The sequence below is a fragment of the Hydra viridissima genome, unplaced genomic scaffold (assembly GCF_058129835.1).
Source record: "Hydra viridissima isolate aposymbiotic clone 2 unplaced genomic scaffold, HvirCarnegie_v1 scaffold_16, whole genome shotgun sequence".
In the NCBI taxonomy this organism is placed as follows: domain Eukaryota; kingdom Metazoa; phylum Cnidaria; class Hydrozoa; order Anthoathecata; family Hydridae; genus Hydra; species Hydra viridissima.
Window position 1 is genome coordinate 8,481,496 of NW_028324315.1, and position 52,150 is coordinate 8,533,645.

General features: G+C 30.2%; 4 protein-coding genes and 1 pseudogene across 11 annotated transcripts; 3 read left to right on the plus strand and 2 right to left on the minus strand.

Annotated features, from left to right (window-relative positions):
- The first annotated feature begins 6,506 nt into the window (after window positions 1–6,506).
- LOC149877932 (uncharacterized) lies at window positions 6,507–8,307 on the plus strand. Of its 2 annotated transcripts, XM_090074391.1 has the most exons (4): window positions 6,507–7,198; window positions 7,286–7,351; window positions 7,727–7,850; window positions 8,033–8,307. In XM_090074391.1, the coding sequence occupies exons 3-4, from the start codon at window positions 7,790–7,792 to the stop codon at window positions 8,275–8,277; spliced, it is 306 nt and encodes a 101-aa protein (XP_089930517.1). In that variant the 5' UTR covers window positions 6,507–7,198; window positions 7,286–7,351; window positions 7,727–7,789; the 3' UTR covers window positions 8,278–8,307. The 2 variants fall into 2 exon arrangements, with proteins under 2 accessions (XP_089930517.1, XP_089930516.1); XM_090074390.1 differs by having other exon boundaries at window positions 6,507–7,351.
- Window positions 8,308–10,060: 1,753 nt separating this feature from the next.
- On the plus strand, window positions 10,061–13,118 carry LOC149877933 (uncharacterized). Of its 3 annotated transcripts, none has more exons than XM_090074412.1 (2): window positions 10,061–10,343; window positions 11,112–13,118. In XM_090074412.1, the coding sequence occupies exon 2, from the start codon at window positions 11,832–11,834 to the stop codon at window positions 12,414–12,416; it is 585 nt and encodes a 194-aa protein (XP_089930538.1). In that variant the 5' UTR covers window positions 10,061–10,343; window positions 11,112–11,831; the 3' UTR covers window positions 12,417–13,118. The 3 variants fall into 3 exon arrangements, with proteins under 3 accessions (XP_089930538.1, XP_089930537.1, XP_089930539.1); XM_090074411.1 differs by lacking the exon at window positions 10,061–10,343 and adding an exon at window positions 10,359–11,004; XM_090074413.1 differs by lacking the exon at window positions 10,061–10,343 and adding an exon at window positions 10,359–10,752.
- Window positions 13,119–18,148: 5,030 nt separating this feature from the next.
- On the minus strand, window positions 18,149–22,724 carry LOC145191527 (uncharacterized; annotated as a pseudogene). The gene is made up of 11 exons (XR_016447820.1): window positions 22,011–22,724; window positions 21,822–21,966; window positions 21,394–21,561; window positions 21,059–21,237; window positions 20,586–20,742; window positions 20,371–20,477; window positions 19,086–20,195; window positions 18,937–18,960; window positions 18,746–18,816; window positions 18,473–18,558; window positions 18,149–18,379 (listed from the first exon to the last, which is right to left on the minus strand). The product of XR_016447820.1 is annotated as an uncharacterized LOC145191527 (transcript).
- LOC149877934 (uncharacterized) lies at window positions 21,844–25,632 on the minus strand. 2 transcript variants are annotated; one of them, XR_016447846.1, is made up of 3 exons: window positions 24,478–25,632; window positions 22,065–23,990; window positions 21,844–21,976 (listed from the first exon to the last, which is right to left on the minus strand). XR_016447846.1 is itself a non-coding variant. In XM_090073718.1 (2 exons), the coding sequence occupies exon 2, from the start codon at window positions 23,550–23,552 to the stop codon at window positions 22,827–22,829; it is 726 nt and encodes a 241-aa protein (XP_089929844.1). In that variant the 5' UTR covers window positions 23,553–23,990; window positions 24,478–25,632; the 3' UTR covers window positions 21,844–22,826. The 2 variants fall into 2 exon arrangements, 1 of the variants encoding a protein (XP_089929844.1); XM_090073718.1 differs by having other exon boundaries at window positions 21,844–23,990.
- A 17,205-nt stretch (window positions 25,633–42,837) lies between these two features.
- LOC149877935 (uncharacterized) lies at window positions 42,838–47,119 on the plus strand. Of its 3 annotated transcripts, XM_090073763.1 has the most exons (5): window positions 42,893–43,211; window positions 43,312–43,455; window positions 44,243–44,295; window positions 44,367–44,621; window positions 45,458–47,119. In XM_090073763.1, the coding sequence occupies exons 2-5, from the start codon at window positions 43,436–43,438 to the stop codon at window positions 47,065–47,067; spliced, it is 1,938 nt and encodes a 645-aa protein (XP_089929889.1). In that variant the 5' UTR covers window positions 42,893–43,211; window positions 43,312–43,435; the 3' UTR covers window positions 47,068–47,119. The 3 variants fall into 3 exon arrangements, with proteins under 3 accessions (XP_089929888.1, XP_089929889.1, XP_089929890.1); XM_090073762.1 differs by having other exon boundaries at window positions 42,838–43,455; XM_090073764.1 differs by having other exon boundaries at window positions 43,116–43,455; window positions 43,965–44,295.
- Window positions 47,120–52,150: the final 5,031 nt, after the last annotated feature.

The following is a 52,150-nucleotide window of genomic DNA, read 5'->3' on the forward strand; positions in this document are numbered from 1 at the left end:
GGAACATTTGTATTTGTAATTTCCTCATGTTTCCAAAAGTGAGCCACATTTGTATTTGCAATATCATCAAGTTTCCTCAAGTGCCGCCCTCTATAGGTATGTTGAGGATGCTGCAAATACCAATGTCCTTTTTACTGCTTCATCCAATTCGAGGAATCATGGACCTATAAGAGAAGGGCGTGCATCCTATTGTTTTTTTTTTGCGAGCCATGCTCGTAGCGTATTGTTACAAATCTTTTGTTTTAAACAATAGAAATTAAATTATATTAAAGTCTGGCGGATTCGTCGAGACTTTTTGGTCTCGTCTAACCAGCCACATCAACTTCCTTTTAGTTATTCAAGATGACAGCAATAGAATCAGGTTTTAGGCTTAATTTTATATAGCTAGATATTCTTAACATTTTAGGAAATATAATTATCCGCATTTTGCAGATTATTATAAATTTAAATAACCTTTTAAAAGGTTTTGCACTATCAAATGAATTATAAAAAAGTCCATTAGAAAATACATCTACTAAAAAATAATGCATAGAGGAATATATATTATGGAGCTTATAGAGTTGTCAAGGCAAAAAATGGCGACATATCGGAAAAAATAGTCAAAAAAGACACAAAATTAAGCCTGGTGAATGAAGGACCAAGGAGTTGAATGAAGCCAGACCTTGACAAAAACTTTTATTTAAGCTTTTTTATATTTCGCTATACTTTTTTTAGTCATTTTAAAATTATCCTCAAAGGTCTATTTTATCATTGACGGAACTTTGTTTACACGAAAAATGTTTCCAAGTTTATAAATGTTTATCTCGGAAGAATGATGAAAATCTGTTGGTGCCGACAACTTATTTCCTTTACCTTGGTGTAATTTGTTTAGTAATTTCTCAACGCGTGAAGTAGGTACTTTATCCTGAACAGTCTAATTAAACAAATGCTATAAAAGTTTTAACTTATACCATGTGATCAGAGTTTAACAGTTGTTTTAAAAGCCATAATATGTTTTCCGCTGACTTGCAGAAACCAGAGAAAGAGGTATCACTGAAACAACATGCTATGAAATTTGTGCGCCATCCAAGCAAAGCCTGTCACCGTAATGCCTAAAAATATTCAGTTGGCCAGAAGGATCAGTGGAGAACGAGCTTAAAAGTATACTTTGAAATAAAACGGCTATTTTCATAGCCACAAATCTGTTAAAAACTTTGTTGGTTTGGATAATAACTTAAACAGTTTCCATGCCTGAACTTTGTTCCTCAGAAAAATGTGCGGCTTTGATGAAGGATTGAGCAGAACAGATTATTTTTTGTCCACTTTTGCGGTGGCATTCTTTATAGCGACTTTCTTCTTTGGTGCTGTTTTAACATTTTTTATAACGCGGATTTTATAGTACCTCCCCTGCCGACACAATCGCGTTTTGTTCGTCTCATAGTTCACTTTGTTTGGTTTCTGAAGATGTGTTTCGTTTTATTGACCTTTTTAAGATTTTTTTTTTTTTAGCTCTGTGTTTTTCATGATTATATTTTGTTTAAACGTTACTTTATTTGCTTTTTTTTGTATTTTGTTTTTTTGTTTTGTTTTTTTGTTGTTTTTTTTTGTTTTGTTTTTTTTTGTTTTTGGTTTTTTTTAATTAAGCTGTTTCGTTTTTTAATTTTCTCGTTAAGCTTATGTTTTTTCTTTCTTTGATATTTATTGTTTGTTCAAGCTTTATGTTGGTTTAAGAAGCAAGCTCTTTATTTCAAATGAAAGGGATATCAATGCTGTATTTTTCGAATAGGAAATGGAAAATAATTAATAGCAATCCAAGTATACAACATAATCACAGCATGCGAATCTTATGCGCGGTGGTTTATTTTTAAGCATTTGCGGACATTTATTATGCGCATGCGTTACTTTAAAAACAACAACATCGTAATTTTGATTTATTTTTTGTATTGGTCTTTTACCGTAACCTAATAAAAAAGGTCATACCATTGCTTTGAAGATGTTTATACCAGATATAAGTTTATAAACTGATATAACGTGTGGCCAAGGAAAACACCTTTTATTTGAAATACTTAAATTTATTAATTTTTATGTGACAAAATACGCAGGAAATTCGGAAATTATTTTATGGTCATCCTTACTACTAAAACATAATAATTAAGCGTTTATTAGAATTTTTATGCTTTAAAGCTATATATATTTAAAAAAAAGATGCTTTTAACTTTATAATAAAAAAAAAAAAAATCTAAAGCTAAGATCTTGGCCTGAAAATTGCAATGTAACTGCATGTGTTTGCTTGTTTACGTGAAAAAAATGAATTTAATATAAAAACGTGCAGTTTTGCTATTAGAAAGTTTTCAATAAAAGTTTTTTACTAACTTGACCGATGTTCTACATAATAAACACCTCTCTGAATTTGTCTTGCAATAGATTTAAATTCAGAAATTTGCCAGTCCGCTTTTGGTAACGGACAAAAAAAACAACTATTTAACAGATGAACAAAATTTGGTTCAAATAAACATTAAGTGAAATTTGGAAACCTTGCATTTTCTTGATCTACAAAGTCAATATATCTTTATCATCGAGTTCTAAAAAGTAAATTGGAAAACAAATCAAAAAAAAGCAAAAAAATGGGAGATCATTTTCTTTTTTTTGCTACTTAACAAAACACGAGTAATAAAACAACTTTCTCTACATTTTGAAAACTTGTCATTCGGCAGATTTTAATGGGTCTTAGAAAATTAGTAAAAAGTATACTAAATACGTTTGACCCTTTAGTTTTGAAATACTTTTTATTTTCCTCGCTTTTTTTGGGTAAAAAGACCGCTGTTCGTCGCTTTTCTTAAAACAAGTTTCGCGCTATTAGATCCACCTTCAGTAACATTAATTTTCAAAACGTATCGCGTTTTATCCCGTTCAATCGCGTTTTATCGCATTGCACGATAAAAGAAGATAAAGAATTTTAATACAAAAATACAATTCGTATAATTACAATGCCATATTATGAATTTAAAAAATTTAAAAAATGAGTCGTTTTTTTAACGGAATAAAAAAGTACGTTGAGAACGCTTCTTCTCGTTAAAACTATTTGAAAAGATTTCTTTTCTTTCATATTTAAAAAACAAAAGCAATCCACTTCATGTAAAACTTAATAAATAAACGATTCAGTCATAAGAAAAAATAAAAAAAAAAGATCATTCAAATGTCATTTGTTGATTCTTATCATTCTCATCGTCAGAAGAGCGACGTGTCCAAGAAGCATTGATTTTTTTCTAACAAACACAGGAAATCAACTTAAAAAAACTATAAAACAGTAACACAGATTCTACGCCACTCGTTTTTACAAAACTAATAAACTGTCGTTTATTAGTTGTGTAAAATCTGTGTTACTGCTTTATAGTTTCTTCTTTGGGGATATATCTTTGGTCCCCGGATAGAAAGAGCTTAAGTCAATTTTTCACAAAAAATATTTAATATTCATAGTATCAAGAATTTTAATGGTTACATGTATTAGGGATGTAATATATACAATATAAAAGTACCTTATATTTTTATATCGTAATGTAAAAATACTTTATATTTTTATATCGTAATATCAAAATACCTTATATTTTTATATTGTAATATAAAAATACCTTATATTTTTATACCGTATATATTGCATTCCTAATACATGTAACCATTAAAATTCTTGATACTATAAATATTAAATATTTTTTGTGAAAAATTGACTTACTGTCTTTTGCCAGTATACCCACGATGTATCTTTAGTCCCGGGTAGAAAGGGCTAAAGTTGAAAATCGGCAGTTTTGACTTAATGGTGCATTATTGTAAAGTTTACAACGCTCTACAAACTGGCAAAATACACTAAGTCGAATGAAACATTATATTTTCTCTGATTTTAAAATACATTTAACGTTAAGTTATAAAACGTTTTATAAAAACTTAAATGATTGACTTCTCTAAACAGCGATTTTTGAGTTAAAGTTTTTTGCCAGTGTACCCACGATATAGGGCTTCCAAAAAAAAGCCGTACTGAAATATTGAGTTTTTTTTTTTTTGTTGACCAAACATAAAACAGTAACCAACAGCAACCAAGTTAGTCACCCAAGTTAGTAGCAGCAAACATATAACCCAAGATCCCAATGAGAAAATTTGCTTTTACACGATAGGAGTATATTTTTTATATATTTTTCGATACACTTTATTAATGCATAATTTATTTTAAGTTTTAAACATTTCTTACAAACGCCCAAAAAGTTTTTTAGAGTTTAGTTCAATAAATTATGTGTTTGAACTATCGTTGAAATGTTTTTTCACTTTGATTTTCGTTTGCATATGGATAACATCTACATTATTGTTAAGTGTCCGTGACCTACCCGCCTCTTCCCTACTTAAAGTCATTGCGGCTCTCTTTTCATTTATTCTTCTACAATTGCGAGCTGTTTTTTTAATCAAAAACTACAAAATGTCACACGCGCTTCTTTTATTCATTGTTCTTAGTGAATATTAATATTGTATAGATGCAACAATCCGAGAAACATCACATCCTGCAGACCTTTCACACACCTCTAAATACCTGGAGCATGTTATCCTAAACAATTATTTACACTCGAAACATTTCGGTATTGCTGAGTGCTTTCTTAGACGTCCTGATGCAACTGAGCTGAACATTTGTAACATGTTTAAGTGCTCATTTGACTAAAGTCGTATTCCAAGAGGAGCCAAAAAAATGAGTTTCATATAAAAACGCGCAGTTTTATATGCAAACTGCACGTATTTATACGAAATTCGTTTGTTTGTTATTTTGAGCTTTCATAGCTTTTCTTCGTTTTCGGTTGCGATACCTATTCATCATTTGTTTATAAGTCGAGTTGAATAAGTCTCCGTGTGTACTTCTTTTCTCGTTCGCTTTCTTTAACTTTGCTTTTTTCCGATTTATCGTTTATTTATATAAGAGGTTGATGAGTGTTTGTGAGTTTTCCGATCGACTTTTTAAATTTTCTTCCAATTCAGTACGTATTTGCATGCATTGGTCAAGACCGAGCGTGAATGCCACAAGGAAGAAATAGCATAAGCCTCATGATTAAGAGTAGTAAAAATATTTTCGGACATATGTCCAGAGTCAATTAAAGACTCACGTAGATGAAGAAAATCAAGAGTCACGCAGATGAAAAAGTTACTGAGCCCAAATGTCGCACATGTACCATATCGTTAGCCCTTCCTTATACAATATTACCTAATACCTGTGAGTCATAAATGTTATCCAAAAAATCCTTTATTTCCTTTAGAATTGAAATTTCTGATTCAGTTTTTGATCAAATTAAGGTTCTCCTAAATGTATTTCTAGCCTTATTCTCTTAATTCTAGCCTGGTGTCAATATTCGTTTTAAAATTGAAACTTCTGATTAGATAAAGGTTCTCCTAAAGGTATTTCTAGCCTTATTCTCTTAGATCTAGCCTTGTGTCATCATCGTTTTTTAAGAATCGGCTTTTCTAAATGGAAGATGTTTCTGCTCGATATGAATCGGTTCCATTTCTTTAATTTATAGCCTAGTTTGAATATTCAATTTAAAGCTCTTGCCTGGTGTCAATATTCGTATTTGAAGAGCTGAAATTTCTTATTGGAAAAAGTTTCAGCCAAATGTCTTTCTAGTCCAAAATTCTTCGTTCTAACCTAGTGTCCATATTCGTTTTGAACACTGACAAATATACTTTGATAAAGTTCATGTTCAGTGTATTTTTAGCCTAATTTTCTTAGTTCTAGCTCTATTCTATTAAATCTGGCCTCGTGTCTATATTCGATTTTTTATGAAATTGTCATTTCTAACTGATTTAAGTTTCCGCTTGGTTTTCTTCTAGCCTAATTCTCTTAGATATAGCCTAGCCTAATTCTCTTAGATATATCCTGGCGTTAAAATTCGTTTTTTATAACTTTGGCATTTCTATTTGGATTAAGTTTCTGCTCGGTGTGATTAAAGTTCTGCTCGGTGGTCGAATTCTTCAGTTTTTAGTCTAGTCTCAATATCACTTTTAAAGGTCTAGCCTAATTCTCTTAGTTCTAGCCTAATGTCAATATTCGATTTTTCAGGAATTGTCATTACTAATTGGAATAAGTTTCTGTAAGGTCTAATTCCAATTAAGTTCTTCCGTTTCTGGCCTAGTCTTCTAGTCTCCATATTAATTTTCAAGTTTCTAGCCTGGTATAAAATATTCGTTTTGAAAGTTGACATTTATAATAGGGTTAAGTTTTTGCTCGGATTATATCTAGCCTAATTCTCTTGGCTCTTGCTGAGTATCAATGTTCGCTTAACTAATGTTACATAATACATCTAAGCTTCTGTGCTTATTGTAAACGCTGAAATAACCGGATCTAGAGAACTAAAAATAAGTTGTTCGCAAAAACAAAAATTAAAATTCGAATAGCGGCGCGACATTCGCATTGAACTTATACGACGTACGAATTCACTTATAACATTCCACTATGCTACGCCAGTGTAAGGCAACTAGCGCTTTAAATAATAACCAATATGCACTTTTGATTTAAGCGATTGCTTTATTTAAAAATTGTAGTTTACAACATTTTGGTGAACTGGACTGTATTTAAGTATTTTTATACCGACCACATATACGTAAAAACATATGAATACACAGCAAATATAGGCATCAAATATATATTTAAATAAGTTTAGCGGTTTTAACTGAATTATATGTTAATGTTAGCGATTAGTGGACGGCTAAGTATGCAAAAAGGGAGAAAGAAAAACATTTGTGCTTTGTTCCAATTACTAGTGTAGAGGATAAAGTGTCCTTATCGTCAGGGTCATGATTTTGTCACCATGGTGTTTCGAAGAGACTGAAGCGCCGAGTCCCATGACCTACATCACTTTTTTGGTCCACTACTATGCTAAAACGAGCACGTGCTCAAATTTGTAAAGCACTAATCCCAGCAAACATAAGACGTCTTAATTTTTTTTTTTTTTTCATGATTTTGTTTTACACCATGATTTGGGCAAGAACTATCTTGTATCTATATTGTAAATTAATATGTTTGAATAAATACTAATAGAAAATTAAATAATAAAACTGTTATGTTTTAGAGTTACCTGATTTTCCTTTGCCCCCACCAGTTTTTAAATCTGTGTTGAAAAAAAATCATTAAAAAGATCTTTTGACTCTCATTTCTCATCTGGATCTACCTTCAAACAATCTAATCTGTGTTCTGGTACACTTTGTCTCTTAATTTTCAATTTTTTCAAAATTAGGATTTATATATTTTTAATCTACACTATTACTGAATTCTTACTTTTAGCTGACACTTTTTTACCTCTACATTTAACAACAGAGGAACAATCACCTTCGTATTCTGGTGCACTATGTATGTATTACTTTTGAATTTTCTACTATATTTTTTGTTCATTAAAGTTGGAATATTCTTTTATTGTTAACTTTATGTTTGCCTCACTTATTTTTATCTTCACAATCAACTGAAATGGAACAATCAAATTTTTTTTTATGTATAATTTTTTTTTTTTTATAGACTCTAAACAAAAAAATTGTAAGTTCCCCTTTCCTCTTATCCCTCACCTTTTGTGGTCTCGAGGAGCTAAAGCCTCAGCCTTGGACAGGCATTCAAATAAGAAAAACATGTATTAATAAAAAAAAAGTACCAAAAATTTTTAAAAAAGATCTGTTGTCGATTAAAAAAAATAACTGTTTTTTATTTATATACATAATTTTTTTTTTGCTTTAGTTATACCTCATTCATCAGAAGCAAACAAAAAGCTTTAGAAAACAGACATACAAGAAAAAAACCATGATTGAAGCGCTTGGACCCGAGAAGTTACTTAAAAATAAGTTTCCTATGGAAGTTGGAAGTAAGCTCTTTAACATTTACTTGATTTTTTTATTTGCAGTAAGTAAAATGTGGAGAGTGTTTGTACTCACATTTGGATTTTTTTTAGGTATAAGAATAATAGTTGTAGATAATTTTGAAAATGTATTAAGAAATGTTTTGGATTCTATATATTTCTTTCTTCATTTTCTTCATATAATTTAGAATACCAGCACATGATGTTCAAGATGGTTTCAAAGGTTCTTGAAAACCAGGAGATCATTTTAGCTTCAAACAAACAACCCCATAGTAATTTTGCAATCAGGAAATTAGACACTATTGCAGAGTATGAGGATTTTATCAAAAGTTTAGAGAATGATTGTGTTTGTCTTGATTTGGTAAATCTTTATCCATATATAAAACTTAATAATCCATATAAATTAAAAGTGAAAATAGTTATTTTTGTATAATTATTTTGCCAAACTTTTATTTAGGTTAAAGAGCTCAGTTTTTTAGGTGCAGAAGATTTTAAACAACTGACAAGATGGTCATGAATAGGTTTTTTTATTACGTTTTGTATAGCAATCATTTTTTGTATTTGTGTGTGGTAAATATATTTTTTATGTATAGTAATTATGGAAATCAATAATTAAAAATTGTTTAATATTTTTTATAAATTTATTATTAATTCGATATGTTTTTTAGATTATTTACAAATAACCTGTTGACACAGTTCAATTTAAAAGCTTCTGGTGGAAAGGTTGGTTTATTATCAACTAAACTGTATGGCTTAATAGAAGGTAATCTAAAACAAGTTTAAATTATTCAACTTTTAATTTTGTTCAAAATCTATGTTAAGTTAAATTTATTTCCAATATATTTGATAAATATATCCTACATGATGCTTTATTTGATTTTTAGCAGTTGTAAAGAGAAGATTTGAAAAGGTTTCAAATGTTGAAATTAAACAGCAAATTGGACAGTATTGTAAAAATGAACTAAAACTAAAAAGAAATATTCTTTTTTATTGTGTATATTGTATATATTACTATATGTTGTATAAATTGTTTAGTAAAAAGATAGTTGGTAACAATCCAGCTAACTGTATTATATATACTTTTTAAAATTATTTGCGTTTTTTTATTTTAATAGTTTTCTTTTTCTTCTTTAATAATGTTTCTAAAACACATAGTACGAACTTGAACTTGCTTAATGGTGGTTTTAATGTTGTCAATCCATTATAATCGGTAGTAGCAACTTAAATATACCATTAATACTGCACAGTTTTCTTAAAATATAATTAAACAAATCTTTAGGCTGTCTTCAGTAAGGCCTCTGTAAACAATCTTGAGTACGACGTCTTTTCGACGGACAACGGAGACATTTTTAAGACATCTCTAAGACGTCTTCTTCGATCTTGAAACGCCGTCTTTTACACGGCTAAAAGACGTCTTTATGTTTGCTGGGATGTTTTTGAAATAAGCCACGTTCAGGTTGTTTAAGAGGGGAGACTAGCCTAAACCATGTTCAGGTTGTTTAGGAGGGGAAAATAGCTGACTCTTTGACAGTACTATTGTCTGCAAACAAAAGGATGATGAAAAGTTAATGTTTTTAGCCGTCTCGAGTAGACTTGAGGCTCGGATAAGGACTACTAACATTATTAAAAGGTGCGCGACGTTAATGCGGTTGGGCACTTGTAGAAGAGAAAAAGTCAATTATTGTCTTCAATTTTATACTGAGTGCGGTCCCTTAAAACTGGAAAGAGTTCTTTTGTTTCCTTAAAGGAAACAAACTTGCAGTTAATGAACATTTTAATTCTATTAGCTATTTGTGAGTTTTGAACTTGTATTGAACACTGCAAAAAGAGAATATTATTATAAATAATTGTTCTTAACGAAACTTTACATCTCATTGATGCAACCGTGCAAGAAGCATCGTATCCTGTATGACCTTTCATACACCTCGAACATATTATCATAAACAATCGTTTATGCTCAAAACTAGTCAGCATTGCTGAGTGATTTCTTAGTTGTTACGGCAGTTAAACTGAGCGGAGCATTTAAACGCTCATTTGACACAAGTCTTATTAGCAAAAATCAAAGAAAACTGAGTTTTATATAGAAACTTGCAGTTTTGCTATTAGAACATTTTATGCACCTTTTACTAAAACTTTCTCAATTTTTATCAGAAAAAGTAGAAAGGATTTTAATTTTTTAAATCGTTTATATTTTGTTTGTTTTAGCTTTTCTTTTTTTGCAGTTTTATTTTTGTTATTTTATTTTTTAGAAGGAAAATAAGGGTATGGATGTTATTTAAAGTTATACTAATGCTATTTCCATAAAATGGTTATTACTACTTTGAAATTATTACTACTTTGAAATTTCTGTGATGCTATTAACTATTATTGTTCTTTTTTAGAAAATTTAGAAAATAAATTAAAATTTTGTGCCAGCACTGACATGGCATGTCACATGTTATAGTATGTAAAGGTTAAATTTTGTTGTGAGGATTACAGTTCTTATGAAAAAAAAAGAAGGTGAAGAGTATTGTTTGTAAATATATATTTTGTATCTTTTTAAATTTTCTGGCATCATTTTTAAAATTTTTATTTGCACACTTATAGCTGTTTTATCAATGTGTTTTTATAATAATGTAAAGTGTTTTTTTATTGTTTGTGTGTGTGTTGATATGTGTTATATGATTGTTTTAAAAATGTGTTTAAATATGTATATGAGGTATATATATTTAACCTTATATACATATTTAAACACATTTATTGTGTTTATAGTTGGTACATATGTTTATATTATGTTGTTTGCGTGTTTTCAAAGTGCTGTGACTTGGTAAACGTTTAGAGCAAGATTTGTCAACTTTGCCAGCCAAGTGATGTACTTTTAACAGAGGGTTACACGATGGTGTTTAGTGTCAAACTGTTACTGCTTTAGGTCTAGCTGTTTTCAAGCCTTTATTATTAAAGATTATTCTAAAAATGCATAATAATGTATTTTAATAACATTTTGCGTAATGTTGTTACTTATGTTTTGTTATATATGAATATTATCTTACTTAAGTTATATTATATACATATATTAACTTATGGTGTGTGTTGTTGCTGTGATGTTTTTTTGTTATCTTTTGAGTTAATAGGCATTTGGCTTAACTTCATGTTTGTGTCTGTTATTAAAAATGTTAAATAGGTAATTTTGTTAAAAATCACTGCTTTTAATCATTTACTAAAAGCCAATACAAATTATTTTGCTATATATACAATTTGTTTTATCTCAATTTGATTTTTTGTCTTTAGCGCTGTTTACTACATGATTTTGCTATAAATATTTTGGAATCATGATGTTCCAGCATAAATTGCTATAATCGCTATCAGTCTCCCTTCACATAATGAAGTTGCAGTTGTATTTGTTGGTGTACTACCTGTTTCCAGGAAAGATGTTATTTACCCAAGAGGTCATCCTCTTAAAACTCTATCAAGTATGTCTTCCAACTTAGATCCTATGGTTTATCCTCTATTTTTTCCAAGAGGTGATGCTGGTTGGCATAATCAATTGGTTCACAACCCTGAACGTGCTACATTGGTTAGAAATCATGTTACATTTTCTCAGTATTACAATATAAACTTTCAGTTAGACAATTTTTTTCTTCACTCTTTTATGGCAAAAAACTGTTTCAGCAATATGCTATTGCTGAAACAGTTTTTTGCCATAAAAGATGCGTATGTTAAAATCAAAGGCCAGCGCCTTGCTTTCATCAGAAATAACCGAAACAAACTGAGAAGCAACGAGTATAGTGTCTTACATGAGCATGTAAAGAATTAAATGCAATTGATAGGTTGTTAAAAGATATTTGCAACAACAACTTTCCATTCTGAGGAAAAATCATTCTTTTTGGTGGTGACTTTACGCAAATTCTGCCTGTTGTGAAAGGAGGACAACCAGCTGAGATAGTAGAATCGTGTATAAAATGTTCTTTGCATTGGCAATTGGTGCAGAAGTTTGCATGAACTGAAAATATGAGAGTACAAGATGGGGAAGGTGAATTTTCCCAATGGCTACTAAAACTTGGGAATGGAACAATACCTGTCAAAGAGGAGGATCCTTATAAAAGATGCATTAAAATACCAAATCAGTGCATTATTAGAGAAAATAAATGGATTGTTGAAAAGATTTTCGGAGATGCTGATCAAAATGGTTATTCTAAATGCATGATTTTAACACCAACTAAAGTTGATTCATTATCAATAAATGAAGAAGTGCTTGAATGTCTGCCGGGTAAGGTCAAAATTTATTTAAGTGCTGATCAAATTGATACTGATGACCTTAATGAAAGAAATGACTTTCCTGTTGAGTGTTTGAATAGTTTAACTCCTTCAGGTATGCCACCTCATTGTTTAAAATTGAAAATTGGTTGTGTAATAATGCTACTTAGATATTTAGATCTCAAAGCTGGGTTATGCATTGGTACTGGAATAAAAGTTTGTGCTCTTCAAAATAATTCTATTGATGCAGAGGATTTGACAGGTGTTTCTGGTGGTAAAGGGTTTTTGTTCCTCAAATTCAGTTGGCTCCATCAGGTTCTAATTTACCTTTTGTTCTGAAACGTCGTGAGTTTCCTGTCAGATTGGCTTATTCAATGACAATTAATAAAAGTCACGGTCAAACATTTAATAGAGTTGGGGTATATCTCAAAAAAACCATTTTTCTCTGATGGTCAACAATATGTTGCATGTTCAAGAATGAGAGCATTTAATAGTTTGTTTTTCAAAATTAATAAACATCTCATTCAAGGTGTGGTAGGTGAAAAGTGTTACACAAATAATGTTATATTTTCTAATGTTCTTAATTTATGGTCTTAAGATTTTTATTTTGAAAATTTACTGTTTGTAAGTTGTGAGCACATTTTGTTTGTATAAATTTATTGTTTTAATATATATGTATATTTTTTATAGTTTTTGATAAATATATCTGTCATTTAATATTGTTATAAAATGTGTTTATGTGTGTTATATAAAACCATATTTGTTTGCAGTTGTATATATGTTTAAATTATATTGTTTCCATGTTTTTAAAGTGGTGTGAGTTGGCATTATATTGAGCTAGATTGATAACCTTGCCAGCCAAGCGGTTAACTTATAGCAGAGGTATGACTTGGCAGCATTTAGTGTCAGGCTATGTTACTGCTTTAGTAAGATTGGTCTAAACGATCACAACCATTCATTAATAGATGATACCGGTGAATAATTTCTAGTATTTCTCTGACTCCTTTGCGAGTTAAAGATGGTCACAAATAGACAAAAAATGCGCGAAAAAGAGGCGCGAAAAAATCTCTAAAATGCCATAATTACTTAATAGAAGTTTTCTGATTTGGTGGACTATATACATAGTGATCAGTAAAATATACTCTTTCAGAAGTTTAAGTATAACACATTCATATAAATATATAGCACTATCTGGTTTTTAAAACTATTTTATCGGTGTCATATAGATTATAGACTTTGTGTTAAAAAAACTGGACCACTTTGTGAACCAATACGTAATGCAAAAAACAGAGTTATTACTAAAATAAAAGAAAACACTGGACTGCGATTAGATATGTAACTCTGGTGAGAAGGGAGGGACATCTACAACAGGGTCATAAGGCCTTAGATTTTTTTTGAAGAACTAATTTCTAGCATAAATGATCTATGCTCTCCTATGTACAAAGATAGCATGTTACTACTACATTCTAAAATCAGTTTAATACTTCGTATAATTTCTTTTCAGCGTAAAATTAAAATAGACAAATTTCAGGAGTTATGCAATAATGCTACTCTTAACATTATTACAAATATGCCATGGGCACAAATTAACCACACTCTTCATGGAGTCCTTCATCATTCAGCTGCTTTAATAACTCTTTATGATGGTTATGGCCTTGGCAATTTATTGGAGGAAGGTCTTGAAGCAAACAACAAAGATATTAGAAACTATTTAAAACTTATCTCTCGTAAGATATCAAATCTAGAACAACTTATATATGTAATGAGTCGTATTTTAGAGAAATCGGATCCTTTTGTTTTAAACCGAATTATCCATTCGCATCCTGCAAAGTTATGCCAAGATTGTGGTTCAAATGAGTATACAAGCAGATCTCATGAGCGTATGTTTTCAAAAACAAAGAAAAATTTTGATGATATGTTTGAAAACCTTGTTTATGATTAATTATAAAGTTTTTAATGTTTTAACATTTTATCTTCAAATATATGTTGCAAGTTCAAATCATTAGAACTCTTTTCTTATAATTTTATTATACTAACATTATTTTAAATCCAAATTCGACAGAATACTTGTTTTTAAATTCTACACTTCTTATCAATAAAACAGAAGAAACCAACCCCTATATTATTTAAACTATTGAATTTTATTCTCTTTAAGTATATCTAATAAATTACTTTTTTAATTGTCATCTAAAAAAAGTTTAACTTTGAGTATTTATCAAAAAATAATAGTTTATTAAAAATGACCAAATATGGTAATTTGAACCCAGCCCACAAATTTAGTTTATTATTAAAAATTTAAATTTTTCTATAATCAGCAAAAAACTATCTTTCTAAAAAGTCCTCAATGAGTTTTTTCGGATTTCTTAATCATAAGTTATGATCCTATTTCTAAAACTTTGCCATCTAGGCCCACTGTGCATCAGTCTCATTCTGATCATTTATCACCTAAATACCTGGAAGATGTTTTAAATACATTAGATAAAATGGAGTCATCTTTGTAGATTTCTGGCATGGTATGTTCAGCCCATAAGCAATTGCAGATGTGTAACTAATATAAATCATCAAAAAAGAAAATAGTAATAAATGAAATCGTACATTTTAGAGAAAATGAGTTAAAATTATAAAGACTATCAAACCAATCCCAGTCATTCATCTCATTATTAGTATACTTGCTTAAAGCACGCTTAAAAGTTTGATTTGTGCGTTCATCTTGACCATTACTTTGAGGATGGTATGCTGATGTCCATTAATTGAAAAATTTGATGGTTAAGCTATATAACAAAAAAATTAAAAATAATTAATAAAAAAATTTAAGTACCACAAAGAAGATGAAAGTTTTAGAAAACCTTTTAGCATTTACCTCATTTACAAATTCTCTTCCTTGATCAGTGATTCCTTTTTTTGGTGGACCATACATATGAAGAGTGTTAATCAAAGCAGTAGCTAAAACAACAGCAAGTTTTTAACAAAGTTTAAGAGAACCCTCCTTCTTTCTTCTTGACTATATAAGACAAGTCGTTGAGATTCATCTCTATTATAGTACAAACGTCCATCTGAAAATTTAACCATTTTATAAACATAGTTCAAACATGTATAAAAAGCTTTAACTTAAAACTGAATATTTTATGAGTACTGACTTGCCTATTCCTGTAAAATTCTTTGCAGCTAATTTTAGCCCTCGTTTTTCACTGTTCAAAACAGTGTTTGCTTACCTACCCTCGATTGCGTACTGCCTAATCTCTTTAAGACGTAACTCTTGAGTTTTAGCATTGATCTTAGGCATTGCTTAAGAATAAATGTAAAAGTAATATATCAGAATATGACAATTTATATATTTATTAAAAATTATTGTAAAACTATACTCACTTTAAATCAATATCGGAATAAAATTTTACGGGTGTTGTTGATAAGTTTATATGGGTGTTTTTTAGTTTTTTTTCGGACGGACCTCTTAAGCCAATAAGCGTGCGGCTCGGAAATAATTTCATGGGGGAAATAAATTTGTACGACACCGCCGTTGCATGCCGAAGTTCTCCTGCTTCCCCTGAATATTTAATAGAGATAAAAAAAAACAAAACACAAAATATACAAAAAAAGTTAACAATAAAGACTATTAAAAGATTTTTTTTACATAACACGAACATTTATGAAAAACTTTCTTTAATTTATTTAGCTATTTTGTCACAAATCTTTCAGGCTATTTTTACCAGCAAAATCATTAAGCAAATTTGCAGATTAAACTCACACTTGAATTAAGTTCAAAAAAGGTCTATTTATAACATTATTATATTTAATTACTTAGTTAACAATATTGATTATTTAAAAATATGAAATAAAAGCTGAATGTGACAGAGACTCCAAGTCTCGCTGTCTCAATTTTTTTTTGCAGCCCTTCTGAACTGCACATTTTAACCTCCCACCCTCCCCCTTTGGGGGAGGGTGGGTGGTTAAGTGGGGGGTGGGTGGTTAAAAAAAGTTAACAGCGAAATGAAGTTCAAAAAATAACGTCTGAAAATTCCTTAAAAAGGTCACTGTGTAGTTAAAATTGAAAAGTTTTTGTATTTTAGAGTTAATATCCCAACACTGGATTTTCGGTATCCTACCGCCGACAAAAGCCTTCTTTTCACGTGACGATGAACTTAATCAATTTCATAAATACGTGTGCCAAACAAACGATTCGGGTAAATCAATCACGATTTTAACTGGAATGTCTGAAAGAGGAAAGAAAGTATGCAGAACTTTATAACAACCATTTTGAAAGTATTGTGTTGGTGGATGCAGCATTTGATAAAATACAAGTTTCTATAACTAATCTCTGTCACCAACTAGGGTTAAGCGTAAGAGATTCTCAAGGCGATCCGTTCGATATTGAAGCAGTTTCTAGAAAAATACATCACTATTTTGAAAGACAAAAAACGCTTTACGTCTTCGACAACGTCGACGATGAGAATTTTGAAAAATAAGTATCAAATAAAAAAAAATTAATTTACTTTGGTAACATCACAATCGAAATCATGGTCTACCAATGTTAATCAAGTACAAATTAACTCTTTCTCGCCTCAAGATGCGTTACTTTTCGCAAAAAGAAGTATAAAACAAATATTAACAAACGATGAAGAAAAACTAAACGAAATAACCAAAGTGCTTCAATATCATCCACTCGCAATTAATCTTGCCATTCTCTATATAAACAACAACAGCGTTTCTCTGCAGGAATATTTAGATCTTATTCGATGATATCCTTTCAAAATACTCGAGGGAGGTATCCAAACTGAAGTAGGATCAAAGTTACTATAACATCAATTAGCATAGTATTAAACAAAATAGAAGCATCGAATGAAAAATCAATAAAAATTTTAAACCATTTATTGTATTGCGACAGTCAACTCATTACAAAAATGTTTCATCAAGGTATTTGATTATGTTAAACACCTGAAAATAAAAGAACAGCTTTTGATAAATCGAGCAATAAGTTTACTAGTAAGTTATTCGTTGCTTAAATGTATCGACAATGACAATGATAGGTACGAGATGCACGAAATTACATCAGACACAGCGTGTAAATGTTATCAAAACCTCAAAGAAATTACAGAAATATGCAACGTAAACATCATTCATTTTCTAAAGTTAGAGTTGGAAATGGTAAAGGACAACGTTGAAGATGGGAAGAACTTCTATAACCATTTGATCCAGATTATTCGTATTAACAAACAAGAAATGTGTGAAGTGTTCCATCAACAGAGTGGGAGTATACAAAGTTTCTTATCAAAAAAATGTTTCTATCAATAAGCAATAAACATGAAACTTAAGAAATTTATTATCATGTTAATAAAATACAAACGGAAATATTAGGAAACCATCATCCATCAACATTAAATATTTAAAAAAATATAGCAAATTGTTTGAGTGGAATGGGAAAATATAATAAAGCTTTAGAAATTTATTAAAAAGTTGATAAAAAAACCCGGATATTTTAGGTATCAATCATCCTCCAACATTGGATAGAAATCATAGCATAGCAAACTGTTTGTGTGATATAGGAAAATATAAAGAAACTTAAGAAATTTAATATCAAGTTAAAAAAAGATAACGGGCATCTTAGATATCAATAATCCATCAACATTGGGTACAAAAAATAATATAGCAAACTGTTTGTATGGAATGGGAAAATATAATGAAGCTTTAGAAATTTATTATCAAGTTGATAAAATACACTCTAAAAAAATATCCATTGTATACAACGAATTGGGTAACAGATCAATCCGTCGCTATTGCACCAACGGCTTTTCCGTTAGGTTAACGGATTAAAGTTTTAACGGATTGAAGTCCGTTGATATTTTTCCGACAAAACAATCCTATTAAATAAAGGAGTTATTACGTTAGTGTATACGTTATTGTAGGGAATAATCAGTTTAAATCACTCCATTATAATTAAAGATGAATTAAGCCACATAATATTGGAATTTGATAATAAAATAATCCTTACATTTTTTAATACAGGAATTATTTCATAAAAATATTCTTAATACACATTGGTTCTTACCATTATAAATGTAATAATTACTATCTGATACAAGCAGTACTAATTATACAAACTAACATGGTTGGGAGAAATATAGTGCTCAATTTGTTAGCAAGCTTCAAAAACTCTTTAACTGGACATTAAAAACTAACCAAATATTTATAATAATGTAATTCAGTACACAAACTTTTAATTACAATCAAAATAGTTTTTTTAAAAATATATTTTTAAATATATTTCCATGTTTCACGCTTCAATTCCAGCAACGTGTTGTCAATTCCTAAAGGTAAATATAACATAAAATACAATAAAGAAAATATGGAACCTAAATGATATAAATAGTATGAAATGAAAATAAAATTTTACTAATTACCTTTAAGAAATATATTCATTGATAATTCTTTATTTTTAAATTGATAATAGAAATTTTTTTATTTTATAAATTTCTGATACCATTTTCTAAAGATAAAGTTCAATGCAATAACTTAATAATATCTTTAATAAAAATGTGTAACAAAAGATAATCTTATCTGATAACTAAAAGGTTCTATAATTTCCACATACTTCAAAACCTGTCAGGAACAAAATAAAAAAAAGGTCTTAAACTTAAATAACGATAAATTAAAACAAAAATAAATAAGCTCACCAAAAGAGTTGCAAATAACAATATCAGAATTTCAATTTGATACCACATCCCTCGTGTCTAAGTAGCAAATTCTAAACGAATATAAACAAGACATACATAAACTTAGTTGTACCAAACCTAAATAAATATCCCCATCAAAAGAAATGCAAATCACAATCTAATTTTTAATTTTACAACTAATTTAAACTTACAGCGTGATATTGCATGCCATGTGTCTAAAATAGCAAATTATAAGAATATAAACAAGCCATATAAAGAAAATTGTGTAAATGACCATTTAGTTTATACTAAAACTGTGTAACTACAAAAAAGCTAGCAAATTAAACTTATTGCAACAAACCTTTTATCTACGATGTAAATGTGATTTAAAGATCCTGTAAACAAAAAATATTGTTAACAACTCATTTTTTAAAATATTTGTCTGATGTAACGGACAAATTTATTTTAAAAAAATTACAATAACAAGGAACAGATAACTGTAATACATGAACATGATTAAACCATTGTAAGCTGATGTCCATGTAAGTCCTTAACTTGCTTAAACTATATATTAAAGCTAAAAACATATAAGATTATAATACAAATATAAAAAACACATCTATTTATTTTTTTATTGTTATATGATTATAGAAAAAACAATTCAAAACTTTATTATTTTTTATGCAATTAACTTAAATATGCTGACAGATAAAACTCTAACAAACAAGATTTTAAAAATAATTTATCAAAAGAATATCTTTCTCAATAAAACGAGCTGCGTGTCATCACACACTTATAAAACTATAACTATTATTATGGCCATTAATTTGTTAGTCATTGGTTGACTTAGTTAACAGTGATAACAAGTTATTTTCCAGGTTAAAAATGAAGTGTAAAAGTTTTTAAAATATTTAAATGTTTTGTCATCTAAAAATTTATTAAAATTATTGATGATTTTGTAAGACCTTTTTCCTATAGCCATATGGACAAGAATAAAAATAATATTAAACCTCAAATATCTGGAAAATCAAGATAGTTAGAGTAAAGCTATAAAATGCAAACAAATTTACACTCTAAAGAACATTTTCAAAAAATATTGTTTTTCAAGACACTTAAATATTATAGGTCATGGGATGTGATAAAAAAAACTGCCACATGACTATGTGGTATATTTTATTAAATTAGCCAGTAGTTCAATAACACATTTAGGCTTTTTTTCCATAGCCAAGATCATAATAAGCTTGAATGAACTGCCAAAAATAATTGGAAATCGGATTGTATTGAATGTTAAAACACCAGTAAAGTTTGAGCATTCGATCTATACCTTCCATTATAGATTGGCCCGCATTGATTTTTTTTTTTCGTATGCAATTTTTATTGATAAAATTTTTTTGCCTTCTTGTCCTTCTATTAACAGTACAGGATATGGGTTATCAAGATTTTCTGCAAAATATGAGATTGCATCACTTACCTAAATAATAAAATACTATTTTTAATCCTCAACAATAAAATTTATTGTTGAGGATTAAACACCTCACTGCTGTTTCTCTTCTCTCAAAAAATCAGGTATCTGGTGGTTGTTCTTCTTAATTACATTGCATAAAAATTTTTTAGGCAAAAATTTCTTTTATAGAGATGATACTTACATTGCATATCATGATGTGTTCCATTATCTCAGGAGCAGATTTCCTTTGCTTTCCTCCTTGTCGCAGTAAATAGCATAACATTTTGCATACATTGTACACTCTCCAATCTAGGTAATAGATAATTATTTTTTCATAAAATTTTTTTAAAGCATACCATTTTCAACGGTATGCTTAAAAAAATTTTTTTGATAAAATTTGAAATACAAAGAGTATACCAATGTTGCTCTGGTTAGGTGCATTGACTAGATTTGTCAGATAAAGAACTTTCATTTGTCCACAATGCTGAAACAGTGGCTGAACGATTTTAGTCAAAAACGTATCCATTACATTCAGCTTACATAAAGGATATTTGGTTGAAAATTCTATATCAATCTAAAAAAGTCAATATTATTTCAAAAAAACTTATCAAATACAAAATGGTTTTTGAAAAAAAAAGCAAGGTGTTACAAAATTTGACAGAGTGTATTCTATTCAATTGATGTCCAAAAGTTTATAATTGAATATAATACAAATCTAATCGTATAGTATAGTAGTATAAGCAAAAGTTATTTCTAAAACTAGACACTGAAAGTGTTACAAGTAAAAAAAACATTTAATGTTATTGTTAAAGATATGTCACACATAAAAAAATAAAAAGTATGTTTAAACATAAAATTTCAAATATATAAAAGCAAATACAGAATATTACCAGTTTGGGAATTAAGGCAAATTTGGGATAATTTGTTATAATAGTAGACAAGATTGGTTTCTCATCTGCAATCCATGTCTGACGCAAACAAAAGGTAGATCGCGTACATTGTTTTATTTCCTCAACTCTCGACAAGGCAAGATATCTTAGTTTCTCAACATCTTCAATGTTTGAAACACCTTTATAAAAGTGACAGTTTATTTAAAATTTTTCACCATTATATAATATTTTGCAAATGAAATTAAAATTAAATCACAATCTAGAAAAACCACTGAACTGGATTCTATTATTGAAGATTTAGTATACATGCTCATAAACTTAAAATGAAAATAAACCTCCACAAATCATACAATCTGCCAAGTCACGAGGACACCCTTCTTTGAATTGTTTTGAGCACAAGGCTCCTTCTGTTTGTTCTGTAAATGACCCCAAAACAGTAGAATCAGGTATTTTGATTTTATCTGCTTCCCTTTTTTTTGACCATGAATGCTTTTTAGCTGAAGCTAAATGAACATCGTAAATACTTTCTTAATTATTACCATTATAAGAGGTAAATGAATGAATTAAGAACAATTTTATTTATAATTTGTAGTGCCACTTTACTATGAGCTGATTCCTCCATGAAAGTTGGGTGGGGGTAGAAGTTCCTTTAAATATTTATAATACAACTTTAAATGTTTCATGATGACATTAAAATGAGAAACACAATTGAAAAATAGAAGCCAATGTTTTTATAATAATACAAATGTTATAAAATACTCACGTAACAATTTTCTCCTAGCATTTTCCAGAGCCCTGTCAAGATACCCATGATAACTTACAGGATCATAAAAAAGGGTGCTTGGCAATCCAAGTGTTTCGCCTAGCAATACTGCAACATTACTTTTTTGAAACGTCTCTAATTGTCTCTAAATGTCTCTAAAAAACAAGTAATTGAATGAGCAACATAAACCTCATCAAATATATTTAAATTCAATGATTCACATATGGTGTTTCCAATTTCTACCTGCAAATTTCCAATAATAACCTTATCACATTTACCAAGCTGCTTATTATCTGAATACAATGACCTACTAAATAAGCAATTAGCAAGTTTCAATTGGTATCGATGCATGACTGAGTAACAGATGTTTTTAAAGTTACGTATAACTGAAGAAAGTTCTTTAGCAAAACAATGTTTTGCCTCAAATCGCATACACCAATATCTACTTAATGGCCCAAACTTAGCCATACACTCTGGGTAATGCAGCATAAAGTGATGCTTTGGGATTAATCTGTTTTCTGGGTAAACTGATTTAAAGTAGTAATGATGCTCTTCGATTAAAAATTCAAGTTGAGTAGTAAGACCATCTAATATTTCAGGAGCAAAAATAATATCCAAACGTCTTAATAATAGAACCAAAAGTTTCCAGTGGGGTTCTTCATCTGGAATATATTTGCCTATCATGAAAGGCAAATTCCGTATCAAGCACCATGAGTCAGCAGCTTTAATACGTAAATTCTGAAGATTTATTTCTGGTGGTTTGCTATTTTTGTCTGCCAAGGAGTAATTAAAATTATTTATTGCATTATTTATATCTACAAGGGAAATATTTTTTTTGTCTGTAAGAGTCCGTAACACAAGACATATTTCTAACGGCACTACTCCTTCCAACAAATCATGCATACAGTCTACAGCACTTTGTTCTATATGTATAGAACAAAGTGCTGTAGATTGTATGCATGATCTTAACTGGTTTCACTGTACAGTGAAACCAATTAAGACAGTTTAAAGACGATCATGTTTTATGCCAGTTTTGGAAGGATCATAATCAGTTGATTGAGACTCAACTACACACAGATTGTAATCAGCTATTGTTCGTTTTTCAAAAACTATTGACCTATAGGTTTCTTGCAATTCAGATTGAGTACATTTACAAAAACGACAAAAATAGGTGGCACGAAAACTTTCCATAAAACCAAATAAGGAATGTGCTCCTAAATTATCAGCAGAAAAAATGACAATTATTGCATGAATAGTTATTTTCTTTCCATTTACTATAACTTGAACCCCTTGCTCACTTTCTAATTCTTGGAGCTGACATAAAACATTTTTCAAAATGTTATCATATGAATAGCTTGTAATATTGGCATCTAAAACATACCATATTCCAATCAAATAAATGCTGTCTGTCTTGGACTGATACTCTGGCAAAACATTTCTAACTTGCATGTATAAAGCCTCAAGTTTATGAACAATTGTATGACTTCCTAACACATTAGTTACTTCAAATGCATCAACAAAAAACTGAAGTAAAAATGTTTTTGGATATTTTTGGAGAAAAGGATGACTGTGAAATCTTTTTGTGTCAAAGAAATCTCTAATTCTTGTTGGAATTGAACTAGGACGGTACATTGGAAAAATAATTTTTTCGGATGCAGACTCCATTATCTTTGCAAGAAGCTGATCAATTGGAACAAAATAACATTTATCTTCTACAATTACAGATTGCATTCATTTTAAACCAGCTGAAAATCTTTGTTCTAATCGCATGCCAAGAGGTATTTCTATCGGTTTTATAAAAAAAACCATTGTCCACTAACCACTTTTCCCTTTTATGAATTGTATCAATGTTATTTGTTATATTACAAATGTTTTGCATTTTTATTAAATCTTCATTGATACTTGTATTATCCTGTGATAAACTTAACTGGGTTATCAGATCTTTAAGCAATTGTGAACCAAAAAATGATATGTCATTTACAACTCCAATTATATTTTCCATTATCATTTGTGAGTTACTTAAAGTAATGTTACCTTTTGCAGATAATTCTGAAAAAAATTTCATAATTGAAACTTCCAACTTAATGGATGTGGTTTGTTCTACATCCTCAATAATGTCATCTGTGTTAATCCTTTGGCTTTCAATTGTTATTTCTTCATCAGTGATATCTAAAAAAAAATTACAGAAAACAATTTATATAAAAGAAAAAATTTATATATATATATATATATATATATATATATATATATATATATATATATATATATATATATATATATAAATATATGTAACATACATACATACATACATACATACATACATACATACATACATACATACATACATACATACATACGCTCGAACAGAATAAAAAGAAACTAACTACATGTTTTTTTTTAAATAAGCATATGAAATTTTTGAAACAGGCTCGGGTATGCTTAAGCAAAAAGTTAAAAGAGGCTCAAAAGTATGCTTAAGCTTAAGCATATTTCTAATAAAATATGCTTATTTCAATACTTTCTTAAAGTGTGCGCGTTACTAAAGGTTAATGGGTATAAGAAAAATAAAAAGTTGACTTATGCTTTGTATTTGCTTTGGTTTTAATGTAGCTGAATTAATGTTATAGTATAATAACAAAAAATAAAACATACATACTATATACAAATGTTATCAATGAAATCAAAGATATGAACTTCGCATTCCTTCTCGTCCGGACCAATAAAGATGTCATCTGGAAGAATTTTGTTGGCACTTTCATTTATAGCATTATCTACCTCCACCGGTTGAATATCACCCTGATTTCCTATGGGTTGATCACTGCCAGGATCTGTAATGGATGGTGGCGGCACTTTGTAACTATCAAGGCCCTCTGGTTTAACAAGCAAATCTTCTGAGCCATCAGAAGTCATTAAACACCCAGTCATTGTCCAACATTTCTTCCTTTGATTGCCATACGTTGAAGTGTTTAAAGCTTTCCATGCTTCCCCTGCCCAATGTGTAATCAAAATTCGTCTCTCTTTTGCAATGTATTACTGAACCATCTATCAAAATGATTATCTCTATCGAGCCATTTTTGATGTTCAATCACAATAAGTCTTTTCAGAGTGGCAGCATACCCTGCATCAACTAGTTGCCAAAGGTCAGTGACACTTGGTAGACCGTACCATAGAAGTCCTTTAGCAGCAACCACAGCATCTTTAAAATTCTCCTGCATCTGTCCCTTCAAATTGTCCAGCAAAAGAACAAATTTATCAAGCTTTTGTTCTTTTACAAATAATAAATTTAGAAATATATATATTTAAAATTTTTAAGTAAATGAAATTCAAATTTTTAAAATAGTTTATGGAGGCTCACGGATATGCTTACATATGCTTTTTTTTTTCCAAATCTGAGCCTCCATATGCTTATAAGCGTTATGCTTATAAAAAAAAACACATGTAGTGGTAGTTGAACTTGCAGCTTTGATCTCATCAGGAATTATTGTTGAATGCTGGGTTTCATAATGTTTTCTTAACTTTATGAAACTTAGGAAAACTCTACTGCATTTATCAAAAGTGCATTTGACTTTTGAACCTCTCGAAGTCAATCCATGTAAATTTCGAAAATGAGAAAAAAGGACATGTAATGAAGAAAAATACAATCTACAGAGGAAGCATTTCATAATTTCTTTCGGTAACCTTTTTAAAAAAAAAAATTTTTTTTTAACGTATTTTATTATTTAATCCGTTGAATTAATGGAATTTCGAAGATTACGTATTTTGTTAACTTTACTCCGTTAATTTTGTTGTTTTTGGAAACGAATTACTTCGTTAAGTTAACGGAGACACGCAGTCCGCTACTTTTTCTAACGGATTGTTTTTAGAGTGTACAAAAGGATATTTTAGATATCAATCATCCTTCAACATTGGATACAAAAAATAGTATAGCAAACTGTTTATATCGAACAAGAAAACACAGTAAGGCTTTAGAAACTTATTATCAAGTTGATAAACTAAGAATGGACACTTTAGGTATCAAATATCCATCAACATTGGTAACAAAAACTAATATAGCAATCTGTTTGTGTGGAATTGGAAAATTTGATGAAACTTTAGAAATTTATTGTCAAGTTGAAAAAATACAATCAGAAAATTTAGGTAACAAACATCCATCAACATTGAATACAAAAAATAATATACCAAACTGTTTGAGTGTAATGGGAAAATGCAATGAAGCTTTAAAAATTTATTATGAAGTTGATAATATACAAACGGATTTTTTAGATATCAACCAACCTTCAACATTGGATACAAAAAATAGTTTAGCAAACTGTTTGTGTGATATGGGAAAATATTATGAAGCTTTAAATATTTATTATAAAGTTGAAAAAATACGAAAAGACATTTTAGGTATTAATCATCCTTCAACATTGGCCACAAAAAATAGTAGAGCTAACTGTTTATATCGAATGGGAAAATATAATGATGCTTTAGAAATTTATTCTCAAGTTGAAAAACTACGAACGGATAATTTAGGTATCAAACATCCATCAACATTGGATACAAGAAATAGTACAGCAAACTGTTTGTGCGATATGGGAAAATATAAAGAAGCTTTAGAAATTTATTTTAAAGTTGATGAAATAAGAACGGATATTTTAAGTATCAATCATCCATCAACATTGGATACAAAAAATAGTATAGCAAACTGTTTATATCAAATGGGAAAACATAGTGAGGCTTTAGAACTTTATTATCAAGTTGATAAAATTCAAACGGAAAATTTAGGTATCAATCATCCTTTAACTTTGGCTACAAAAAATAACATAGCAAACTGTTAATATTGTATGGGAAAATATAATTAATTTTCAGAAATTTATTCTTAAGTTGAAAAACTATGAACGGATAATTTAGGTATCAGTCATCCATCAACATTGGATACAATAAGTAGTATAGCAAATTGTTTATATCGAATGGGAAAATATAATGCAGCTTTAGAAAATTATTTTCATGTTGATAAAATACGATCTGATAATTTAGTTATTAATAATCCATCAACATTTGCTACCAAAAATAATATAGCAAAATGTTTATATTGAATGGGATAATATAATGAAGCTTTAGAAATTTTAATATCAAGTTGAAAGTCTACGAAAAGATATTATAAGTATCAATCATCCATCAATACTGGATACCAAAAATGGTACAGCAAACTGTTAAAGCGATATGGGAAAATATAATGAAGCTTTAAAAATTTATTTTAATGTTGATAAATTAAGATCGGATATTTTAGGTATCAATCATCCATCAACATTTGATACAAAAAATATTATAGCATATTGTTTATATAGAATTGGAAAACATAGTAAAGCTTTTGGAATTTATTATTAAGTTGATAAAATAAGAACGGGCATTTTAGGTATCAAACATACATCAGCATTGGCAACAAAAAATAATATAACAAGTTGTTTGAAGAATATGGGAAATATTAACGAAGCTTTAGAAACTTATTATCAAGTTGATAAAATACAAGCCGAAATTTTTGGTAACAATCATTCATCAACATTGGTTTTCAAAAAATAATATAGCAAACTGTTTGAGTGGAATGGGAAAATGGTTTGAAGCTTTAGAAATTTGTAATAAAGTTGATAAAATACAAACAGATATTTTAGGTATCAATCATCCATCAACATTGGATACAAAAAATATTATAGCAAACTGTTTGTGTGATATTGGAAAATATAATGAAGCTTTAGAATTTTATTATTAAGTTGACGAAATAAGAAAGGATATTTTTGGTATCAATCATCCATCAAAATTGGATAGAAAAAATAATATAGCAAGTTCTTTTAAAGACACGAAAGGAATAGAAATGTATTGTGAAACAGAGAGAACTGGAAAATCGATGGTGTCATTAGTAATTTAAATTAATTTGAAATTCTATGCTATACCACTAATTTAAACTTCTGGTAAACTTTTTTTTCTGAGCAACATTTCTTATAAACGTTTTTAAATGAGTGTGTTATTTAAACTTTTTCCATAAATTCGTTTATAAAAAAATATATAAAAATTCCTCTATTTCAATCTTCTTTATATTTCGTTTATAATTTTCTTTTCTGAATTATTTCATTAAAATTTTGTATTTTATTTCGTCGCTCTAATTTTATGCACTTATTTTTCATTTTCTTTTAATTTCTTTTTTTAAGTTTGAATTGAAAATATGCGAAATTATTAAAAAATTAATATCCGTTCTTATTTTATCAACTTTATAATAAATGGTTTTAATCGATCAATGTTCATGTATAAGAAATATGAAAATAGATTTTTATATTTTCTTTTTATCGTAAGTTCTTTATCCAATGTACGATAAAAAAGTTTGAAGATGATAGAAGTTGTATCAAAGTAAAAATATGATGGACCCATATGAAAAAATGACTTTGTATTGAGTTAATGAATGAAATTATTAAATGCAAATGAATGAAAATTTGTTCGAAAGAGTGTAAAGTTAAAAATAATTTTTTTACAGCCGGAAAATTAGAAACGTGAAGTTTCAGATAAAAAGACCCTTGGGAGAAGTTTTAAATAAATTTCAAATGATCTTTTATGTAAAAGTGAAATAAAAAATTAAAAGTTCTATAGTTTTTTTATAACTTTGTTAACCTATTAAATTTTTTATTTCATTAGTAATCCCCAGCAAGCAAACAACGTTGAAACAACGTTGTAACAACGTTGATCAACGTCGATCAACGTTATTTCAACGTTTTTTCAACGTTGTGTGCTAGCAGGGTCAAAATGTCGAACTCATAATAATATCATAATTAATTATAGTTAAATATTTTTCTTAAAATTAAACTTTACGTTAAATAAGAACTAGGCTGGCAAAATTAATTGCTCTTTAAGTCAGAAAAGATCGTATGCGACTGTCAAAGTCAGAATTAACAGAAAAAAATGCGTGCAAACTTTTACTTGGCGTGTACATTTGTATGCGCCAAGTAAAAATTAAATCAGATCACAATCATTTTACAAAGCATTCAAGCATCATTCACATCTGTACGTACAAAGACATTCAAAACCTAAAACCCTACACGAAAGCCTTACAATTAGAAAATATGAAATATATATATATATATATATATATATATATATATATATATATATATATATATATATATATATATATATAAAAATATATATCTTCAATTTAAACTTAAAGGAAAAAATTAAAAAAAGAAAATAAAAAAGCAGTTTATTAATAATAAATTAATAAATAATAGTAAATTAGCAGTTTAAATTAGAATTTAGTAAATTATAATTTTTATCAAAACTTCAACTAAGAAATTTAAATTAGAAACTTAAAATGGAAGTATAAAAAACAAAGTTAAAAGTGAAATTTAAAGAAGCACTTGATAGAAAAAGTCAATAGAAATAAGTTAAAGCAGATATTTAAAGAAGAAATGTAAATTAGAAATTTCAATTTGAAATTTCAAGTAAAGTTTTAACAAGAAAATTTAAATTAGAAATTTTAATTAGAAATTTAATTTAGAATTTTACTTTAGAAGTTCAAACTAGAAATTAAATATAGAAATTAAATATAGAAATTTAATTTAGAAGTTTAATTTAGAAAAAAAAAACCTTGCCTTTTTTATTAGTAAATATTATTTTATGCATCTTTATATTTATTTATATATGTTTTTTAAATATATTTAAAAGTTATAATAATTTGTGTATACATTTTTATATTTTTCAACTTATTATTATATCACTTTATATCATTATTTAATACATACATGTCATTATATCATTATTTAATACATACATACATACATACATACATACATACATACATACATACATACATACATACATACATACATACATACATACATACATACATACATACATACATACATACATACATACATACATACATACATACATACATACATACATACATACATACATACATACATACATACATACATACATACATACATACATACATACATACATACATACATACATACATACATACATACATACATACATACATACATACATACATACATACATACATACATACATACATACATACATACATACATACATACATACATACATACATACATACATACATACATACATACATACATACATACATACATACATACATACATACATACATACATACATACATACATACATACATACATACATACATACATACATACATACATACATACATACATACATAAATAATTACATACATACATATGTGTAAGTTAATCCAATTTATATTATAATAGTAATAGATTATCTTTCCAGTATTTTTTTTATTTTTTTTTATTTCTTGTCAATAACTTTTTACTTGTTTTTTGACTTTTGTGTCAATCAAGATGAATATCTGCTGATTAAATTACATTTTTCAAAACTAAAAAGTATCCCTTTTGCTTCTAAATTAAAATTTTACATATTGTGCTTTTTTCTTTTAGCCTTGGTACCAGTAAAAGGAATGTATTTTGAGAGTAAGAATTATTTATAATTTCAATTTGTTGATGAAAATTTTCAATCAATGCTTTTAAAAATGTGATTGCTTTATTTTCGAAGAAACTTCTTCTATTCGTTCACTCGCCATAAATTTAAAGTAATTGATGAATTCGACTACTTTTCTATTCTCATTTGCAAAATACCATTCAGCATTTCTAGCTAAAAATGACCTATTTTCTATTAAAAGAATTTCTGGGAAGAAATTCTTTTGAAGAAAGTTTCATTAGGTGAAAGGAAAAAGTGAAGATTTTTATGACATGAGTCTTTTTGGTCGGTTTTAAGAAAAAAATGACTCAAAATTTTCAGTAGATTATAAAGGTTCAATATATAAATAATTGTAACGTAAATATTTAACTAATTGTAATGTAAATGGTGTTATTGTCAGTTGCGTTCGCTATGCAGATAGATTTGTTAAATTTAACATAATTTCTCTTTTGAAAGCTTTTTGTTTTCAGTGTCAGCTTTATTATTTTGTTGAATTGTTACAAATCGCTAACTAAATAGTTATTGTTTATCAATTTGTTAGGTATCATTAGATTAGCAATATTAGGCAATAGAAAAATGTTTATATCGAAAAACTTCCATTTTCCTTGTGAGTTTGAGATTGAAAGCATTAATTGAAGTATAGGTGGTGTGGGTTTGACTTGAAAAGAGATAAATTTATGATTTCACTTATCCGTTGCATTTTTTTAAAAAAAATTAGTTTACAATTTGAAAATAGCCCATTAGCAGATTCTTGAGAAACAAAATTTTTTACACCTTACCTTCGAAAATCGACTTTGAAAAATTTTAAAAAAATAAAGATTCAGCTGTAAAAGCGAACAGCTTTTATTCAACATTTATTCTTAACATTTACGTTTTACATCAATAAAACGTTAACTTACTAATAAAAGGGATCAAAGCACATTTAAAATCTGTAATAATTTTGAAGCAGGATTTTTTTTCCCTCAAAACTAAATGAAAAGTTTACAAAACGATGACCATAAAAGAAATGAGACTGCAGTTTCTTTTCTAAGAAAGTTTTAAAATGCAGTTTTTGCAACCGTTTTGAGAATTACTTTTACGATTGTTACCGCTTTAAACTTAGATACTTTCATTTACTTTTTTACATTTTTCGTTGGTATAACAAAGAAATAGAAAAATAAACTTTTTTATCTCAGCTTGAAAATAAACTATTTTGCACCGAAAACTTCACATGACTTTAAAAAACTTCACACTGTTTTAATGCTTTTGACAAAGCTGCTGATCGGCTTACTTGTTATTCGTAATTCTGTTGGTTAAAGCGTACCTAAAGTTTAAATATATCGCACCAGTTGTAAAAAAGATATAAATTTTGTATTTCGTAAATTTATTTGTTTAATAAATATTTAAGTAAAAAGTTGTTTTTGAATTGATTTGTGGTCTTTTTGATTGTTTTATTCTCTTCGATTTGTAAAATAATATTAATTTTATATTTGTTAAACTCGATGTTATGTTTTCACATTTTTTAAAGTGGATTGTCTTGAGTTGATTGTTGTTGCAAAATATATAAGGAAAAGCGGGTTCTGGGACATTGATACTTTTCCATACTTAAGGATGCTAACATTGATGCGTTAGTGAACATTTTTTATATCGTGTTCTTGAACAAAACCTAAACTTAAGGTGTTGATCATGTTGTGTTTGTTACGTACTTAATAGCAAGAAGAAGTATAAAAAATAACCATGTTATTTCTATACCAGTTCTTCGGTTTATTGCCTTGTTTTGTAGTGTCCAATGGCAAAGGTGCTGTGAGTGCTATCATTCAATAGGATCCTTTTATCGTCGTTAGCGCTGAGTGCGACTTTGTTGATTTCTTCAGTGTAGACGTCATGATGACGGGATCTGAAAACGTTCATGGTTTTAAGCTTTTCTTGTTTATCCTTCAAGCAGTCATAGTAGTCTTGGTGAGTGATGTGATTTTTAACCACGTTCTTTTTAACCCCTTTGCATTTTTTGTGTTCTTTATCTTCTTTTTCAACTTCTTCAGGGATGTAGTAAGAGTAGAGCTTAGGTCTTAGCCCAACAAATTGTGTGATTTGTTTACCACCGGTTTCATCCTTGAACTTGCCGATAACCTTTTTATTTAATCCCACTTTGAATCCAACGTTTTGAATAGCAGGATGGTCTTTTGGAAAGTCGCTCGTATCAAATTTGGGTTCAACATCATCAGCAATGTCTTTATAGAAATCTTCCGTTTCGATTTCATAAATGAGCGAGTTGGTATCGGTCATGAGCAACTTGGCTTTATCACCGTATTTAGGCTTCATGTAGTCATAGTGGTGTTCAAACATCAAAGTTTTGCTGATGTCGAGGATGCTCATTCCCAAGTAAACGGGTTTATCGTAAGTGACTTGTGTTTTCTTCATGTGAATCGCGATTAATTTTTCATCAAAAATGGTGTTCCGATCATAACGAGGACTTTTAGATAATTTTAAGACTTCTTGTTTTGTGTGTGTTTTGTGTATTTTCCATGGTTTTTCCAAAGACAGAGTTGTTCATGAGTTTAAAAAATTCTTTTTCAAAGTCGTTTTTAGCTTTTGTTCTTTTATTAGTATTGCCATCGATGTATACTTTCATGAAAGGTTCTTCTCTAAAGGTGATTCCTCGATGAATTTTGGTGATGACTAATCCCATTCGTTCATAGAGTTTAAGGTTTTCATGATGGACGACGTATTTTTCTTTATTGTTTAAATTGGGAACGAGTTTGGCTACTTTTCTAATGGTTAATCTTTCAGGAGCCAAAGGGTAATCGTTGTGTAAATCGTGAAGGTGATCAGGGTAATCTAAATCGACTTCGAGAATGCATGGCATAGATTTCCAATTTTTAAGCTCTTCATCATTCATCCATCTGAATCCTCCAACGGGAAGAGGTTTGCTCATAGCCCATCCGTACAAATTGTTGGCGTCTAAGTACTGAATGAATTTTGAGGGTTTTGAAGGGTCATTGTCTTGCATGTATTTGTTATTAGCAGTTCCAAGTCGGTTAGAGATCATGCATATTCCACCGCGTATTCCTCTTTGGATCATGTTGAGCATATCAATATCGGTTATCAAATCCAATTTAATTTTAGTTTCCTTTAACATAGCGTCCCAAGCCAAACCAGGAGAGGTGTAATACCAAAGAGGGTCAAGACCATAATATTCTATGCAAGTGTCTCTAAAATTTTCAAAGACATCTGCTAGATTCAGCACGTCGGACTTGTTGTACAGCTCGTGGTAATCTTTAAAGGTTTTGCATCCAAATACTTTCCAAACTTTTTGCGCATGCGCGTAGTCTTCATCAGTGATGTCTTTATCGTCTAGTCTGGAATAAAAGGCTTCTTTAGGTGGCAATTGCGTTTCGGAAAACTTTTCAATGGAGTCCACCCATTCGTAAGGGCATTTGCCTTTTCCTAATAGCAAATCTCTTTGTTCTCCGCTGTAGAATGAATTTAGATATTTGCACATGATGTCTCCTTTTTTAGATCTTCTAGAAGCGCAATCTTTACAATTGTCTTTGCACTTGCATTTTTTTCCTTTCTTATCAAGACAGTCCTTTTTGCATGTCTTAGGGTCTAATTTGGAGCACTCCTCACACAAATCTTTAACAAGGTTGTCAGTCAAATCTTTTAACGGGTTTGACATAAACCTGTAGCTGTCAACGAACCTCAAATCTCTATACACTTTTTTCGGTTTGCCTTTCTTATCAATCGAATCTCTCACTTTGATGCTTTTTGAGAAGCTGATATATTTTTCTTCGCTGTTGGGTATGCAATTGAGTTTCCCGTTTTTTCCGCCTAATCTCTTGATGAACAAATGGCTGTCATAGCCAGACAAGTTATGAAAGACAACGGGAATAAATTTTGGAACTCGATATTTTTTATTGCAAGCATTGTGAGCAGCTCCACGGTACTTTCCAGTCAAATGGCAGTGATCCCACACTTTATCATTAAGATCCTTTTTGCAAATATGACATTTGGTTTCAGTTTCAAACTTCTTCTTATCCTCATCAGTCTCTATTCTATTTTTCTTCCATTGTTGTTTTCGTGAATAACTATCGTCACAAATCTTTATAAAGTCTTCTTCAAGCCTGGTAACAAACTTTTTACCTACGTCATCCTCATCGCTTTCTGCTGTGTACTCGACAGGTTTACTTTTAAAGCCATCAGGTCCTATGATGTAATAACATAAGGAGCTTGGAACATGCTTTTGGTATTTTTTGGTATACGACTCTTTATTATTATATTCAGTGTTGTCATCGATGGGTTTGATGAAACTTTCAAAGTCGGCATAGACACAGTACGGAACTCTCATACTATTGTTGTAGTTTTTAAACTCAAGGGTTGACCCTTCTTTAGGAAGATCGATTCTCATAGGCGCGTTATCATAACAGTATTCTCGATGAATTTTGAGCTTTTCTTCTTGATCATAGCCGTGCATGCACCTTCTGCAAAAATGAAGTTTTCTTTTTCCTTTTGTTGTTGAGGAGCAAGCAAACCGACTGAAATTTTTAATAAGACAATAATGGCTGTTGTCTTTATTATCGTTTGAAATATACAGCAAATCAACACAGTGCTTTCGATCATGAAATTTGGATATTTGCATAGGTTGAGGTTTATTCATTTCATAGTGAAAGACGTTCACGCTGATGTCAGGATTATTTTTCTCAAACTTTTCGATTTGAGTTATCTTTACAGGAAATTCCATTCCTTCCCAATTGAGCTCTTTAGATTTTAAAACCAAGTCTTCATCAATTCTTTCATTATGCGTATTTTTCATGTTAAGAGCTCTGGTAACACACCACTTGAAACATTCTTTGTAGTTGTTTTCCATGTTGGTGATTGCCTTTTTGTTTTTCAACTTGGTAGGTAGCTCCATGTAGGAAGAGCCTCTGAAAGGTTCATAATCGACAAAGCTGATATCCATTCTTAAAATCTTAGACAAGACGCAATTAGATCCCATCTTGTTGTAATTAGCACTACGTTCCAAGATTTTTTCTTCCATTTGACTCATTAACGTTCTTACATCCGTACCCTCTAAAATAATCTCTGTGTTGGATGAAAAGTTAGCTGTCTGAGTAGTTTCTTCACCTGTTAAGATGCTTACACGAATCATTTCACAGGCTAAAACAATTCTTATTTTTGTGTTTATTTCTCCTTCCATGGTTTGAATAGCAGACTCTCTCACCAAGTTTAGAAAAGGAACAATATTTTGGTATCGAGAAGACGGCTCGTAAGAAAATAGTCTAGCAGAACGTTCTGCTGAATGCTTGGTCATATTAAATTTTACTGTATATGGACCACCTGGAGCAGGAACCGGAGCAGCAAATGCAGCGTCTTTGAGAGATTTGATTGTTTTTTCCACTCCATTTCTCACGCTGCTCACTGCATTTTTTACCGTAGTTGGAATGAATGAACTAATGAGATCATTTACTTGGCTAAAACCATGATTAACCGCATTAATAGCAGTTGTCTTAAACCTTGAAAACAACCCAGGTCTTGCTGCTGGAACAGGTGCTGGAGCAATAACCGGTGCAGGACTTGAAGCGATCGATCTTGCCTCAGTCGTACGTCTACGAGCTACATGTTGAGGAGCAGGTCCACGTCCAATGACAGGATTTTGTATAGCCTCAATGAGCTCGGCTTTTTTCATTTTATAGATACCTTTGATATCACTACGGCCTTTAGCCATCTCTCTTAATTCTTTCACTGTCATTTTGGAATAGTTTCGATCTTTTCGATCATTAACAGGCTCTTTGACAGACTTTTTACCAATGACAGGTTTTGTTGTTCTTATAGCTTCAACGAGCTCTTCCCTTGTCATTTTGGTATAGCCTTTGATAGCCCTTTCGTTAGCATCTCTTCGTAATGATGCCATTGAGACTTTTTTCAATGATTTATCTTCCATTTTTATTAGGGGAAGAAAAAAATTTTCGACGCTTTCATCAGCGCTTTTAATTTCTGAAGATTGGCGACTCATTTTATTTCCGCCGTGATTTTCTTTAAGTCAATTCAATTTTTTTAAAATCTTGGCACACTGTCAGCATGTTTTCTTCTTCGAAAAGTCTTCAACAAAAAAAATTATGATGGTAACCATGACAACCGTAAAGAAATTTTTTTCAATTCTTCGAAAAGAATTAAAAAATGGATTCAAAGAAATTAAAAAAGATCCAATTCGATTAATAAAAGGTCAATTTGATTTTTCATCTCTTTTAGAGAGTCATAGTCTCTCATCAGCAATTCCTCTTCACCAAAGAGTTGGATCATTCGGTAATGTTCTCCATCAAGGAAATTGACAATATCATCAACCAAATCATTAAACATTTCGCTTTGTTTACCTAAGATATATTTTAGATAATAAATATCGTGTTCAAAAAGCCTTTTTATTTTGTATATGTCTGTTTTACTCAAATCACTTCTCATGATTTCATCAAGTAGCTGACTTCTGTGAAGGCCTTGAATCATTTCGTAAATTGGCATGTAGTTCTTTTCAAACGCATCTTTCATCAACGGTCTACTCAGTTTACAATAAACTTTAAGTTCAAACTTGAAAATTTTTTCAAGCATTTTTCCTGACTGCCTGAGCTTGTCAAGAAGTGAGACTTGATATTTGCTTTGCATGTTACCCATCTTTTTTAATCGTCGTAAATTATCTTACTCGAGTTCAATTTTTTTATTTTCAGCAAAAAAAAGAATCTCATTTAGAATACGATCTTCGAGAACTAAAAAGTTGAGCAAGATTATCAATCTTATCATGCCTTTCAGCATCAATAAATAGTTGTACAATCGTGTCAAGAACTTCAAAAGAACAATCTTTACAGCATTTTAAAATATGGTTTCTAGCTTCCAAAGAAAGTCTTCGCACCCTTCTTTGAATTTTTCGAACTGTTGGATCTGGAGACAGCTCAGACTCGATGTCGAGAACAACTAAAAGATCATCCCTGCTCGTTCTACCTAAGTCAAATTTACTTTGCATGTTACTCATCTTTTTATTTGCACCAAGATTTTTTAAAGCCAATTTTTTAGATTTGTTTTCAAATCACTGGAAAATTCTCTGAATTTTTTTAACACGGTAAAAGTTAAAAAAATCAATGATGAAGCTTTTCAATCTTGATTCCATTGTCCACCTTTCCATCTCGACGATCAAAATATTTACATCTATGACCAGTTCCTTTCATCGCCTTGTAAAGAGACTTGTATTCAGTCACCTCGCCTGTTTCAACGATAGTCATTCTCACAGTGATTGGATTTTTTCTAACTGAACGAAGCCAGTCCCATTTTGGATCATCATTCTTTTCTCTAGGCTCATGTATTCTTGGTCGACCTACTGGCTTGTATTCTTTCACACTTTCTAAAATCTCGTCTTTACTGATCAAGTTATTTTCAACCGCAAGCATCATCAGGCCTAATAAATTGTTTGAGGTTTTAGTGACTCCATTTTCCCTCAGCAAATTTTTCAAATATGATGTTGTATATCTCATTTTATTAAGAGAAGAAAATTTTTTAAGCCTCATTCATTTTTTAGATTCTTTGAATCACTGGAAAATCTGCGATTTTTTTTTAAAGCTTTCCACGGATCTTAAAGATCTTAAAAATTCAATCTTGATTCCATTGTCTACCTCTCCATCTCGACGCCATAAATATCTCCATCCACGTCCAGTCTCTTTCATCGCTTTGTAAAGAGACTTGTATTCAGTCACCTCGCCTGTTTCAACGTTAGTCATTCTCACAGTGATTGGATTTTTCTTAACAAAACAAAGCCTTTCATATTTTGGATCAGTAGGTTTCTTTTCTTTCGGTTCATGATGTATTCTCTTTTCTTTGGCTCTTTCTAAAATCTTGTCTTTACTGATCAAGTTATTTTCAACCGCAAGCATCATCAATGTTAATAAATCGTCAGCCGTTTTAGTGATGCCGTTTTCATTCAGTAAATTTTTCAAATATGATGTTGTATATCTCATTTTATTTCTGCCGTGATTTTTTTTAAGCCAATTCAATTTTTTTTTAATCACGGTAAAAGCGACATTGTCCTCATGGCGATGTAATCTAATAAACAGCAGTCATGTGAGTTCCATTTGAAACAAAATTAAGCAGCTTGTCAGAGATCACCACGGCAAAGATAACGGTATTTGCAACAGTTGAAGTTCGAAATTTAAGGTTGATCACCAATTCAGCTGTTTCTGAAGCCACTCTTTCTTTTTGCTTGCTTATATCAACAAAGAACAAGGGATACAGTTTTATATATTGAAACAAGGACAACCCAGATTGGCAAACAAGTTCGTTTGTGCCGTAATATTTTTCATCAAAAGAAAACGTATCTGCATAAGCCATGACCACTTTCTTTTCTCCAAAATTCAAGTCGTAATTATAATTTGGGTACTTTTTCCATTGACGGTCACGTAAAAATTGCTAATATCACAATGGTCAAATAGTGACGGATTAACAGTTTGACTAGACGGTCTGTTCGTCTGAAGTCCAAACAAAACGAACATCGGAACGCTTTTGTCGGTGATTCTTCCAAGCGACCAGGTAAATTCCGTTTGACCAGCAGGAATAAGCTGTCTTTCGCATTTGTTTGATTTATAAGGTACTTCGATAGGTATCTTTTGAGCTATTAAACTCATGAATTCAGCATTTCTCGAAACACTCAATTCAGCGCGCGGCATATAAAGCCTGAATTTTTTAAGATCAATCATTCCTATACTGGCGCTCTCCGCTCTGTAAATCGCATCATCGCATTCTTTTTTTGTAAAGGTGATCGTGTGTCTGAACCCATAAACAGCTTTATCATAAGTTTCACAAAAACCAAAAATGTGCTTCAAAGGTATCCTGAACGAAAAAGCGCCAACGGATGTAGTGTCTGCAAACAAATGGTCTCGTCTAACTTTAAATCCTTCATTTTCAACAAGATTTGATGTGTCCATGAACCACATTTGCTTCATACCATCTTTAATCTGAAATCCGTTAGGGTATTTCACCATTCCAAGAATGGTAGTGGCATGACCTGGATAAATAACTCTTTCCACTTGCTCACCAGACAAGTCATAAGTCACGTCGTTAAACAAATACATCAAAGCATTATTCACCAAGGCGATCTTGTCTATGGCTTCATAAAAGCTTCCATCACTCTTTTTCAACACTCCTTCAATAAGAATGTAAGCCTCTGATGGCAGTGTTTTAATGGATTGACAGTCAATTTCAAAAGTGAATGTGCCTGAAGAAAATTAAATCAAGATTGGTTGGAAGGTACTCGAAAAAATCCAATTTTTCAATGCCAGTGTCATACTCTGGTTTATCAGTCAGTCTTAATCGATCGGTAGTTATCATTTTATAGAAAGAAAAATTTTTTTTAGATCATTTCACTCTCATCCTTCAAGCGACCACTTAAAATTATGCAATTTTAATTCCTCTTCCCATCTTCACTAGATCTTGGATTCGAATCGCATTCTGTTTTGACATTTTCCTAGTTTGAATGGATGAACCAGTCTTTAATTTCACAATGGTCTTTTTACCTTTATCAATAGCCACATCTTTAGCAGCAGAAATGGCAGAAAGAGCCAACTCTGTGCCTGCAGATTTTGCAGCTGTAATCGCTTCTTGTCCAATTTTGCTTGATGCAGCATTTTTTAGCATATTTATTGTTGCTTTTGACATACTTGAAGCAGCTGCTCTTTTGATGAAATTTTTAATCAAGTCTACAATACCACCTCCACCAACAACGTTCTTTTTCGCATATCTTCTTTTGTTCACAATGAGCATTTTTAAATAAACATTTTTCTTTTTAGATCCCTTGATGACTAAATTTTATCAATCGTCTTCATTAACAATTTGTATTCCGCTTTATTAATCTCTCCTTGTCTCAACAGCTCATCGCAAATGCTCTTCTAAAGTCAACTGAAACTCTGAATTGCTTATTCTTCCATCCATCAACGCTTTGGAAATGTGCTCGCTGATCGTGTTCAATTTTGACTCTGCCAACACTTTTATCTTCTCATGCTTTTCCGCTTTCAAAGCCATTCTTTTGTTCACTTGGCTTCCAACAATCGATAAAAAACCCATTCCAATAGCTACACCTTCACACGCAATCGCTACTGGACTGGCAATAATCGTTGACAAAAGACCAATTCCAGTCGCACCCAATGCTATGCATAAACCTTGCATCGTATTGTCCACATTCGAAATGATCCTGAAAACGCGATGGTACTTTTTGCTGAGATGAACTCGCTTTGCTTTTTCAGTTTCTATTTCTTTCTGAATCTCACCAATCTTCTGAAGACGATAAACATGCCCTTCATCTACTGGAGCCGTTGGAAGAGTTGGATAAAGTTTTTCATTCAATATCTCCATTTTTTCATTAAGAAAGATTATTTTAAATCAATGTAAGTAATCGTACAGAGCTTTTCGCCTTTTTTAACAATCACATCCTCTTTGCTGTTGCTATTCACGTCCATAATAACGTTATCTACAGACTCTGAAATAATAACTTCGTTCTTTCTATAATTCAACTGCTCAGTGATTTTATTCATTAATGTCACCACTGCAACACCTTTCTCCAAATTCAGTCCAATGGATAAAGATATCGTTGTATGGGAGAGAACAACAAATTTAATGTCTTTCTGAGCAAAAATCTCATACTGTCCGTTCGTGTTGTAATAGGGTGGATGATCCAGCGATTTTCCCGACACAATAATGTTACTCGGTCTTCTTTCCTCCAACTCTCTGATCCTCTCTTCTAAAAACCTTAATTGCAATTCCTAATTGTGAACTTCTGCTGAGGCAACATTTCTAAAAAACTTGTGAGGAGCATGCATTTTAAAACATCTTAAAAATTTTTTAGATCATCTCATGATCAGTGGAAATCTACGATTTTTAGATCCTTTTTTGCAAACTTATCAATTCTTTATTACCCACCCACGAATTAAACGAGTCTGGATACCCCAACCATTTCACCAATGATTTTTTATTAGTCTTGCGAACGATTTTTTCAATTCTGAATATGTCCTGATGCGTCTTTTGCATCTCCTGCTCGTAAAGAGTGCCTTGAATTTCTTCACCGTTAGCATCAGCGATTTTATACGTGGGAGGATCCGTATGCTGAACATTTGACACATTTGACAATGCTGATGTTTCTCAAATACAGCATGCAGGCCTGATTACTAGACTGACAGTAGGCTACTTAAGCTACCATTATCTGTGTTAAGAAAGTTACTTTTTTAATGTTTTGTGCACTTTAACTGCAGCTATTAACTATTAGCATTGTTTTTTGAACTTTTGAAGTTGCAGTATAAAAGCACTGCAAGTTATTTCAAATAATTTGCAATGCTTTAACCACTTAATATTACTTTAATTTATTTGTGTTTTATCATTGTGGATGTAAAGCTTTGTAACTAATAAAAAAACAAATGTGTTGATACCGAACCGAACCCGAACTTTAAAAAAGGGTTCGATTCCCATCTCTATTAGTAATGCGTTGTGCAATTCTTGAGGGCTTGTTGTAAATGTTGCTCGAAATGAGGGTTGTGAGACATATTTCGAACAAAAATTTTAATTATGTTTCAATTTTATATATTTAATTACAGTGAATACAGTTTTTTACTTGAATGTGTCAAAATAAGAATTAGAATTTGATAATAGATAATTTCTATAATAAATATTTTATGTCTTAAACTTTACTTATAAACTTTTCTTTACTTTACAAATAGATATTGTCTTAAACTTTTTATTTATTTATAATAAAAATAAAACTTTTAAAAATTTTTTAAATTTTAATGTTTGTTGTTAAACAATTCTAGGAAGTCAAAGAGTAATGGTCAATATTAAGAAAAGAAATCAAAAAAGTCATAAAACCATGCAATTGAAGTTAAGAAGCAACTTTTAAAAAGTGGTTATCTTCATAGCCACATTTTGTTAAAAACCTATTTTCACATCAGAACTTTCATTCTGCAATCGAAGGGATTTCTGATCCTGCGGTTTTTATTACACTTTTATAACAAAAGGTTGTTAAATAAAAACGGGAAAAGTAAACGGGAGACGAAAAAAACCTGTAACAAAGATAAACTGATATATCAGAATTAGATTTTCAAATAAGAAAAACGGTCGGTTTTTTATCTTTCTAATCAAAAATCGATTAAGTCTGGATAAACCGCCTAAAAAACCGGAATGAAAAGGTTCCTAAAAGGAGCGTACTTTTTTTAATAACTATTATGTATAAACGAACAATATCTTATAACTAAAGTTTGGTGAAAAAAATTTTTTCAAAATGTTAAACAGTTCTTTAAATATTTCGCTATTTCCTTTTTATTGTCAGAGCGGACGCGTAGTACACAGTGACAAATAGTTTATTTCAGGATGCCTCGTTTTGGACTTATTTCGCTTTAATAATATAATTCCATCCTTTTGTTTTGTTAAGCCCTTATTATTATTTGATTAAGACTCTCACTCATCGACGCCAATTGTTTTTAAAAATAAAATAATTTGACATCAGTTTTAAAAAATCAACAACAGAGTTTAACCTCAATGCAAGAAAGTTAACTAGATAAACGAGCTAGATTCACTTGATCCATAAAACACTAGGAAGCTGGAGCGAGAAAAAACGCGTTTCTTTAAAGACATAGCGAATTGAAAACAACTAAAAACTTTGATTGTCATATTATTTATTTTTATTTGTAACTTTCTAATGATTCCTTTATATTTTGAATGATTGCTTTTATTTCGAATTGTTTTATTTTAACTAAACTTTTTGATTGCAATATCGTGACGCAACTTGAAACGTTTTTAAGTGAAACTTTCAACAACTAAAACTAAAACTAAAACAAAAAAACAACTGAATCAAGAACTCACCGATCTCCGTTTGGTTCATCGCAGATTTCGGTTGGTAGTTTTTCATTATACTAAAACCAGTTCAAACATTTTATTGATTTAATGGGTTTTTGCTTTTTTGTTTTCTATGGTTTGCTGTTGCATGATTCAGTTTGAAATTTTCAACGTGCTGGTTTATATCAGTTCGAGAAAAACTGTAGAACTCAGCACTTGTTTTGTCGATCAACCAACTGTTCACATAAAGATCGCAGAAAAGAACTTTTGTAATAAGGAAAATGGAGATAATGTATAACCGGTACGTCATCTACTTTTGTTGTACTCTTGTGATTTGTTACCTGATTTTTCAACAAATTTAGTTTCATAGTTAGAAAAGCCGGTGAAAAAATAGGAAAATATGACTTTACTGAAGTGAATAACAAAGGCAGGATGAAGTGAGAGTACATGAATAATTAGTACATGAAAAGTTTGTAACGGAATAACAAATCTTGAATATGAAAAGTTTAATACAAGAAACCAAAATATTAGAAATCTGATTAAGAACCCTTCTTGAAAAACCTCTCACATTATAAACGTCTTTCAATTGAAAATTCGTCTTACAATTTAAAGCTTCTTAGTGCTTCGTTTTGGACTTCAAAACTGTTCATTATTGCTTTATTAATAATTATTTCAAAATATTGCCACAAGTCCTAATTTATGCAGATCTCAATCGTGCAGGTACTGCTGCATTATTGAGAATTGCTCAAGTTTCTTTTAATATAGTTGCTTTTGGGAAGATGGATTATTGGCATCTTTTTTGTTCTTAAGTTGCAGAGTCGCCGTAAGTCAAACCACTTTAACAGTCAATAAAATGTATTCCATCAATAGGAAGTTTACTGGGATGACAGTTTTGTTTCAGTGACTAAGGGAGTTCCTGAAATATCTGATATCAAACTGTTTATTTCACTTCTAAAACTGCTCTAAATATTTTGACGCAGCACCTATTTCTTCGTACTCGTTTATTAACCGTGAAAATAGTTTGCTAACAAACTGAAGAGGGTTTTACTGAAATTTATCATTGCAATTAACGGACCTCTTTTTCGTAGAACGGCTTTAAAAGACGAAGTTGTCATGGAGAACGAGTTCGACGATATAAAGGGTAATAAAATATTTTTAATATTTCCCATTCGAGACAGATTTTCGATTTCCAAAAAAAACCTTCTCTTTTAGTTGAAAAGTTTCCACAAGATGTGTTTACAACGCTTGCTGATTTGTTGGCATATGATTGGCAAAAGTTTGCTCGATGTCTTTTGGTTGATGACTCAGCAATCGATAATGTAAAAGAAGAATTTGAAACAACGAGAGAACAAACTTTGCAAATATTGAACCAATGGCGTAAAAATAATCCATCAAAAAAATGGCGAGATGTGAAAAGTGGATTACTTTTTTGCAAGCGTGAAGATTTGATCAGTGAATGCGAACGAAGTAGGTATTTTGAACTTGATAATTTTTGTGCAGCTGTTGCATACCGATGTTCTCCTGCGGCCCCTGAATATTTATTAGAGATAAAAAAAAAAAAAAAAAAAAAAAAAAACACAAAATATAAAAAAAAAGTTGCAGACCATTAAAAGATTTTTTTACCTAACACGAACATTTTTGAAAAGGACAAACTCTCTATTATTTATATCAAAAACTTAGTTATTTATAGCATTATTATATTTAATTACTAAGTTAACAATATTATTTAAAAATATGAAATAAAAGCTGAATGTGACTCCTTAACTTAATTTTTTTTTGCAGCCGTCCTGCATTTCACCGTTATAACCTCCCACCCTTCCCCAAAGAGTAATACTGCATAAACTTCTAACGAACAAAAGTTTTTTTCAACTTTTTCAAAACACTTTCTTAGGAAAATTGATTTCGATTTCGAAAATATAACTGTATTGCGACGAGGTTCTCAAATTAAAAATCAAAATGTTCCTCTTGGAGTATTTTACATGTAAAATGTTTTTTCTGAAAAAAAACTGCAATTGTTTTAAATAGCCTTTACAAATGGAATTGCTTGAAAATAAAACAAACTTATAAACAGAATATTTCATCATGATAATAGCAAGCGCATTAAATATTATATTCAGCAGATAGTGACAATTTTAATAGAAATCGTCGATTTAATCGTCATTTAAGTCTTGGAATAAATTTATTATGTTTTTCCTTTCAAAAACAAAACAACTGAAATGCGAAATGCCGTTCAAAAACTGACTTCTAAACATTCCTCAAAAATGTCACCTTGCAGTTAAAAATTAAATGTTTTTGTATTTTAGAGTTAATATCCCGACACTCCATTTTTGGTATCCTGCCGCCGACAAAAGCCTTCTTTTCACGTGACGATGAACTTAATCAAATTCATAAATACGTGTGCCAAATAAACGATTCGGGTAAATCAATCACGATTTTAACTGGAATGTCTGGAATTGGAAAGACTCAGCTCGCTAGAAAATATGCAGCATTTTATAACGACTATTTTGATAGTATTGTGTGGGTGGATGCAGCATTTGATAAAATACAAGTTTCTCTGACTAATCTCTGTCACCAACTAGGGTTAAGCGTAAGAGATCCTCAAGGCGATCCGTTTGATATTGAAGTAATTTCTAGAAAAATACATCACTACTTTGAAAGAGAAAAAACGCTTTACATCTTCGACAACGTCGACGATGAGAGTGTGAAGAATTTTGAAAAATACGTATCAAATAAAAAAAATGCATTTACTTTGGTAACATCGCAATGGAAATCATGGTCTACCAATGTTAATCAAATTCAAGTTAATTCTTTCTCACCTCAAGATGCGTTACTTTTTGCAAAAAGAAATATTAAACAAATATTAACAAACGATGACGAAAAACTAAAAGAAATAACCAAAGTGCTTCAATATCATCCACTCGCTATTAATCAAGCCATTCTCTATATAAGCAGCAACAGCGTTTCTTTGAAGGAATATATAGATCTCTTTCGATCATATTCTTTCGAAATGCTCGAGGAAGGTATCCAAACTGAACAGGGAACAAAGTCTACTATAACATCAATTAGCATAGTATTAAACAAAATAGAAACATCGAATGAAAAATCGATGGAAAATTTGAACCATTTATCGTATTGCGACGGTCAACACATTACAAAAAAGTTTATTCAGGGTATTTCAAAACACTTGAAAATAAACGAAGAGCTTTTGATAAATCGAGCAATAAGTTTACTAGTAAGTTATTCGTTGCTTGATCGTTTCGACGATGACAATGATAGGTACGCGATGCACGAAATGACACAGTTAGCGTGTAAATGTTATCAAAAAGGCAAAGAAATAACAGAAATATGCAACGTAAACATCGCCCATTTTCTAAAACTAGAGTTGGAAGTGGTAAAGGAACACATTGACGATGGAAAGCACTTCTATAACCATTTCATCCATATGTTTCATATTAACAAACCAAAAATGTGTGAAGTGTTCCATCAACTGAGTGAGAGAATCCAAAGTTTCTTATCAAACAAAGGTTTTTTTCGAGAAGCAATAAACATTCTCGATGCCATTGAAAAGTATAACACAAAATCTTATGGAACTGAAAATGAAATAACCTTAAAATCAAAACATAGTATAGCAATCTGTTTGAATGAAATGGGAAAATATAATGAAGCCTTAGAAATATATTATCAAGTTGATAAAACACAAACGGATATTTTAGGTATCAATCATCCATCAACATTGGCTACAAAAAATAATATAGCAGTCTGTTTGTATGGAATGGGAAAATATAATGAAGGTTTAGAAATTTATTATCAAGTTGATAAAGTACAAACGAATGTTTTAGGAATCAATCATCCATCAAGATTGGCTACAAAAAATAATATAGCAATCTGTTTAAGAGATATGAAACGAATGTAAATGGAAAATAAAAAGTTTTGAAAGATATGTAATAAAAGATAGGAATGGAAAATCGAAGTTGTCAATTATTTTAATCGTTTTTGAAAATCCTGATTTGTGTTAATATATTAGAAATACGTAAATAAATTTATGGAAAAAGTTTAAAAAACACACTCATATAAAAATGTTCATAAGAAATATTGCTCAGAAAAAAAAGTTTACTACACACCTGTTCAAAATTCAATGCATTGGTAACCGTGGCAGAACAATATCTTTATAGTATTTGCCTTGTTTAGGGATCTGATCAATAAACGTTTCTGGCCAATAAAAGTTTATCCTCAGTGCAATCCTTTCCACGGCCCTTTCCATGGCCATTTAAAAAAAAAATTTGCGTGTTTTAGAATAAAAAAAAGGCAAAACACATCACTTTTGTTGCTACAAACCTTTTTTTGAGTAATATTTTACTACTTTCTTTCTTTAAAAATTACAGTTTAAAACTAAAAAGTCTGTTTTCATTCATTTTCTTCAACATCGCTGTAAATATTCACGTAGCTAATAAACTCTGGAAGAACCCTCAAACAACCCGTAAACAAGGAAAAGAATAAAAACTTAATCGTTGATATTAAGATTCTCAAACCAGATTTTATTACTACAAACTTTTTTTCATACTTCAAAGCCGGAAGTATTGCATTTAAAAAAAGCGATTATTATCTCCGGTCTTTTCGAGCCTATTTTCTAATTCGAAGAGGCCATCATATAAAAAACGTTAACAATTCTGCTCCAATAAAGAAGATCACTTCAAGCCTAACATTCAGATGACGGTCATAAACTTTAATTAGACAGGCAAAATTTCTAAAGTTTGCTAAAAGTTTTTTAAAAGCAAGTTTAAAGGAGTCCATATACATAAATATTGGCTTTTATCTTTTTTAGGTAAAAAAATAACAAATGGATGTACAGTTTGATCAAATATTTGAAATTTACTAGAACTCAATTTAATTCCAAAAATTCACAAAACTGGTCTTTCTATAGCATTTACTGATATTAAAATGATTCACACTTCCCAATGTTTTATAGTAAATACTTTCGAATTCCACTACACATTTATGAAAACTTTCTTAGAATGCAACTCTCCCTTAATCCTGCATGGATTAGTTATGTTCGCGTATTATGGATTAGTTAATAAGCGCATACCTTTAAGGTTCTCAGTGCAATTTATAATAGATTTCAGCCATTTTCACCTCAGGAGAAGTACTCGGGTGATTTAAGACCAGTCTGAGAAAATTTCGTTTTTGTTCGTGTTATTTTTGTTTAAACGCGTGTGACGTGTTTTCACCTCGAAAAAATTGTGAATTTGACATTAAGTATACCGTTTCCGAAGGCTGACATTGTTTTTATAGAAACAGCCGATAATAGATAAAAAATATACAGGTAAATATAAACATTTATATTTAATAAAAATAGTATTTTATCTTAATTAAATACAAATGTTTATATTTACCAATTTAAAATATATTTTTATTGAAAATATTCCATGCTTTTTGAGAAGCTGGATGGAAGAATGAAATTTTTAGCAAAACGTTATTGTGAGATTTAACACAATTATCTAAAGTGATTTTAAAAAAAACAAAGATTAATTAGTATTTAATATTTTCATTTCTTACTTTTGCAATGAAACATTCTGCTTAATACTATGATCTTATTCCAATATATTGCATTTTGAAGAGTGCTCGATATTTATTTTTCATTACAAATTAAAACTTCAAGGTTGATTAAAGAAAAATAAGTGATAAAAAACATTTGGATTTCGCAACTTTTCCATTTCAAAACTTGTCTTGTTTTTTATTATCATTACATTTGCTGAAAAATGAAAATTTCACAAAACTTGTAGTACTAATTGAAAAATAAACAACAAAATAAATCACAAAACATATAATAAATCACACAACATATAATAAATCACACAACATATATAAAAACACTCAACTTCGATGTATGTATGAATGTATGTATGTATGTATGTATGTATGTATGTATGTATGTATGTATGTATGTATGTATGTATGTATGTATGTATGTATGTATGTATGTACGTACGTACGTACGTACGTACGTACGTACGTACGTACGTACGTACGTACGTAGGTATGTATGTATGTATGTATGTATGTATGTATGTATGTATGTATGTATGTATGTATGTATGTATGTATGTATGTATGTATGTATGTATGTATGTATGTATGTATGTATGTATGTATGTATGTATGTATGTATGTATGTATGTATGTATGTATGCATGTATGTACCTGCAACATATACCAAGTATATTACAACAGAGAATGAATCATAAAAATTAGAAAAGATTAAGTGAAACATTAAACTCATTTTCAAGTAAAAACCAAATACAAAAAAATAAACATTGCAACAAGACAACTGCTTTAACATATTTTTATGTAAAACTTTCAAACTAGAAAACGAATTTTGTTTAGCTTGAAACAGCTACAAAATATTTAAAAATCTAAAATTTCATAGGCCAGTTTAAATCTCTTAAACACAGGTCAACAAGCAATCCTAAAAGATTGACTATATAATATTGTTTGCTCGTTATTGATATTTTTATTTACTAATCATTATATAATTTTTTTTACCAATGGGAGAAGAGACTCATTTCCCAAAGTTATTACCTCTTTAATAGCTTTTCAACATTTGTTACTTGATTACAACCTGGTGCTGTCATATAAAAATGTAAGTTTGATCACATGGTTTCACCTGAAAAAAAAAAAAAACCTTAAATACGCTTATCGACTTTATATCTCAAAGTGTCGTTAACGATGTTCGCTCCATTCAGTAGTGTTAGGGGCAACACCAAAAGTTTATAAAAAACGTCGAATTTTCTTATCGTACCACAAATCCCAAGTTGTACAAGTGGATGATAACCATAGCAGCCGAGAGAAATTTCGGGCCCGGGGAAGTTTTTTTAAGGGGCCCTCATTATGATCAATTACATACCCAGGACCAAAAGAAGCGTGCTCTGGGCACTGAAAATTAAAAATAAAAGTTAATTAAATCTTTTAAAAGTCAAAACTATTTAAATCTTTTGAAAGTTATTTTTAAAAATTTGTTTGTACACACACAGGGCCCCGGGAATCTTCCCCGTCCACCCCCACCCCCCTCTCGGCGGCCATGATGATAACAATACTAGACTGAACTTTACTGAAATAGTTGTGCATAGAGATTATTTTTAAAGATATTCTCCCTTTTCAAAAAAGACAAAATCCGTCATGACCCATCAAGTCGTAAAAAATTATTATTTTTATTTTTAACAACTTTAGCCTGATAACGCTCATTTAAGTAAATTGTTTTCCAAAAAAAGTTATGCAAAAAAGAAATGTTTAGTGGTGCAACCGAACACTGAAAACCAGACTTGCCTTAAATTACCCGAGTAAGCTTAATTTTCTTCGCTTAAAATGGCAGCATAAAGTCTTGAATTTGTACAGCATTAACAAAAAAATTCAACACATGGTGTTCATTTGAACATAGTTTACAACTTTACCAGTTGAGGATTTGTCTATAACATAACGATTTTGTTCTGCAAAAAATGCTGGAAAAAAAAATTCCGCGAAACAAAACCAAAGTAAAATTTAGCCGACTGAAGTTTAAGATCCGAGTTCGGTCTGTTACAATTATTCTTGGTGCAACTCGTATACAGCCTGCTTTTAATAATCAAAATCTTTGGTGTTTTTTTTGGCATCTTGATGCCAAAAAAGACACCAAATTGATAAAGCGCTAGAAGAAAAGTTAAATACAACTGAGAAAAGACGAAAACACGAAGAATATCTTACAAATAGATAAGGAAAAAATTAATGAATAGAAAAAATCGAACTGTAAAGCAACAAAACGCAGATGAGTAAATCAAATCAGAAAATCTTCAAAACCCTCAAGCAGAATGTCATTAAACGTTCAAAATGAAAAAAATTCTCAACCCTTTAACTTGAATATAACCTTATATTTAAATAATACCCATAATTTAATATAATAATAATAACAAAGAGTTGATAAAAGTAAAACCAATGCTCTAAATTAAACTATTTTGTTATTATTTAATCACATGACCTAATACATTGTGCCATGTTGCCTAATGCGTGATGCAGTGGGCGTATAATCAATCATATGCCCCAATTTGCACATGCTTTTCATCAGTATATTTCCTGTATCCTCAGTATATTTTCAGGATATCAGATCTCAGGTCTTCATATGGTTTTTTTTCATTGAACTTCATACTTTATAAACTTTGTTCTAAATTCTTCTATAAAATTCTTATATATAGTAATTCTAGAGTTCTAAATTGCAGGACACCCATTCAGCAACATGTTTTTTTAAAAAAAAAAAGATTTTGTGGTTTCATATATGTCCCTTAGGAGTGCAGTAAATTCATCCTTTTGACAGTCGATAGTCGATTTCAATTAATTGACATCAATCAATTCTGATGATGAGAGAGGATTAATGTGATGAGCATATCAATGTGAATTGCTACGTGACAACACAAACGTAGATAAAGCAATAGCAAAGTTGAAGTCACTCAAAGCACTAGAAGATGTACTGTGAAGATGCATCAGATGTCGTTCATTTGACAAGTCTATTGACTCAGAACCATAATAAAATTTGGTTGAAACTAGAAGAGAACACGGTCTGAATTTAAGGAAAAAACAATATCAAAATTAATACATAACTACCACTTACATGGTAGAAATTCGCTTATCGACTTTATCGAAAATGCTTCTATAGAATTAATCTTATTCTCTATTGAATATTGAGATAAGCCTCTAAACACTTGATGACATACATGACATAATTTGTCATCTTATGAAACAATTACATTAGTTAGCCATAAACTCCAAGAGGCTTTCAGAAACTGATAGAAAACATAAGAATTTGTAATACTTTGTTGTCCAACTTCCAAGTAAAAATCCCTTAGCGAATCTGAAACATAGAAGTCTTATTAATATACCTCCAGGAATGAACGCAATAATTGATTCGCATTTCTCCCTGTGATACATTTCAAATATCTCTATCGTATAGTTGCTTTTGCTCATTAAAAACGGTT

Bases quoted from the DNA above. Each gene is read 5' to 3' on its own strand.
- LOC149877932 (XM_090074390.1), top strand. From the start codon at position 7,790: ATGATTGAAGCGCTTGGACCCGAGAAGTTACTTAAAAATAAGTTTCCT. The intron at 7,851-8,032 runs GTAAGCTCTTTA...CATATAATTTAG, and splicing joins GTTTCCTATGGAAGTTGGAA to AATACCAGCACATGATGTTC.
- LOC149877933 (XM_090074412.1), top strand. From the start codon at position 11,832: ATGAGAGTACAAGATGGGGAAGGTGAATTTTCCCAATGGCTACTAAAA.
- LOC149877934 (XM_090073718.1), bottom strand. From the start codon at position 23,552: ATGCAATCTGTAATTGTAGAAGATAAATGTTATTTTGTTCCAATTGAT.
- LOC149877935 (XM_090073762.1), top strand. From the start codon at position 43,436: ATGGAGATAATGTATAACCG. The intron at 43,456-44,242 runs GTACGTCATCTA...TCTTTTTCGTAG, and splicing joins ATGGAGATAATGTATAACCG to AACGGCTTTAAAAGACGAAG. The intron at 44,296-44,366 runs GTAATAAAATAT...CTTCTCTTTTAG, and splicing joins CGAGTTCGACGATATAAAGG to TTGAAAAGTTTCCACAAGAT.